At 47.1% G+C, this 72,089-nt stretch overlaps 1 pseudogene; it reads right to left on the reverse strand.

Moving 5' to 3' along the window:
• Positions 1-24,636: 24,636 nt before the first annotated feature.
• On the reverse strand, positions 24,637-36,314 carry LOC146177591 (uncharacterized; annotated as a pseudogene).
• Positions 36,315-72,089: the final 35,775 nt, after the last annotated feature.

A 72,089-nucleotide genomic window follows, 5' to 3' on the forward strand; every position in this document is an offset into this window, starting at 1 on the left:
GCCATCCTCAGTTACAGCTGAAAACCTATTCTGTAGCGAGATCCTGAACTCTTCTGCCCTCCCCCTCACCGCTAATTCGTTAATGGGTTTCTTTCTTACTAATCTGTAGCGTTCCTTCTTCAGATTTAGGCTAATTCGGGACCTCACCATCCTGTGGTCACTGCATCGCACTTTCCCGATTACCTCTACATCTTGCATAATGGCGGGGGTTGAACACATTATGAAGTCGATTTCATTTTTAGTCTCCCCGTTAGGGCTTTTCCATGTCCATTTCCGGTTCTTCCGTTTGCTGAAGAAGGTAGTCATGATTCGTAAGTTATTGCGCTCTGCAAACTCAACTAGTAACTCTCCCCTGCTATTCCTAGAACCAATGCCATAGTCACCTACTGCCTTGTCTCCTGCCTGTTTTTTCCCTACCTTGGCATTGAAATCGCCCATTAGTACAGTATACTGCGCCTTTACTTTTCGCATTGCCGATTCTACATCTTCATAGAAGCTTTCAACTGCCTGGTCATCATAACTACATGTAGGTGCATAGGCCTGTACAACCTTCAGTTTATACCGCTTATTAAGCCTAATTACGATGCCTGCAACCCTCTCATTAATACTATAGAATTCATCTATATTACCCGCTATATACTTATTGACATGGAAACCTACTCCTAGTTGTCGCCTCTCTGGTAAGCCTCGATAACACAGTACGTGCCCATCCTTCAATACAGTATATGCCTCATTCGGCCTCCTAACCTCACTAAGCCCTATGACATCCCATTTCATGCCCTCTAGTTCCTCTAACAGCACTGCTAAGCTAGCTTCACTAGCTAGGGTTCTAGCATTAAACGTTGCCAGGGTCAGTTTCCATTGGCGGCCTGTCCAGCGGAGCCAGGCTTTCTTAGCACCCCCTGCTGCGTCACAGGTCTGACCGCCGCCGTGGTCAGTTGTTCCGCAGCCGCTGGTGACTGAGGGCCGGGGTTTTATGGAGCTTATCATAGGAGGTTGTGGCCAATTACTGCACCAGGGTGGCCAACTCCTGTTCTGGTGAGGGAGTGCGTTGCCGGAGGTGTTCACCGGCATCAGGTCGTACCTCAAACCTGTTTATGCAATTCCATCGACACGCAGATTTTTTTTTTCATCCGGTGGAGAATTGCGCGGCACCGGGATTTGAACCCCGGTCCTCTTGCATGCGAGGCGGATGTTCTACCGCTACGCCACCGCTGCACCTTGCATAATGGTCGCCGGAGTTAAATTCTCCCATTCCGGTCCACTTGAGCTCGCTGATACCCAAGATATCAATGTTCAATCTGTCCATTTCTCGCTTGACGATATCCAGTTAACCTTGCGTCATAGATCTTACATTTCATGTTGCTATGTGATACATCTCCTTGCAACATTGGACTTTCCATCGCTTCCCGACACATCCACAACTGAGCGTCCTTTTGACTTTAGCCCAGCCGCTTCATTCGTCCTGGAGCTACTAGGAATCGCCCTTTGTTCATCCCCAGTAACATGTGGGACGCCTTCCAACCTGGGGGGCTCATCTTCCGGCGCCATATCATTAATGGTATTGTGACTGGCCATAGGGTTTTCTTGGCAGGAAATACTGGAGTGGGTTGCCATTACCTTCTCCAGTGAATCACATTTTGTCAGAACTCTCTGCCGTGACCTGTCTATCTTGGGTGGCCCTACACAGCAGAGCTCACGACTTCATCGAGTTTCGCAAGCCCCTCCTCAATGACAAGGCAGTGATCCATGAAGGGGGTCATCTCCCTAAGGAGCCATAAAAACCATGCATTGAATGGGGCAAGCAAAATACTTTTCGAAAATCTATTATTGAGAGCTCATATACATGTACATGCCACAAGGACATCAGAGGGCCAAAATGCAGTGCTAGAGGCATTGGGTACAGGGTTAATATTTATTTTTACTTATTCAGATACCCTAAAGGCCCGCTTGGGGCATTACATAGGGGGGGGGGGCGAGGGGACATAAGCCAGTATACAATTCATTGTTAAAGAAATAATCAATCAAACAAACAAACAACAAAAAAGAACAAACAGCAATGGAGATGGTGAAGTAGCACTCATAAACATCCCACCCAGAGATAACATAGAATTATATCCTAGAAACTGAGTTTAATGCAATCGCGGGGAAATTCATGCAGAAGAAAGAAGACAGCGGTGGGAAAAGAGACGGCAGAGTGGTCCATAACATTTACCGGGAGTGTAGTAATTCAAGGTAGGTTTTCAGTGCTGACTGAAATAGAGATGATTCTGTTATCGTGGCGATTCTGGGTGGCAGTTCATTCCATTCATTTATTGATAAGATTATAGGTGAATGTTTGTACTTTTCCGTCCCGGCAAAAATGGATTTAACTTTATGGGCATGATCAACGCGATTTGATGTATGAGGGGCAGGAGAAATATGAGACCGGGTGAAAGGAGTGCTATTATTATAAAGTGTATGAAACTACAATAAACGGGTGATTTTTCTGCGCACTGATAGGGATGGCATGTTGAGTGTTTCCTTCAGAGATGACACGCTTTGATATCGTGAATAGGATGACAAGATGAATCGAGCAGCTTTATTTTGGACGGATTCAAGAATGTTAGTTAGGGTGATTTGATAAGGGTGCCAAATTATTGATGCATGTTCCAGAGAAGGACGTACAAGGAAATTATAAGCTTCAAGTCTGGTGTCCCTGTCGGCGAGATATAAGCGACGCTTGAGATAGCCAAGTTTCTTTTGTGCTTTAGACGTAATTTGTTCTATGTGGTCAGTCCATGTTAATGTAGAATTTAGGTAGACGCCAAGGCATTTAATCGAGGGGACCGAGTCTATTAAACCATGATTTATAGTGTAGATATATGGAGAAGACTTTGAACCTATGGAAAACTTTATATCTTTAGTCTTTTCTGCATTATTAGCATCTGCCAGTTGCAGCACCATGCCGTTAGCTTGTCTAAGTCAGATTGCAAAGTAGTTGTGTCGTTAGGGCTGCTTGTACCTCTGTAGATTATACAATCATCGGCAAAAAGCCGAACTGTAGAAGTAATATTATCAGTTATACCATTAATGTATATTAAGAATAAAAGCGGGCCTATTACCGAACCTTGAGAGACACCAGACCTGACTGGTGCGGGACTGGAAATAGTACTGTTCAGTTTAACCGCCTGAAGACGATTGATGAGGAATGCTTCAAGCCATCTTATTGTCTTATTATCTAACTCCAGATTGCGTATTTTCATTACTAATCGCTTTTTTTATTTATTTATTTCAAGTACCCTCAGGGCCGTTGGCATTAGAAAGGGGAGTGGTTACAGGCATAAATAGAAATTAAATAAACAAAATGGACCAATCGTCGAAAGGTTACAGATGTGGTTAATCATACAATTTTAGCTAAGGTGTCCTTGAAAAGCTGATGATCTTTGATGGTTACTATTGGTGCTGGAAGGTGATTCCACTCTGCTGCAGTGCGAGGTAAAAAGGACTGAAAGAAAGCGTTAGTTCTGCAAAAAGTTACACCAACTTTGTAGGCGTGATCTAGTCTTGATCATACGTGATGCGGGGGAGGGATAAGTTCAGTACGTAAGTGCGGATGATGAAACATTTTATGGAACAGACAGATACAAAACATTTTACAACGTGTAGCTAAGGGTGGCAGATTAAGGCTCGATTTCATTGAAGATATGCTGGCGCTCCTGTTATAGTTTGAAAGAATGAAACGGGCAGCGTTTTGTTGGACCATTTCTAGCGAATGAATTAGATTTTCGTGATGAGGGTCCCAGATAGGTGCGGCGTATTCTATCTTTGGACGTACTAACATTTTCTACAGCAAAAGTTTGAGCGAGGAAGGCGCTCTAGCGAAATTGCGGCAGATGTAACCCAGCATACGATTAGCGTTGTTAATTATGTGTGTGATATGTAAAGACCAAGCAAGAGTGGAAGAGATGTGTACAATAAGGTACTTATATGAGTGCACCGATTCTAACGGAAGATGGTTTAGAAAATAAGTGGGAGTACTGTCGCAAGTTCTGGATACGCGAAGGGATTTACATTTATTGATGTTGAGTTCCATTAGCCATGTTTTGCACCAAGAAGTTATAGCATTCAGGTCTGATTGAAGGGGGTTACATCGTCACTGCATGTTCTTGCTTGAAAAATGACACAGTCGTCAGCAAATAAGTGAATATGTGAGGAAACGGTAGAAGGCAAGTCGTTAATGTAAATTAGAAAAAGAAGAGGGCCAAGTACGGAGCCTTGTGGAACGCCGGAATTAACAGGGTTGAAGTGACAGTTATGATTATTGGCTGACACCTACTGTGAATGGTTAGTAAGAAAATATTCAATCCAAGTAAGAAGCTTGCGATCTATGTTCATTAGTTGTAGTTTGTAAAGTAACAGTTTATGACACACTTTGTCGAAAGCCTTGGAAAAGTCGAGAAAAATACAGTCTACATTAAACGGTTATCAAGAATAAGATTTAGTTCATGTGTGAAGGAAGCGAGCTGAGTTTCGCAGGAGTAAGATTTTCGAAAGCCATGCTGCGAGCTGGAGAAGAATGAGTTAGATTCGAGAAAATTTGCAAGACATGAATGTAGGATGTGTTCTAATATTTTGCACGGGATACTGGTGAGTGAGATAGGTCGGTAATTGAGAGGAGACTGCTTGTTTCCCGATTTGTAGAGTGGAATCACCTTACCTACTTTCCAGTCAAGGGGCAGGCGTCCTGTATCAAGTGATTGTTGAAAAATTTTTGCTAGTACAATGGATGAATAAACAACAGTGCTGCGCTAAAATTTCACAGTAATCAGGTCACAACCAGGAGCAGAGGAACGACGCAATGAATTAATCACAGCTTCAACGCCACATGGGTCTATTGTGATTGGAAACATATCGTGGTAGTCGTAACAAGTTACAGCCGGTAACGAGACATTACGGGTTGCAGAAAAGTTTCGGGTGAATGTTTCATTAAGAATGGACGCGGTTTGATTACAGGGAATAACACTTCCCAAGCTGTCAACGAGGATTATAGTGTCGTTATCTTTTTGGTTAATGACTCGCCAGAATTTCTTAGTATCATTATTTAACATGGAAGGCAGCGTGTGGCATAGATATTTATTCCTGGCGTTCTTTAGCGCCAACACGTATGAGGTACACGGTCGAAAGCCCTTGAAAAATCGATAAAGATGCCATCCACATAATGAATCAGATGCAATGAATTGTGAATGTCTGTAACTAGTTTGTAAAGTTGAGTCTGGCATGAAAGCTTCGGACGGAAGCCGTGCTGATTGTTTATCAGAAAATTGTTTTGGTTCAGGTGGTTCATAATGTGGGGGTAAAGAATGTGCTCGAGCAGTTTACAACTGATTGAAGTTAGCGAAATAGGTCGGTAGTTGCTGAAGAGTGTATTATCGCTAGATTTAGGTATTGGTAGAACATAGGCTAATCTCCAGTCATCAGGTACACATCCAGAATTAATTGATTGTGGAAATATAAGGGAAAGTATAATAGCTGAAAACTCACTTGTTAGCCTTAAAAGTTTAGCACTCACGCAGTCGGGCCCTGGGCTAGTCTTCAACGGTAGACGGTCTATAGCGCACTTCACGCCATGGGCGGTGATGATAAGGACGGGTATGCAAACGGGATGCTTAGCCTGGGGAGCGTAAGGGAATCGGAGATTGGATGTTCTTGTGTGAATACGCTGGCAAAGTGCCTGTTAAAGTGTTCGGCGCATTCCTCTGGTGGTAGTATGTTGGCATCTGTCCCTGTCATGGCTGGAATGGACTGATTTTGCTAAGGATTTACCATATTCCAGAACTTCTTAGTATCTGTTGTTAAAATATTTGGGAGAGTGCAATTAAAATATTTCTTTTTCGCATCAGCAACTGTTTTTTCGGCAAGCCTGGAAATTTCCTTGTATTTCTGCCAATCTTCATGGGCATTTGACCGACTAGCTTTTCTATACGCTCTCTTCTTCCTGTTTAGGTGTCTTCCAACCGAGAGAACCATGGGTCGCTTTTACGAGATGTTATTGTACATTTGGGCAGACATGAATCTTCTATATATTTTAGCTGATCTCGAAATAAGCACCCGTTTTCATTAGTTGAACGGCTCGCGAAGCTGGAGTGAAACTCGGTTAAAAAACTATCTAACGTGGTATTTATTCTTTCGGTATCTGCGCGCGCACAGTTTGGCATTTGTTTTTTTATTTTTGTTTTTTCAGTGCGAGGTACAGACAATGAGCAATGAACGGCACTGTGATGGCTGATTTTTTCCATGACTTGAGTACATGCAAGGTCAGGACTGTTTGTCAGGATGAGTTCTAATATGTGATTTCCACGAGTTGGTTTGGTTGGTTGGTTTGTGGGGTTTAACGTCCCAAAGCGACTAAGGCTATGAGAGACGCCGTAGTGGAGGACTCCGGAAATTTCGACCACCTGGGGTTCTTTAACGTGCACTGACATCGCACAGCACACGGGCGCCTTGCTTTTCGCCTCCATCGAAAAGCGGCCGCCGAGGCCGGGATTCGATCCCGCATCCTTGGGAACAGTAATCGAACGCCGTAACCACTGCGCCACCCCGGCGGGGCACGAGTTGGTTTATCGACTACCTGGGTGAGGTGATGGTAGTGAAGGCAATGAAGAAACCGAAGATTTTCTGCGCGATCATGCTGTGTATTAATAGATGAGGTGCTCCAATCTATGGCTGGATAGTTAAAATCACCGCATATGACTAGAAAACAGCGTGGAAATTTGATTGAGACTTGATCAATTGCGTCACTGAACAGCTCAGAGAAATTAGAGCGACAGTCTGGCGGTCGGTAGCAAGCACCAAGGAGACAATGAATGTGCGAAAAGTGAGCAGAGACCCAGATTATTTCTAGAGGCGATTCAATATCTATGAGCGATGGTTGGAACTGTTCCTTTACCGCAATAAGCACTCCTGCTCCTCTAGCCCCGATCCTATCTCGACGGAAAAGTACAAACGACGATGGGAACATTAGTTCGCTGCTGGCGATGTCATTAGAAAGCCAAGTTTCAGTTCCCACAAGGATATCGGCAAAACAAGTGCGAATTAGTGTTTTTAATACATCAAGTTTACGAAATATGCTGCGGAAATTTGCCAAGAGCAGAGAAATCGGATTGGGTGTGGCCGTTTTCTTACGTGGTTTTACATACTGTCATTCAGTGGTTTCCTCTTGGTTTTGAGAGTCAGAATTATCGATTACAGTAGCAGAGGCGCTTTGTTCTTGCACATGAGGGGCAGAGATACGAATAACACAGTCTGAGTGTGAATCATGGCGATAAATGCCGCCCCTCATGTGCAGTTTGTTGTAGCGCACACTGAAACGCTCGTTTGCACTGCGTTGATCCTTGGCGAATTTGTGTAGCCTTTTTCTTTCGTAAAGAACTTTAGGAGAAAAATCCTCATCCAACCAGACTTTTGGTGTTTTGACATCCTTTAACTTGAATGCATTACTTAGAAGTCCGGTTTTACACTTAAAGTTAAGAAATTTAACAATGGTTGGCCCATGACTATCAGCACGACGCTGTCCTAACCGGTGGGCTCTTTCGATGTCGCCGACTTGAATACCAAGATAGGTACCTATAAATTCTTTGACAATGCGCTCAGATTCAGCATATCCTTCTTGCTCGACTTCAGGAAGGCCTTTGATGATCAAATTATTTCTTCGCATGCGGTTGTTCATGTCCTCTACCACATCAATCAATTCACTGTTTGTTTTGTTAATGTTCACCTTGCATTCCTGCACAGAGTCGCTCTTTGAGACAAGGCCGTTTTTGAGCCCCGATACACCAGTTAGACATTCTTCAATAGTGGACACTGGGAGGGGCTAGTAGGTGTAATTGGAAACAGGGCTCTAAGCAGCACACGACCAGGTAGTGCAGGGAAAGGTGATGGAGTGCAGTGTGCATTGGTCATGATGGAAGGGGCTTGACATGTTGAGCAGGGTTGATGCACTATACCTTTGTAGTGCGAGAGGTTTTGCAGGAATAGGAGGCTGAGCATGTGTGCATTCCAGGGCAGTGTCCATCATGGATGGAAAATGGCAGTGGACTATGTTGAGCATGGTAGTTGACAGTGAAGGGTCAATGGATGAAGTGATGAGGTTGTGGGGGCGGAGGAAGCACATGGCCCTGGTAGTAAGCTGGACACCCCGCAGGAAACAACCATTCAGGAATAGTTTGTTGAGGAGATCGGCCCGTGGGCCTCAAAATGTAATCTGCACATAAAACAAGCATATATCACCATAAGATCCAAACTCACCTTCTCAGCACTTATCCAAACACATATTTGACGTCTGGCTGCTCTATACAGAATAGGTATTCAGTTCTAACTGAGGATGGCGACATTACCCTAGAGGCAAGGAACAATAATTTCAGAGATATCATTACTGAGTGCGCGGTAGAAGTAGGCGGTAGGATAGTTAGAGAGGATACCGGTAAGCTGTCTAAGGAGACGAACGATTTGATTAGAAACACCAGAGTATGAAAGCTTCCAATCCAACAGACCAGATCGAATTGGCCGAGATATCAGAGCTAATCAATAAGCGCAAGGTGGCCAATATAAGAAAGTATAACATGGAGAAAATTGAGCATACTGTAAAGAACGGGGGAAGCCTTAACGAGGTAAAGAAGAAATTGGGCATAGGCAAAAACCAGATGTACGCGATAAGGGACAATGCGGGCAACGTCATCATTAATATGGACAAGATAGTCAAAGTAGCCGAGGAGTTCTATACAGATCTCTACAGTAGCCAAAGTAGTAAGGACCATAATGAGATTGGCGGTAGGGAAAGACAGTCAGACGTTCGACCAGTGACGAAAGACGAGGTCAAAAAGCACTAGAAACTATGAAAAGGGGGAAATCAGCTGGAGAGGATCACATAACTACAGATTTGCTGAAGGATGGGGGGCATATCGTGCTAGAAAAACTGGCTAACCTGTATACGCAGTGCCTGGTGTCATCGATGGTACCGGAACCATGGAAGAATGCAAACATTATCTTCATTCACAACAAAGGGGACTCTAAACACCTTAAAAATTACATACCAATCAGCTTACTGTCTGTTACGTATAAGGTATTTACTAAGGTAATCGCAATTAGAATCAGGACAACCTTAGACTGCAATCAAGCAAAGGATCAAGCAGTGATTCGGAAACAGTACTCTACTATCGATAATATCCATACCATCAATCAGGTGATAGAAAAATGCTTGGAATAATACCAGCCCTTATACATAGAATTCATTGATTACGAAAAAGCATTTGACTCGGTTGAAACCTCGGCGGTGATGCAGGCATTGCGAAATCAGGGGGTAGACGAGCCGGACGTGAAGGCGCTGGAAGATATATGTAGTGGCTGCTCAGCAACCATAGTTCTGCATAAAGAAAGTAAAAAAATTGCCATAAAGGTGCTAGGCAAGGAGACACAATCTCCCCAGTACTAATCACAGCTTCTTTAGAGGAAGTATTCAGAGACTTGGAATGGGAGCAGTTAGGGATAAGGGTATATGGAGAATACCTCAATAATCTGCGATTTGCTGATGACATTGCCTTGCTAAGCAACTCGGGGGATGAACTGCAAATAACTATTGATGACCTAGACAGGAAAAGGAGAAAGGTAGGCTTGAAAATCAATATGCAGAAGACTAAGGTAATGTTCAACAGCCTCGCGAAGGAACAGGAGTTTACATTAGGTAGCGAAATACTGGAAGTAGTAGGCGAATATGTCTACTTAAGAAAGGTAGTAACCGCAGATCCGGACCTTGAAAAGGAGATAAGATGAATAAGAGTGGGATGGAGCACATTTTGCAAGCACTCGAAGATTATGACTAGCAGCTTACCGGAATCGCTCAAGAGGAAAGTATACAACAGTTGCATCTTGCCTGTACTCATCTATGGGGCTGAAACGTGGAGGCTAAGCAAGAGAGTTCTACTTAGGTTGAGGACAACCCAGAGGGCTATGGAACAAAAAATGGCAGGGGTAACATTAAGAGATAGAAAGCCTGCAGAGTGGGTCAGAGAAATAACTCAAGTTACTGACCATCTAGAGTAAATAAGAAGAAGAAATGGACATGGGCAGGACGTGTAGTGCGAAGAGAGGATAAGCGATGGTCTATGAGGGTAACCAACTGGATTTCAAGGGAAGAAAGCGTAGCAGGGGGCGGCAGAAAGTTAGGTGGGCGGATGAGATTAAGAAGTTCGCAGGGGTCAAGTGGATGCAGCTAGCACAGAACCGGGTTAAGTGGAGAAATATGGAAGAGGCCTTCGCCCTGCAGTGGGTATAATCAGGCTGATGATGATGATGCTCTATACGACTGAGTACAAAATACAGAACCCCGCTATAGTAAACTCTGATATAGTAAAAACGCTGATATATTAAAGTCAAACTGAAGCCCCAGTTCATCTTCTATAGGCAACTGTACATTTTCCCTCTTTATAGTAAAGATTTTTTGGTTAAAATCGGTTAAAGTGCTTCTGGCCATGACGACGACTCCCGCGCACTACCTAGAATCGCGAGGCCAAGACTTTTTGTATTTGAAAACAGAACAATAACCCCGAGTGTTCGTTTAGGTGGCTTTACTACTAGGCTTAGCAGCAGTCAAAAAAAGCCTATTTTCCTAAGTCAGGAAAAGCCCAAGTCGAAGCCTTGGAGCCATGAGGGAAAGCGCGCAGCGCGAAGAATAAAAAAAAGTAAAGCGGTCTACAAACATAGAAAGGAGGCGGTGTGTTCCATTCAGAAAGTAAAGGAGTAAAAGTGCAGCAAAAAATAGCTAGGGGAAAGAAATGGGTCAACATTCACTGCAATGTGCAGCGCAAATCATGAGGCAGTGGAGGCAGAAAGTGGAGGTGCAACGAGTACGGTCTTACAGCACTTGAGTGCCATGCGAATTTATCATTTATTGCCTTTTAAAAGACAGAACGAGCAAAAAGGGACACCATGTTCATTCAAGGCTTTAGTTTTTAAATGAAATCGAACTTGGTTGCATTTGTAATCACGTCCTCGTGCTTCAGAGGTACCGTCTTTGCCAAAAGTAACCAGGCTGCTCCGAAGGCTAGCGGAGCAAGCGCGTGGTCGTGTGGCGGCGTTGCGCTCGCTGTGGATTATCGGTGCTCGTCAGCTCCGAGAGTACAACAGCTGACGTAACTTCGCACCCTCACTCTCGCCCGTTGGATGATAAAAACTAGGCGCGTATGATGTGTGGGCTGCGGTTACACGTGTGCGAAGCTTGGTTGTGCCCCGCGAGGGCGCTCAGTATAGCTACGGGGCTATTCGCTCTTCTCGGCAACTTCCCTGAAGCTGATATTATGTCGCGTTTCTTGCTATATAAATATACGTGCTTGTGTTCTGCAATCCGTTACTCTGCGTGTTTGATGCGTCTGTGCATTAAAGAATGATAACGCACTTCGAAATTTCAATATGCTTTTTCTAAAGTGCTTTGCGTAGTGCCACATTACGGGTCGTAACTGTGGTACAAAGATATGGGAAAGCTTGTGAACCCTTTAAAACCACCTTATCTCTCTTTTAGGCTCGCAAAATTGTGTTAGCCCCTTGGGGAGGCTGTTTAAAAATAAGTGCAATGATTGGTTCTAACAGTTTTTTGCATTTGCTTGTAGGTAAGTTTTGGTTTAAGTAAAGAACTGAAATGAAACCTTCCTCACGCTTAGCCATTCTATGCACATGATTGCTTTCTCGTTCACGGTACCCTAATTTCAGGACGACACTGTCTGGCAAACCTAGCACATATTCGTCCTAGAAATGAACAACAAGAACTCACCCTGTTTACTATCATATTTTCTGTTTTCCGCAGTTGCTGAGAAGGGCGAATAGCCCCGTCGCTATGCTGAGCGCCCTCGCTGGGCACAACCAAGCTTCGCACACGTAAAGCCGCAGCCCGCCCATCATACGCGCCTAGTTTTTATCATCCAACGGACGAGAGTGAGGGTGCGAAGTTACGTTAGCTGTTGTACCCTCGGAGCTGACGAGCACCGATAAGCCACAGCGAGCACAACGCCGCCACACGGCCGCCTGCTTGCTCCGCCAGCCTCCGGAGCAGCCTGGTTACTTTTGGCAAAGACGGTACTTCCACAAGATGTAGAGAAATTTTATAATGAAAAAAATCATACAAAGAGATGATAAAAGCGAGATGGAAGGTATTTCAGTTTTTTTTTTATTATGCAGCAAGGCGTGTTCAGTAAGTGCCTATTTAACTGCTAGACAGCACTTTCATGACCATGTCATCACAGACCACTCAAACAGTAAAGACCATGATATAGTTTGGTTAGGTAAGGTTAGGTAAGGTTAGGTTAGGTAAGGCCAGGTTAGGTAGGTTAGGTTAGGTAAGGTTAGGTTAGGTGAGGTTAGGCTGAGTAGGTTAGGTTAGGTAGGTTAGGTTTGGTAGGTAAAGTTAGGTAGGTAAGGTTAGGCAGAAAAGGTTTGGCAGGTATGGTTAGGTAGGTTAGGTAGGTTAGGTTAGGTATGTAGGTAGGTTAGTTTAGGTTAGGTTAGGTTAGGTTAGGTAGGTAGGTAGGTAGGTAGGTAGGTAGGTAGGTAGGTAGGTAGGTAGGTAGGTAGGTAGGTAGGTAGGTAGGTAGGTAGGTAGGTAGGTAGGTAGGTAGGTAGGTAGGTAGGTTAGGTTAGGTTAGGTTACGTTTTCGTTTCTGCGCCCCTACCTCATCTTATACATATTTCTGGATCCTGAAAGACTTTTATGAAACATATATATATATATATATATATTGTCACGTCTGAAGTCAGAGGAAGCCGTGAAAGTACACGTTGCCGAGGACCCGAGAATAAGGTCGGCTTGTCGTTCCGAACACAGAGTCACAGAGTCCAGCACCAGCGCGCCGCTCGTGCCAACCACCGCTTCGTCGTCGTCGGCCCCAAAATCGGCTGTCGCGCGGCTCTAGGCACGTGGCAATATTCCCCCCCGTGAAAGAAAACATCGTCCTGATGACAAGGTTAGAGGAGAAAAAAAAGGTAGGCGTGAGGTGAACTGTACAATAACGCAAGGTTTCACTTGCAGGGAACGCTCAGTCACGCGAAAAGTACGGCTTTAAGCGCACCACATGCACAATTTCAGGCCGCTGGCGTCGAACACTGACGGTCACAGTTCCATCTGGAATGACTTCGTAATTGACGTTGTTTAAGCGGCGCAGGACTTTATAGGGTCCGAAATAGCGGTGGAGTAGTTTCTCGCTCAAGCCTTTGTGGCGCACGGGGGTCCGCACCCACACTTGGTCCCCTGGTTCGTAGTGGGGCTCCCTGTGCCGAAGGTTATAGTGTCGAGCGTCGGTGGCATGCTGCTCCTTGATGTGTAAGCCGGCCAGCTGACGGGCTTGCTCGGCCTGTTCTGCGAAATTGGCGGCGTCGGGTTCGACCGTTTCTTCCCCGCACGGGAGCATCGCGTCCAGCATCGTGCGGGCCTCTCTGCCATATACGATACGGAACGGCGTAAACTTCGTGGTTTCCTGCGGCGCCGTATTGTAGGCGAAGGTGATATACGGCAGGATCTCGTCCCACATTTTATGCTCAACGTCGATGTACATTGAGATCATGTCCGCCAAAGTTTTGTTTAGTCGTTCCGTTAATTCATTTGTCTGAGGGTGATACGCTGTTGTTGTGGGATGCTCGGTATGGCTGAGAGTTAAGGTGTCCCGCAGTAGCCGAGCTGTAAACGCCTTTCCGCGGTCAGTAATGATGGTCGACGGTGCACCGTGTCTGAGCACAATGTCGCTCATAAAGAATCGAGCAACTTCGCCGGCGGTACCTCGAGCAAGGGCCTTCGTTTCAGCGTAGCGTGTTAAGTAGTCTGTGGCGACTACGATCCACTTGTGTCCGTTCGAGGATAAAAGAAATGGGCCTAAAAGGTTCATGCCCACTTGCTCGAAGGGTGTGAGGGGTGGTTCAATAGATTGTAACATTCCGGATGGCTTGAGCGCAGGTTTTTTGTCGCCGCTGGCACTGTCGACAAGTCTGTACGTAACGTCTAACGCGCTGGTGCTAGACTCTGACTATATATATATATATATATATATATATATATATATATATATATATATATATATATATATATATATATATATATATTGCGATGTGGATTTAATAGTTCGTTTGAACGTCTAGCGCTGCCAGTAATTCGGGCAGAGCAGGGTCGAATTGCCAGCCGCAGGGCACAGCTTCAGCACGAGAGATGGGCGCCGGAGCCAAGCGATGGTGATGGCGATGCCGCAGCATTTTCCGTTCTTTGTCTTCTTTACATTTCCCCCACGTGAAGAAGTCGCCATCCTGGCGACTCAGGGAGAAGTGACGACCAGAGGGTTGTAATATGGCTTGAGGCGGCTAACGTGGACAATCTCGCGGCCGCGACGGCGGTGGTCGGAAGAAGGGGTGACTGGCTCGATGACGTAGTTCACAGGGGATGTGCGTTCCAAGACGCGATAAGGTCCGTGGTATTTGGTGTCTAGTTTGTTGGTGGCAGGAACGCATAGCCAAACGAAGCTGTCGGCCTGGAACGTGGGAGCAGGAGTATCGGTATCATGCTGATCTTTGCGATAGCCTTGAGTGTTGGAGGTAAACGTGCGAGCTAGCTGACGGCATTCCTCGGCCTTCTGTACAATGTCTGACAAAGCACTGTACTCAGAGGCATCTGGATGGTATGGCAAAATTGTGTCCAGAGTACATGATGGTTCACGGCCGTATAAGAGGAAGAAGGGCGAAAAACCAGTTGTTGCTTGGGTGGCAGTGTTGTACGCGAACGTTACGAATGGCAGTACTTGGTCCCAGTTCGAGCTTCCAGATTCAGATGTAACATACATTGCGAGCATGTCCCCAAGCGTACGGTTGAAGCGCTCCGTGAGGCCATTTGTTTGCGGGTGGTACGCAGTTGTAGCTCGATGTATCGATTTACAAGACGACAGGAGCTCTTGGACTACTTCGGAAAGAAAGACACGACCTCTATCACTCAGTAGCTCGCGGGGGGCGCCGTGTCGAAGAATGAAGTGGTGCAGAAGAAAATGGGCTACCTCTCGAGCTGTTGCCGCGGGAAGTGCAGCAGTCTCGGCGTAACGGGTCAGGTGGTCGACGGCGACGATGACCCATCGATTACCAGCGGCACTGCATGGTAGCGGACCATAGAGGTCGATTCCCACGCGATCAAACGGGCGAGCTGGACACGGTAAAGGCTGAAGAGGGCCAGCAGGGTGGCGAGAAATCTTGCGTTGTTGACAGGCGGTACAAGAGCGAATGTAGCGACGTACGAAATTGTACATTCCCCGCCAGTAGTACCTTTGACGAATTCGATCATATGTTTTGAGGACGCCGGCATGAGCGCTTTGCGGGTCACTATGATGGTGGGCACAAACCTCGGAGCGGAGGTGGCGCGGAATGACAAGAAGCCACGTTCTGCCGTCTGAGTTGTAGTTCCTTCGGTAGAGAAGGCCTTCCCGAATGGCGAAATGGGAGGCCTGTCGGCGGAGTGCCCGAGGATGCGTAGCCGCGGAAGTAGTGCCAAGGATATCTAGCAGGTTAGAAACCCAAGGATCTTGTCGTTGCTCGAAAGGCATATCCTCAATGGTGAGTGCTGACAAGAGTGTTTGAGGAGGGGACGATGAGTTAGGCGAGCACACCGGTGACCGAGAAAGAGCGTCGGCGTCAGAGTGCTTGCGGCCAGAGCGGTACACTACACGGATGTCGTATTCCTGAAGCCTGAGAGCCCAGCGCCCGAGACGGCCAGACGGATCCTTGAGAGACGCGAGCCAGCAGAGAGCGTGATGATCTGTAACTACCTCGAAGGAGTGGCCGTATAAGTAAGGGCGGAACTTCGTTACAGCCCACACGATTGCTAAGCACTCCTTTTCGGTAACGGAGTAGTTGGACTCGGCTTTGGTGAGAGCACGGCTGGCGTAGGCGACAACGTATTCGGAGAAGCCAGGCTTGCGCTGGGCGAGGACGGCGCCGAGGCCGACACCACTGGCATCGGTGTGAAGTTCTGTAGGTGCAGTAGGGTCGTAATGGCGAAGGATTGGCGGTGACGTTAGAACATTGCGCAGTGTCGCGAATGCATCATCGCAGGCTGGCGACCAAGAGGAGAGGTTAGGGGTGCCTTTCAAGAGCTGTGTAAGGGGGGCTATGATGGTTGCGAAATTCCGAACAAAACGACGAAAGTACGAGCAGAGGCCCACGAAGCTTCGCAGTTGTTTCAAAGTGGTCGGTTTCGGAAAGTCAGCGACGGCGCGCAGCTTCTCAGGATCAGGCAGAACTCCATCTTTACACACAACATGTCCGAGTATTGTGAGCTGGCGGGCACCAAAGCGGCACTTTTTGAGGTTCAGTTGAAGACCGGCGCGGGTTAGGCAGGTGAAGACCTGGCGAAGTCGAGTCAGGTGGGTCGGGAAGTCGGTTGAAAAGACGACGATATCATCAAGGTAGCATAAACAGATGTTCCATTTCAGGCCGCGCAGTACAGTGTCCATCATTCTTTCAAATGTGGCTGGGGCGTTACAGAGTCCGAATGGCATAACATTAAATTCGTATAGTCCGTCTGGAGTAATAAAGGCGGTCTTAGGACGATCCGCCTCTGCCATGGGCACCTGCCAATACCCGGAGCGTAAATCGAGTGAGGAAAAGAATTCTGCGCCTTGCAAGCAGTCTAGGGCATCGTCGATTCGTGGGAGGGGGTACACATCACGACGAGTGATTTTGTTGAGACGGCGATAATCAACACAAAATCGTATGGAGCCATCCTTCTTTTTAACTAGGACCACAGGAGACGACCATGGGCTACAGGATTCCTTAATTATTCCGCGTTGGAGCGTGTCATCGACTTGTTGGGCAATAACACGGCGCTCAGTCGGCGACACACGATACGGCCGCTGATGGAGAGGTGGATGAGCGCCAGTGTCGATGAGGTGGGAAATGGTCGTCGTGCGGCCCAAGGAAGATTGCGGGATGTCGAAGGAGGAGCGGAATTGGTGTAGAAGGTCAAGAAGTTGCTCGCGATGGCGCGGCTCTAGAGCGCTGTCCACAGAATGGTCAAAAAGGTCCCGCTGTAGCGGATCGGAAGCCACACGAGTTGGGGTCAAGGCGTCAACTTGGCAAACAGGGAATGACACATCATCAAAGGCGAACAGAAGGTCCACGGGCTCGATGCGGCCAAGGCACTCCCCTTCGATCAACATAGCGGGAGACGCAAGAGGATTGGCTACCAGAAGTGTGCTAGCGCCGTTGTTCATGTCAAGGACGGCAAACGGCAGCGGTAAGTGGCGGCGGCGGCAGACAACGTTAGAGGGCACAAAGAGGACTGTCGCGGCGGTGGTAAAAGAGGCAGTGAGGGGAACCAGAACAGCGCTTCCGGGTGGGATGGTTGTATCATGAGCTACGAGGAGTTTGGTCGCAAAACGAGGACACGGCTCGTGGAACAGGGCATCAGACGGTGCATCACTCGATTCAATGAGCTCTACTTGAGGACTGGCGCAGTCAATGATAGCATGATGCTGGGACAGGAAATCCCAGCCGAGAATGACGTCATGAGAACATGTGGGGAGAACGACGAATTCGATGATGTACAAGGCTGCAGCAATGACGACGCGAGCAGTGCAGATAGCTGTCGGCTGTATACTGTGAGCGGATGCGGTACGAAGCGATAGTCCCTCGAGAGGCGTAGTCACTTTTCGGAGGGAGCGGCAGAGTTTTTGGCTGATAACTGATACAGCGGCACCGGTGTCGACGAGCGCAAGAGTATGAACACCTTCAACGATGACAGCAGTAACATTCGCGGGATTAAGACGAGGACTTTGAAATTCTGTCGAATACGCAGTTCGTGCCTCGCGAACTGCGGCGGTTAGTTTTCCGGCTGAGTAGCGGGTCGTCGGCGCATTGGCGAAATGGAGCGGCGACGTGGTGATGGCGAACGACGAGGCAGGAAGTCCGGAGGGTCAGGGGATGCTGTTGGATGACCCGATGGGACGGGGAATTGGGGGGCCAAATAAGGTGGCGCAGGCCGCGCAGCAAAGGCCATATTTATTCGGCGCCGGCAGTAGCGTGTAGTGTGCCCAGGGATGCCGCAGTGGTAGCAAATAGGCCTGTTGTCTGCAGTGCGCCATGGAGATGGTGTCTGACGCAAGGGGGGAGCAAACGCTGTTGGTGCCGAACGCATAGGGGGCGAAGCATAGGCATATGCTGGCTCAGGAGGTGGACTTGAAGTAACGTCGGCATATGAGCGACGCAATACCTGGGGAGGAGCCGGCGCGAATGCTGGAGCATAGCTCAGTGGCGCAACGCCGGACGATGAAATTGTGGGCGTGGGGAACGGCATTGAGGGTGCGACCGGAGGTGATTGAGGAACAGAATTAGGGAGGACTTCAGATACATGCTGTTGGATTGCACAGCATTTTCCGTTCTTTGTCTTCTTTACAATATATATATATATATATATATATATATATATATATATATATATATATATATATATATATATATATATATATATATATATATATATATATATAATCACCCACTACATGGAAGCGCTGAAGCTCATTCGCTCCGCACGGCCTGAAATCGAAGCAGTATATACAACATTAGTGATACCGCAGGTTCTTAACCGCCGACGATGTTCCGGGAATTGACGAATGATAGATAAATTTAATGCCCCTTGAAGTTCAAATAAGGACTAATTGAATTGTGTTCTCAAAGCGAAAACTTGTTCTACCTCTACCATTCCCTAGAGGCCTTAGCAGCAGCAAAGTTCTGGCTGCTGATGGAGTGTACCCAAGTTTTGGAGGTGTTTCGGTACTCGCCTGAAATATCTTCAACCTCCTCCTCAGTGCTGAACGGTAATTCACGGCGCCATGGCAAGACCACTTGCCGATATCAGATAAGACCCACCAACCCGCCATTGAGCGCAGCACCGGAGTAGCTGCCAGCTGTTTTGGGGTCACATGCCAAAAGAATGAAAATGCCAGTGCAACGCCTGAACTGCAACGCCTGACTTCCCGACTACTGGGAATCAGAGAATTTGATCAACCAAGGGAGGACACCTGGGTTGAAATGCCGCCGTACCCTACATAACCTATCACCAAGAGTTTCAGGGTACACCACACTCAAGAAGACAGCTACACCCCGTCGCCAAGCTCTGCTGCCCACTCCAAGATCACCGAATTTCACTGTGCATCCAGCCGCCACCAAACCATCCAGAACAAAAGAGATCCAATCCCGGATAACCAGACCTGCCCATCATCAAACCGCCCGTCCCTACTACCGACGGCCGCTTTTCAAGACGGTACGTCACCGGTTTCGAAGTCGATGAGGCTTCGATCACAGATGGGTCCAGTTTCAGTATTATTAGGATTAAAAAACAGTAGGGATAGATACATTGATGGCTTTCAAGTGAAACCTATTAAGTACGTTGCTGACCTTCTTACTCCTATCATGACATATATTTTTAATTCTTGCATAAGTCTAGGTGTTTTTCCTTGTAAAATGAAAAGTGCTCGTGTAACTGTGGTGTATAAGAAATGGGACAAAAATGATATAGGGAACTACAGGCCAATATCGATACTACCTATATTCTCTAAGGCCTTTGAAAAAGTCTTGTTGAGTCGTTTTAATAAAATTGAGCGAAAGTATGACCTCTTGATTGACTCTGAATACGGTTTTCGCAAAGTCCTTAGCACGAAATTTGCTCTCCTTGCACAAAAAGAACACATTTTGATGTCATTATAACAAGGTAAACTGGTACTTGCAATATGTTTTGATCTAACGAAAGCTTTCGATCATCTAAACCATCAGTTATTACTTCAAAAAAATGGAACGGTATGGTTTTCGGGGCAAGGCGGCAAGTCTGATAAAATTGTATTTGCAGAACCGCAGCCAAATAGTTTGAATTGATGGCTACCTATCGGATTCACAACTGATTTCTAGCGGCGTTTCTCAAGGCAGCATTCTCGGACCACTTTTGTTTAATATGTATATCAATGACATCACTAACATTGCTCCCACTGCAAAGTTCATCATTGACGCAGATGACAGAAGTATTTTTTTAACAGGGAATAATTCTGATAACCTATTCGACACAGCAAATGTAATAATGGGTGCGCTCGAAGAATGGACAAAAATAACTTTCTAAGCATCAACATACCCAAGACTAAGTGCATCCTGTTCCCAGGCAAGGGCAAAATCATCAAAGCACATAGTGAATTAACCTTACATTCTACCCCGGTTGAAATAGTTCCCTCCTTTAGGACACTTGGAGTAATTTTTCAGGAAAATATTTATTGGGATGCACATATTAATTACTTGACAGCAAAGCTACACTCTGTTGTAGGATTAATACACCGGCATCGCAATGTGCTACCTCGCAAAGTAGTGATGTTAATTTATAATGCTCTTTTCCTCTCCCGACTTAATTATCGACTTTTGGTATGGGGATCTCAGTTCAGTCGTTCAGTCGTGTCCGACTCTTCGTGGCCCTATGGACCATGTCACGCCAAGCTGTCTGGTCTCTCACTATCTTCCTAACATCACATAACTTCATCTGCAGTGCCTCGAGGATGCCATCTAACCATCGCGTTCGCTGCCTACCTCTTCTCCGGCGACCCTCAACCTTTCCCAACATCAAATCTTTCTCCAGCGACTCTTCTCTTCTCATCAGATGGCCAAATTAGCTGAGCTTTAACTTTAGAATTTCACCCTCCAATGAGCAGTATGGTTTATGGTCGACAATATCGACTGATTTGATCTTCAGGCAGTCCAAGGAACTCTCAAGAGTCTTCGCCAGCACAACAATTCAAGCGCGTCAATTCTTCGGCGGTCAGCCTTTTTCACAGTCCAACTCTCGCATCCATACATCACAACTGGAAAGACCATAGCACGAGTTATACGGATCTTGGTTGGCAGACTAATGTCTCTGCTCTTTACTAGGCGGTCAAGGCTAACCATTTCTCTCTTTCCCCGAAGCAGGCGTCTTCTAATTTCATGGCAGCAGTCTCCTTCCGAGGTAATCTTGGAGCCCAAAAAGAGAAAATCTGTCCTTCCCCTACGGCGCGGTTCAGGTGTCCACAGAGCAAGTGTGCCACATACTGCGCCTTTCCCCTTCCTGTTAACCAATTATTTTTATTATTTTTCAACTTTTGGTCCACTGATGCTCCAGGACTTGATAGGGCAAGACGCCATGATCTTTGTCTTTTTAATGTTCAGTTTAAGCCCAAACTTCGCACTCTCTTCTTGTACGCGCATCAGAAGCCTCTTGAGTTCCGCTTCACTTTCTGCCATTAAAGTGGTATCATCCGCATATGTAAGGCTGTTGCTACGTTTTCCAGCAATCTTCGCTCCAGCTGAAGACTCGTCCAGACTGGCCTTCCTCATGATGCACTCTACATATAGGTTAAATAGGCAGGGCGACAGTATGCAGCCTTGCCTCACTCCTTTCTCAATCGGAAACCAATCAGTAAGACCATGGCAAGTTCTGACTGTGGCCTCTTGTCCTTCATACAGGTTCCTGAGCAGACAGATGCGGTGAATTGGAACTCCCATCTCTTGGAGACTTGCTACAATCTGCTGTGATCTACGCAGTCAAACGCTGTCGCATAATCAACAAAGCAGAAGTAGATGGGTTTCTGGAACTCTTGCTTTTTCCATGATCCATCGAAGGTTGGCAATTTGGTCTCTATAGTTCCTCTGTCCTTGCAACACCCAACTTGCACGTCCGGAAGCTCGCGATGTACATACTGCTGCAGCCTTCCTTGGAGGATTTTCAACATCACCTTGCTAGCATGCGAAATAAGCGCGATCGTGCGGTAGTTGGAACAATCTTTTGCACTGCCTTTCTTTGGAATGGGGATGCAAACTGACCTTCTCCAATCCTGTGGCCACTGCAAGGTTGTCCAAATCTTCTGACATAATGTATGCAGAATGTTAACAGCGTCATGGTTGAGGTTTTGAAGCAACTCAGCTGGAATGCCATCATTTCCGCTAGCTTTGTTCTTAGCAAGGCTGGCTAAGGCCCATTCAACTTCACTCTTCAGGATGCTCGGCTCGAGATCAGTAATCACAACCCTCTTATGTTGGTTTGCACATTCGGGTCCTTCTTGTACAGTTCTCCTGTGTACTCCTGCCACATCTTTATCTCCGAGGCTTCAGTGAGGTCCTTGCCTCGTTTGTCCTTTATCACGCCCAGCTTAGCACAGAAGCTTTCTTTGATATCTTTGATTGTCTTAAACAGAGCTCTTGTGTTCCTTAATTGGCAGTTGTCCTCAACTGCTTGGCACTGTATGTTCAGGAAGGCATTCTTATCTCTCCTTGCTATTTTCTGAAAATCCGCATTGAGAACCTTGTATCTTTTTGTTTCCCCCATAACCTTTGCCATCCTCCTTTCCTCAGCTATTTGCAAAGCCTCTTCAGATAACCAGATTGCTTTCTTGCACTTCTTTTGCTTTAGAACTACCTTAGTAGCAACTTCTTGTATTATATCACGAACACCAGTCCACATTTCTTCGGGCTCTCTGTCTTCTAGATCTAATTCTTGAAATCGATTCCTCTCTTCCACAGCATATTCTAATGGAATTGATCCAGATCATACCTGAAGGGCCTTCTAGTTTTCTGCGTTTTTCTCAATCGAAGCTTAATTTTGGCAACAAGAAGCTGATTATCGGTGCCACAATCGGCCCCAGGCCTTGTTTTTACTGCTTGTATAGCGCTTCTCCATCTCTGCCGGCAAAGAATATAATCGATCTGATTTCTGTACAGACCGTCCGGTGAAGTCCATGTGTACAGGCGCCTCTTGTACTGTTTAAAATGATTTTCGCTATGGTCAGGTTGTTTTCTTGACAAAACTCTACTAGCCTCTGCCCAGCTTCATTTGGCCCGCCAAGACCGAACTTGCCTAAAATTCCGGATATTTCTTCACTCCCGACCTTAGCATTCCAGTCTCCGATGAGAAAAACGACGTCTGATGATGGGGTGCGGTCTAAAAGGCATTGTAGGTCCGCATAAAATATCTCAACGTCAGCTTCTTCGGCTGTAAGGGTCGGTGCATAGACTTGGATAACTGTTATGTTGAAAGGGTGACTTTGGATCCGAAGTGAAATCATTCGGTCGTTTTTGGGGTTGTTCCCTAGCACAGCTTTGCCCATTCTGCTGTTTAGTATGAGAGCGACCCCATTCCTTCTTTTGGATTCATGCCCACAATAAAAGACACAATGGTCGTCGTAGTTAAGTTCTCCCATTCCGGTCCACTTGAGCTCGCTAATGCCCAAGATATCAATGTTCAATCTGTCCATTTCTCGCTTGACGACATCCAGTTTACCTTGCGTCATAGATCTTACATTTCATGTTGCTATGTGATATATCTCCTTGCAACATCGGACTTTCCGATAGCTTCCCCACACATCCACAACTGAGCGTCCTTTTGGCTTTAGCCCAGTCGCTTCATTCGTCCTGGAGTTTTAACTCTGTGTATTCTACTTCATACAAATAAACATTATTATTATTATTATTTTTATTAAAAAACATTTGAATCCCAGCAAGCTACATCCACCATGCAGGACAACAGAAATGACGTCACAACGCCCACTTCAAGAGACACAGCAGGAAACCGGCAACATTCTTCAAATGAAAACAACCGCCAGAGAGCGTCGCTACACCGAAACAAAGGTATAACCTGAGGTGACGCTGTGGCTCAGCCTAGCAGATTGAGCAGGATTGACGGGCTTACCGAGCTCGCCACCTATTGCTGCCTCCTCGGATGATGGCACACACTCCAAGCATTTCTTAAATGTACGAAAAATGATAGACAAACGAATCAGGCACCAGCTCCACGTAAAAGCCCTTAATATTTATCTCCAATCAAATATGGTACCTAAAGGCCTTTCTGTAGTTTTAACTCTCTCAATGGACAACTTTTCCAATGCCCATAAACTGGCTTGGGGCCAAGAACTTCACAATGCATCACTTACCCTTTTGAAAATTACCCTAGATCTCTGCGAGGAGTAGTACTTGCGAGCGGGCTAGTTGGCTATACGACTCCGACGATCTCCGGCGCTGCATGGTTATACACAAAAAAACGATACACACACAAGATAATTAAACCAGGACGTTAACACAGATGATGCGCTCGCTTCTTCGTTCCAGTTTTTGTGGCACGAAGAAGAAAGCTTTACACAAAACGTGGGGTTGCAATATGAAGAAGTAAGCTCCTGCGATGCCTGAGGACGTCAACCACCAAGCCGTACAAGTTGGCTCGGCCATCATCTGTCCCGGCTCCCTCCGCCAGCGAGACCCCGCCATCTTCAGCGGCACTGACGACCATGACGTCGAGGACTGGCTCACGTCCTATGAGCGAGTGAGCGCTTACAACAAATGAGACGCGAAAACGAAGTTAAGCAACGTGATTTTCTATCTTAGCGGCGTTGCAAATCTATGGTTTCAGAACCATGAAGTGGACATTCCATCATGGTCTGTGTTCAAAGCCAGCTTCTCTGAAGTTTTCGGCCGTCCGGCTGTGAGAAAACTCCGCGCTAAACAGTGCTTGCGTGCGCGGTCTCAGTTGGCAAGAATTTCACGAGTTATATCGACGACGTCGTCGACTTGTGGAAGCGCCTGAACGCACAGATGTCAGAGGCCAACAAGATTAAGCACATTCTGCAAGGCATTGATGACGACGCCTTCCAGATGCTCACTGCTCCAGATATCCGCACCGTCGCAGAAGAGGTCACAATGTGTCAAAGTTATGATGAACTGCGCAAACAAAGGGCCATAACTTGCGCGAACAACATGCACTCTGAGTCCCTTGTGGCCTGACAGCTGCAGCTGAACATACTGCGCTGCTGCCACAAATCAAGAGCTTCATTCGGGAAAACGTTCCTCGACAGCTCTCACTTATGTCCTGCCATGAAGAGCCTTCCTCTTTCCATGAGCCTTCCATGAAGAGCCTTCCACATGAAGCTTTCGCTTCCCTCCAGTGTTGACCACAGTTAAACTACCAAATAAACTCCTTGAATTTATCCAACTGATGCATTCAGGCAATTTACGATGTTGAAATAAATGGTTGTAATGGCCACAGGGCACATTTATGTTACGCGCATGTGGAGAACGTTTCCGCTGTGAATAAAGCCAGGATAGATGTGATAATGACGGAATAAAGTGGTGTGCTAGAAAATATAAAAACGTAAAAAGGACTGACCTGAAACAAAACTCAAAAGCTCACCGTATCGAGAGAGCGCAGACATAGGTAAAGAGGAGGTAACAGTTTTTACCTTCTAGGAGACCACTGTTGTGTAAATGGGCAAATAAAGATTTAATTTTCCATGTCAGTAAAATATGAGAGACCAAACAGAGCCACTGCGTTGGCTGTCGTTAGAGTCGCTTGTTTAAGTGACTCAATAAGATATGCATAATTCGGTTGTTCTTAGTCATAGAAATGCAGATATCTTTATTTCAACATCTTGTTAGGGGTGTACTCAAAAAGCCAGTGATCGGTTTGACAGAGGGGCGCACCCCCCCCCCCCCCCCCCCCCCCGTTCCCCGTAGTAATAAATCGGCTACGGCAGAGCGTGGACAGAACAGAAATAAACAGAAAGACTATGGCGCATAGTCACGTCATAGTTAACGTCATAATCAATAAACATTAGTGGACATCTTTTTGCAATAACAAAAAAGTGTAAATAAAAGTACGATCAGCATTCCAACGAACTATGCGGGCGTGGTTAAAATGAGCTTGAGCTGAGTCACTGTGAACGGTCTACTTGTCAAATTCTGCTCTAAACTGAAATTTCTTGAAACGGTTCTGAACGCAGCGTTTTGATGGGTTCGGTAGTATACGCCTTTAGGTTGCCTCCATGAAGTGCTGGGCATGTAGATCAGTCGATGGAATAAAGAAAGGAGTCATGATCTGTTCCCCAGCCCAAAGGCCAATTGTTTAACTCTTAAGCGTCATCTAGTTGAAATGAGTCTCATATGGAAAAGAAAATAATTTTTGCCTCCTTCGGTTAGGATGCAACACTCAGGCTGTATTACCCGGAAATAACCCAGTGGCCTGCGGAAATAGCAAAAAATACGATACCCAATGAGACGAAATCGCTGAGTGATTTTCTTCAGCACATTGAATCGCTGCTTCTCAGTAAGTGAAAAGTCATTAAAAGGCCGAGCATTTGGAGAATAATATCGAAGACAACTTGCTCAACGTAGACGGGCAAGTCTGTCGTGGAGGATGCCGTCCGCTGAAGGCTGGACATGCCCAGACGAAGACAAGTCCACTTGTCGAAACGTTGGCTCATCTGCGACCTGAGGCGTACCCTATTTACCCTTGTTCGGTTCTTCTTTTTTATACCGTGCAAACCATCTTCTTCCTTTCGTTCTACCTGAATCGATCTTGTAAGGGCATATATAGGACGCAAGACGTAGTCCCCCTGTGATCATGAGCCTCCGGTAAAGGTTTGGACGCCCTGAAAATAATCCTTGAAAGGGAAAGCGAGACGTATTGCCATAAGCGCGGTCTGTGACTTATAGCTCTTCACATTCATGCATGGTACACACTGTTTGATCTTCGTTGACGAGAATGTCTAGAGAGGAGATCTCGCGGTAGCAATTTCCGAGGTTGGGTTACGTTAGGTAGATTCGAGAGTTTTACACTATGACCAAATCCATAGCTTTGAGGGATATATGGAGCCGGTATACTGGCGCATTGTTCTACACTGCAAACACCATACCCCATCCACAGTATATTACGGGAGGAGGTGAAGCGAAGGCTGGCATCTTTTTTCCGCTACCGATTAAAATGCAGAGAAGCCCTCTGAGTCAGCAAGACAAATCCACATGTTTTTTTTTTGCGCTCAGATTTGCCTCACCTTTTACTTGTTGCAGATAATGTGCGAAAAAACGATGCAAAATATTGGCAGGTGTTTTGACCCTCAAACATGAAAAACTATTCACCCTCTTATCACGTTTCCATCGTTTATTTTGAAATTTTGGAGCTTATGCTTTTCTCTGGAGAAAACTTTTTGTAATCTTGAAAAGAAATTTATAATCATTAAAATTTTAAAAGTATTCGGGATCCTACGTATTGTTGCGTCCGTCTACCTAGCAGCAGCACGCACGTGCTATTTTATTTCTTGTAGAAGGTATTACAACTTTGTACTCTGCGCCCCGGTCTTCAAAACGAGATAAGGTAGTGTAAACGCAGTTTGGAGACGCATGTGTGGTTCTTGTCTGGTCAGGCTGGGACCAGCGGCGCTGTGAGCGCGGCTAGGTTTTGTATTGCTGACACAGCCAACGGTAAATAAAACTCGATGAATATCAAAGGGTGGGATTGCCAATTCCCGGATAGTTGGCAAAGGGGTCCCCGTGGCATTGTAACAATCCACGTCCACGTAGCTAGTTGCCGAGGCGGCGTCAGATTTGCAGGTATCGGCGCTGGACCCACAAAGTAGGGCTCAAAAGCAGAGAAAATTAAAAAATCTAAACGACCTTCATTCTAATTCTCCTATTTGTGAAGAGTGCAGCACCCAGTCTCACACGCTTTTGGTTTTTGATGCTGAAGAGGTCAGGTCCTCGCTGCACATAGCGGCTGAGAAGAACAAACCACAGGTTATGGGGAAGTCACCTTGAGCCCAGAAGAGGGAAACAGTTCAGAAAATGGTGGCTAAAGTGGTAGCTACTAAGCCTGAAGCCTAAAAATGGGCTGATAGTTTACTCTGTATTATGTACTTCGCAACCGAGTAACGCATAGCTGGTCAAAAAAATACAGAACAACTTATTGGCGAAAGCTGTGGGTTATGACAATGCACTTGGAGACCGAGGGCAGAGCCAGCAAAGGCAAATAGAGCGACTGTTCACTACAGAGGTCTCAAAAGAATGTAGACCTGAATTCTTCGTTCGCGTAACTACAATGTTCGTCCAACTCCCAAAACGCATTCCTTAGGACTTCGATTTATTTCCGATATTCCCGGACCTAGGTACGTCTCATAGCACAGCAAAGAAGAAAAATTACAAATCTGTTGTATTCAAGAATACTCACCTGGGAAAGACGGCGCCACTCTTCAAGCAGCCTCTATGCGCCGGCTCGCGACGACCACTGTGACACCTTCGGCTGCAATGGCACGGCAGGCGGCCTCGCCGATTCCGCACGAGCCGCCCATCACCAAAGCGAGCCGTCCACTGAACGACATAACCTAGCACCTCCGCCTGGCTCTCTGTACTAATACTTCCAGAGACTCTGGTGTGCTGCTCCGCTTTTCAAATGCACGTAGTAGCGCTCTGCTTGCTTTCATACAAGCATAATTCAGCATTCTATTTGCAGCTGCATCTGTCGTAGCTCGGTGGCTCTCATCAAGGGACTGATCTGGGATGGGAGTTCGGCCTCCTTCCAGGTAAACTGGTTACAACATCTGGATGGCAGCTGGCGCGGTATTCACATCAAACATAATCGTTCTCCCAGCATGTTATCCTGAAGGATGGATGGATGGATGGATGGATGGATGGATGGATGGATGGATGGATGGATGGATGGATGGATGGATGGATGGATGGATGGATGGATGGATGGATGGATGGATGGATGGATGGATGGATGGATGGATGGATGGATGGATGGATGGATGGATGGATGGATGGAGTGATGGATAGATGGATGGATGGATGGAGTGCTCCCTTTGAAACGGGGTGGTGATTGTCATCCCCATGCTCAACCTTTTTTATATGTTTTTAACATCAATAATCCGTCTACTTTAAACGACTGTCCTTTTAGTCCCGAGATATATATCTTTAAATAGCCGTGTTTCATTTCGATTTAGCTTCCCTGCTAGGTATTTATCCCCCATTCTTCCACACGCCTCTTGCTTACCTGTACCGTCGATGTCTAAATGTTTCCTTGTTACCTCTGACTACAGGCCTCGGATAGAGTGACTATGCCACATCGGCATCTGGATGGATAATGTCAAAGGAAGGGCGCAGAGAGCGCTGGCACAACTGCAAACAGATTGATGTGTTTGGAAATCTGGCGCCGCACTGCGCCAGATACAAATATTGCGCACCACTTTTCCATGAGAGGGCGGTTCTTCTGAAATCAAAAGAAAAGCTAACCAGGGAACTATAAGAGGCCCACTGTATCAAATCCAGGAAAGGTACATGTTTAAGCGACCCTTAGGTCATGAAACCAAAAGAAGAAAATGAATTCTAGTTAAATAAATGAGACAATGGTTTTTCGTGACAGATGTATAACGTTCACCCTTGATACGTTAGCTGTTTACTGATTTGCCGGTTTTTATGTGTAATGCTAAATATGTGTGTTCACCGCAATACAATTTCTGTTGATAGTTTGCGTTCCTGTGTCTCGCATCGTTTTCTATGCCGGTGTTTCTTAAGCGCAACGATGTTTAAACATGCCCGTCACCAACTAACTCAACTAAAAACCCTCTTGATGTTTATTTCGTGTACATTGGGTAATAACATCCCATCAAATTCTTCGCTAATCCATAGACGTTTCTTCATTGATCTCATCGTATAAGCAAGATCCCTCACAAGAACCCTCACTGACGCTGCCTGCCATGAAATAGGAGACAGCGTAAGTGTTTCTGCCTTACTTGGTTGGATGGGCCCGTCAGAAGTGACTTCACAAAGCCTTTACAAGATGCTACAATCAGAGATTTGGAGGCTACTCAGTATCTACAGCGACCATATCAAACTAATCTGCACATTAACGACAGGCCCAGAACAGAGCAAACTCATGGTTAAATACTTTTTGGTCTGGGCTGAAATGTTAGCTGCACGTTCTTGGACAGCTTTGTTTATAAATCTGCCAAGGAAGAAGAAAAAACGGTGTATCTCAGACGCATACATGATCGTTAATTGCCCAGGACATACAATCCCGGCTGCCGTTAAAGAAAGGGCCTAAATACACAGTGAAACCTAAGGTGAACCATTAGGATTTATATGATCCGCTCTATTGTTTACAAAGCAGAGCCAGACGAAATGAGCGCTTGTATGAAAGAGGGCTTAAAATGCATCGACGAATGAATCATGCGAAAAGATTGTAGACTGCATATCAGGAACACGGCGGATTTATTCTGCAACAACGACTTGAAGCTTCTGATCTCAGATAAGACAGTTTACCATAGTAGAAGCTAGCAACTACCAGTTCAAGGCGCTCGAAGTGGTCTAAAAAAAATTTCACTACAGAAACATCCCTCAAAGAAAGAAGGCTGAAGGAATTCCGAATTCAAGCTGCCAAGCTTTGTGAAAATATTGGCCTAAAAACTTGCAAAAGAGGTGAAGGACAACAAGAAGTTATCCATCAAACCGTTTTTTACAGTCAAGTCCCACAAACCAGGTGCTCCTTTTAGAACGATAGTCGGAGACAAGGGAACGTGGCAACGGAAATTCCCTAGATACCTGCCGATCCATCTGAAAAACCTTGACGTGAACGAGCCTTTTTGATCAGGAGTTCCAACGAGATCATCGAATACCAAACCGAAGAGCCTAAAGTGACCTGTTTCTCCATAGACGCCGCAGACCTATTGTACAGTGTTCCAAGGGATCAGGTGCTCGAATTTGTAGAATTGTACATCGGTGAATAGGATTGCACTAAGTTCATGAGCGAATGCGGAATCCGGATTAAAGATTTGCTCGCTCTGCTCAAGGCATACCTATCGTCTTTGTGCGTCGAGTTAGACCGGTCAGTGTACTCCAAAAACATTGGGATATATATCAGATCCACCATAGCTCCAGTGCTGCGTGACACCTTCCTTGCAAGAGGAGACAGGCAGAACAGTCCTTATTCGGCTTGGTGCTGTGAAAGGCTTCAGATACGTTGATGAGTCTTAGCTCACAAGAACCGTGCCTCTCCTGAACTGACAGAAACAACTTTAGATATTTCAAAGTAGCTCATTCAGGGCTTGCTTTTACCCATGAAGTTGCCGAAAACGCCAATGTGCAGTTCCTGGATTTCGCCTTAACTCTGCAGTCCCAATCATGCTGGGAATACAGGACGCGCAGTGAGTAGGGCTTATTGTCATACGAATACACAAAGCTGATCAAGCGAAACATGACCATGTCCTGTTCTGAACAAGCCATTAAGAAGTCTTGCATTCACAAGGTGCAATCCAGTTTTTGTGCTCAGGCTCTCGGATTAGTGAACGCTGGCTACCCGACACCGTTCCTTCCCTATTGCAAAAACCAGTGCCACTGGGAGCCAGCGCCCCAGCGCCATACCTGATTATGGTCCCAGTATGACGCTGGACACTGGGCGCACTGGGACGCCCTGGGACTCCGCGCTGGCGGCACTGTTCGCCCGGAAAAAAAAGGCGTTGGATAAAAATTAAAAAGTAAAAAGTAAGGAAAACAGTTAGGTACATAAAAAAACCTTAAAAAAAGTAAAAAAAAAAAAAAAACAGTGCACCGAGCGTGCCTCGAACTAAGTCCTTAGGTACATTCCAATCACTAGCTCAGCACGCTAACCACTCGGCCACGCCAATTTTTTTTTCTTTATTTCCTGACCGAGGACGTACACAAAAAAGACACATGTGACATCAATAACATGACAAAATAAAAGATCAAGCATTGACTTAAAGCTTCAGCCTTCCTTAGCTGAAGTTGTCGGATTAAAAATCCCTCATATGTGACAACCCTTCGAAACTAACCAACCATTCTGACTCTAGTTTTAACGCTTTCTGTTCATCCACATATGCCCGTATGCTCTCTCTAAAGAGCTGTCTCGCTGAACGTGCATCGACGTCACCATGCTCTACAGCCATTCTGCTTTTCCATATGCTGTGGAGAGCCAGTAGCATCAAAAGATCCAACGGTGTATCATTGTTCGCTTCTACTGGCAAGAATCGGATACCATGTGGGCTTATGGGTAGTTCCTTTTTAAGCGTCCTCTGGAGCACGTCCCATAAAAATACGGCGTCCCAGCATTCGAGAAACACGTGTTCAATCGTCTCCTCTTTCCTGCATATTATGCAGTGGACACCCCAGGGTACAAAAAGCCCTTTCTGTTCCTTCCATTTCTTTACCTCCAATGTTCCAGTGTGCAGCTTAAAAAAGAACGTTTTCATCCCTGCCGGCACCATCATCCTCTTCACTTTTTTAAGAACATTTTTGCCCCCGGTAGACGAGTACACAGCTCTGTACAACGGTTCTGGAAGCACCACATCGCACAAGTCTTTATACAGTTTTTTTCCGGTTTACACTCCACAAATAGTCTAAAGTAAACCGCACCATCAAGAACCTGTACGCCAAGACCACTTCCCTTAGATACCCGTGGACACCTCCTGACATGCGGTCAGAAGAAACGACAATTCCCGGGAGAGCTTGACCCAGGCGTAACTGACAGACCGTACGAAGAAATGGATTTTTCACATTCCTCAAAAACATGAAACGATTGACTAACTGGCTCAGAAACAGATGTGCCAAACCAAGCCCGCCGTCCTTCACCCGGCGGAAGAGATTTGTCCGACTTGTCCGTTCCCACGAAGACCCCCACACAAAGACGGCAAAGATACGATGCATCTTTTGGACATTAGCTCTTGAACAATATAACACTTGAAGCACGTACCAAACTTTTGTCACTAAAAACAAATTACAAATCGTGGCCTTCGCAAACACCGACCACTGCCATCCATTCCATTTGTCCACACTATCTTCCAATTTACCGACTTGGTTTTTCCAGTATGGGTCACTGTCCCGATACGATTCAAGAGGGGCACCAAGGTAGCTGACAGGGTTGGTAACGAATTTCATGTTAGCAAAAATGCCTGGGGTCGCTGGCCAGTCACCGTGCCAGAAGCCTAGGCACTTGCCCCAGTTAACAGCACTGCCGCTTACAGCGCAAAAATCTTTTACAGTTTTCACAACTTCTACGATGCTTTCGTAGTCTACACAAAACATCGGACATCATCGGCATAAGCCAAAAGCTTCACTTCTGCTTGATGCAGCTTGAAGCCCCGCATTTTCTCATGCTTGATAATGTTTAAACATAAGGGTTCAAGATAGATACAAAAGAGAAGAGGTGAAAGGGGGCAACCTTGACGAACTGAGCGTTGGACAGCAATACTGTCACCAACAGATTTGTTCACAATTAGTCTAGTTGTACAAGCACTGTAAGCCATAGCCACTCCTTCTCTGATGACGCATCCGACCTTGACATAGTCTAATATACACAAAAGCAAGTCCTGGGGCACTCTATCAAAAGCCTTTTCAAGATCTATTTGGAGCAATGCTACTCCAAGTCCACCAGCATCGCAACTTTCAAGAATGGCCCTCGCGATGTGAATGTTCGTAAAAATGGACCTGTCTTTAATACCGCATGTTTGGTGGTCTCCAACAATATCTTTAATAACTGTTTGCAGTCTTTTAGCTAGTATTTTCATAAAAATTTTATAGTCGACATTGGTTAAACTAATCGGCCGGTAAGAGGTAACACTGCGTAATTGACCTCGGTCCTCCGTTTTGGGAATTAGCACAGTATGAGAAGATGCAAAGGACGGCGGCAGCACATTAAGGTCATATGCTTCATTATACACTTTTTCCAGTACCGGCGAGAGAAAATCCTGGAAAGCTTTATAAAATGCGCGGTAAGTCCATCAGGGCCGGGCGATTTGCCGGGGTTCAAATTCCCAATAGCGCATTTCACTTCGTCCTCCGTGATGGGGGTCTCTAGCACACGTGTCGTCTTTTCGTCGAGTTGTGGCATTAAAGGCAAATAAACTCTCTTGAAACTCTCGATATCAACTGCACATCGTGCGAACTGCTGACGATAATGCTCGAAGAAAGCTTGCTGGATTTCTTTCTTTTCATTGGTAATGGTCCCTTGGTATTCAATTTCATCTATCTGATTTCTTCGAGCGTGCCACTTTTCTGTGCCTAACGCCCTTTTTGTCGGACCATCCCCCCTTATCAGCCGTTCGGCTCTAGCTCTGACAAGGGCACCGCGACATCGGTCAGCGTCGAGTAGTTCAAGCTTGCCCTTAAGGGCTCGTATGTCGTCTATGAACAAACCGGGGTTATTGCTTTCCACATCGATTAGACGCTGTAGATTCACGCGAAGGGACATTTCTTCGGCCCTTTCTTGTCTGGCTATAGCGCTCGATCTTTCCAATGCTGTAATTTTGACATTCTGTTTAAAAACCTCCCATTTAGCCCCTAACTTTGTTACGTCTTTGTCATTCATATTTGCTATATGCCTTTCAACGTCGGCTTGGAAACTGTCATCAGATAATAATTTTGAATTTAACTTCCACATTTGCCAGTCAAATCCTTGACTTTTAGTTTTGTTCCCAGCGATAGTGACGGTGACCAAGCAGTGATCGCTGAACGATACTGGCTTAACGTGGTATTCGTGGCATACAGGCACCAGATCAAGAGATATGTACATCCTATCGAGTCGAGCGTGGCTAGAAGCCTGGAAATGAGTGAACTGTGCCGCTCGTTCACCCTCCAGACACCCAGCCACATCAACAAGGTTAAACTCATTTACCAATTCTGCGAGAACACAGGTGCTGGCATCACTATGCGGCCTTCTACTCGTTTTATCTGATGCGGAGAGTACACAATTGAAGTCTCCCATTATCACAGTTAGCCTTTCAGAATTGCAATACTGACGAATACCTTCAAAGAAATCGCGCCTTTCGCCCACGCTGTTCGGTGCATAAACACAAATGATGCGCCATTCGTATGAATACAGCACGAGATCGCAAACAACGAAGCGGCCATACGCACAAGTCGTGACAGCTTGAATTGTGACACCAAGGCACTGACGCACAAACAGCACACAACCAGCCGCTGCTCCAACTGCATGACTTACAACGGCATTGTATCTTGAAGTAAAAAGGCTAACCATTCTCCCGGTTTCTTCTTCACCATCAACTTTAGTTTCCTGAATCGCGATGACGTCTAGCTCCAGCTCGCTAACCAAACGAAACAGTTGATTTTGCTTGCGCCTTGCTGCGAGCCCTCGAACATTAATAGTCGCGAATCTAATGGCTTTGGCTAGACAAATCATTGGTGATGAACGAATACCCGGGAGCATGGTCATACCTTTAGTGATGTCTGTGGCCGAGCACCCCTCCATGGTGTCAGGTGTTAAGTCTGAGGTGGGAGCGATGCAGCCCCCCCTCTTTTCTCTAACAAGTTCGACCTAGTCCGATAGGACGCCCGTCGTACCGCCGTGGAAGTCTTTGTCTGCGGTCCTTCGACGTCTGCATTCTCGTGACCTGGTGTTCGGTCCTCCGTGTAGTCGTGTGTCCGCTTCGCTACCGCTGCCGAGTTCGCTGCCTCAGATTCGACTATGCTGTCTGTCTCATGAATGAATACTGTGCTGTGACTGACCTCCGTGTCCCCAGTTGAGTTGCTGCTGCTGGCCACCTTAGCGTCCGCGACGCCGACGGAACACGCTTGCAAATTCTTGACACCCTGTTCCTTGACCTCGTCCGCGTTTGGGGAGGGGGGAGTGACCGTTGTTTCTGCTGAGATGGTGCCTGACTCCTTAGCTGCTTCTTCCGCATCCGCCTCGTCCATGAGGTGTTCCGACATGCCGTCGTTCCTCACGGGCCCTGCGACGTTTGCATACGTCTTTACACACTGCGGTTCGTCGTGGCCGAAACGACGACAACGAGCGCAGCGCGGAACCTGGCACTCCTTCCGGATGTGACCCGTCGTCTTGCAGCGAAGGCACAGGGGAGCCCTGCCCGGAACGACGACGAGCGCTGGCTCACCGGCAACTCGCAGCTAGTGTGGGATGTCGTCAATTTTCACCCCTGTCTTCAGCTTTAGGGACACGGTGCGCGTAGTTGACCCTTTGTCGGTGACGCCTTGTGCGCGCCACCTTTCCCTTGCGATGTCAGACACCGTCCCATACGGCAACAGTGCGGCTCGCACGTCTTCGTCAGGAATGCCATGCAACAGCCAGTGAATCTTTAACCGGACGCCCTGGTCGTTGGGGTCGACGATTACACAGCGATGGTCCTTCACTTTCACATCACTGACAGCGAGCAGCTTACGTGTGGCCTCGGCGTCTTTAAACGTCACTGCCCAAACGTGGTTCATTTGGTACGCCCCCAGGGCGACCACCTCTGGGAGCAATCCAAGACGAACCAACGCGTCCCTGAAGTCTTCAACTTGGTATGGTCGAGCCTTCACATCACCATGCATGAAAACAGTATTAAGCACAATGCGCCCGGTTGGCAAACTTGGAAGAATCACCTGATACTCGTCAGCCGAAGCGTCAAAAAACCTGTTTCCGCGGCCGGCCTGGGCCGCAAACGCCGCTCCGCCGGAGCTCATGCTTCTGCGTCCGTACACGCCGGTGGCCGGAAGTAGAAGTCCGACTCGGCCACGCCAAGAACCGGATTTTCTGAAAACATTTCTGCATTTTATGTCAGGACCCGCATTTATAAGGTTGGGACTTCATGTTTCGCAGTCTACAGGCCATTGCTACCGCCCTAACAATTGCAACTTCTTGATCATTTAGCTTGCTGTCTGCTTTTACGACTTGCAACTAATGTTCTGGGTATCTATGCGCGCTATTTTGTGCACTGGAATCATTTTAACATGTGGAGTTTGACATCGCTGGCAAATTTACCAACGCTGGCTCTTGGGTGGTGCTCTGCTACCGTGGGCGTAATTTTCGCTGAACACGGAGCTTTAGTAGAAGCCTTCGAGGAAAAACGTGCGACCAAGCTTCAATACCAGCAAGCGCCGCAGCGATGACCCTAATTGCGTGTAACTAAACCTTATTTGTATGTAAACATTGCGGGAAGCGTTGCGATGACCAAGTGCTCGGCTGCTTGATACGCAGAGTAAGAAGGCGCGCAAAAGCTTGAGAAACACGCCAAATATTATGTATTACAAGCGCTGTATGTTGTTGCTTTTTTTCTCGTGGACCCATCGCTCGGTAAACTACTCTGTTCCTCTATTTTAGTTTTTCTTTCTGCTGTTGATACTGGGCCGTGGTGCAGGCTACGCTCGCCTGCGATTGAGCCCGCATTGAACATTTTTGCAGTAATCATTGTGTTAGAGTTCCCTTAAGATCAGCTGTTAAGTTGATTATGCATGGTAGCCCACATTATTCAATTGCAGCTTTAGTAGTGCGTTAATCGTCAGTCTGTCATAAGATCGAGGCGCGGCGATCGTTGTCGCTCTCGAAACGCTCGAAACGACCTATCGAAACATGGAAACTCTAGAAAAAAGATACTGCCTTTGTTTTTTTAGAAATGCGCAACGACTTCGCAGCAAAAAGCGCTTGCTTGAACCATATTTTTCATATGCCCCCCGATGATCGATTGAAAATACGCTGTTGCCCTGTTGGCCCCTGAGGGATGCTACTCCGGCTGACGCCGCAGGCCGCACCGGCTATACTGGGGCACTGGGACCAGTGCGGCCCAGCGCACATACAGCGCTTCTCCCAGTGCATCGCGGATGCCAGCGACACACCCAGTGTCAAAAGTCTAATCCCAGCGTTTTTCTCCCATCGCACGAGTGCAGCCAGTGTCTTCCCGTTACTGCTCCAGTGAATATCGCAAACCTCCAGCGTGCCCAGCAGATCCAGTGCAAAACCAGCGCGAAAGTCTTACTGGTTTCGCACTGGAGACGCTGGTTTTTGCAATAGGGTTGTCTCTGGGGTAGAGAAAGTGTTAAAAAGATCAGCCAGCAAAAGCGACTTAGGAAGGTAAAAGAAACAGAGGCCGGTGGTACTCCCGTAGATTCATGCCCTATCACACAGACTGATGAAAGTTGCTGAAAGGCATTCCGTGCGGCTCGTTTTTCCTGCCCCCCCCCCCCCCCCGCCTCCCATAATAAAAGGAATGTCCGCGAAATCAAATGAGGAGCACAAGCCTGGAGCAGAGGCTTGTTGTGGCGTTAGGCACAAAATAAGGTTTGTCGAGTGCTGCGAGGGAGTAGTTTACAAGATCCCGCTCTCATGCGGTCGTGCATGTGAGCCATATGGGAAGATGCCTGAACAAAAGGCTCAGAGAACACATGCACAACTGTAACCAGATTGGTGTACCTGGAAATCTGGCTCCGCACACCGCCAGATGGAACGATGGCGCACCATTTTTGCATGAGACAGCGGTTCTTTTGAAATCTAGAGACGAGCTAACCAGGGAACTGTGGGAGGCCCACTGCATCGAATCCGGGAAAGGGACATGTGTAGCGACCCTTCGGTCTCCCTATTGAAAGAAGAAAATGAATTTAATTTGACGGTTTTAACTTTCATATAACAGTTTATACAGGGGCCGTTGTTCGGCCTGGATAGTTCTGTAATATGAGTGAACTCGATGTTTTATGTCATTTGTTTGAAATTAGCAATGCTGTGCAGCATCATGATGTTACATTCTTTTATTTTGTGCTATAATTGTCATAAACTCTGCTTCCGCACAGTTTCAATGTTCTGCAATTGTCTTTATCTCTTTTTTTACGTTTATATATAACCTGTTTAAATGTTCTAACCAAAGTATATGATTTGCAGAGACCAAGTCGATGACCCGGCTCCTCAAATGGCAAGCTGGTGGCGCGAGGCTTTTTCAAGGTTTGTCAATGGTGTTTTTGTGACTGATGTATCACGTTCACCCTAGATACGATAGCTTCTTTGCTGTTCTGTCTTTTTTTTTATGTGTATATGTGTATGCTACATATGTGTGTTCACCACAATAAAATTTAATTTGATAGTTTGCGCTCCAGTGTCTCGTATCGTTTTCTACGTCGGTTTTTCTTAAGCGCAACGATGTTTGAACACAAGTTCTCAGGTTTCCTTCCTTATCAGAGTCTTTCATTTTCTATATATGTCTACGGAATACAAAACGCGCCCCTTATAAAACTGAACTGCAGTGAGTGCTTCCGTTATGGGGCACATATCTTCGAATGTTTACGAGCCTTATAAGTACAGGAAGTCTAAAAAATAGTTATTTCTACAGTATACTTCGGATGATTTCGTTCATTCATCAGTTACTTGTTCGCGGCAATACTGCATAGCTGTTGCCTCAGGGACGTCAAAGAGGGCAGGAATTGTTTACGAGGTCATGCCACTTTGTGAAGAAAAAAAAAAAAACAATCGAGAGTAAAAAATATGTCTCAAGTACAAATACAGCAAAAAACGCACTTCAATCTCGGTGGGATATGAAAGGGAATTTGTTACTTCGGTGTTTGAGGGCAAACATTTTCTATGGAAAGAAAACTGTATTTGATACTTTAATAGCAGTCGCCAAAGTTAAGCTTCGATTGAGGAAAACGCAGAAAACTAGAAGGCCTTTCAGGTATGATCTGGATCAAATTCCATTAGAATAACCTGTGGAAATGAGTAATTGATTTCAAGAATTAGATCTAGAAGACAGAGAGCTCGAAGAGATGTGGGCTGATGTTAGTGATATAAACAAGAAGTTGATAATAAGGTAGTTCCAAAGCAATCGAAATGCAAGAAAGCAAACTGGTTATCTGAAGAGGCTTTGCAAATAGCTGAGGAAAGGAGGATGGCAAAAGTTTTTGGGGAAAGAGAAAGATAGAAGGTTCTCAATGCGGATTTTCAGAAAATAGCAACGAGAGATAAGAATGCCTTCCTGAACATACAGTGCCAAGCAGTTGAGGACAACAGCCAATTAAGGAACACAAGAGCTCTGTATAAGACAATAAAATATATCAAAGGAAGCTTCTGTGCTAAGCTGGACATGATAAAGGACGAACGAGGCAAGGACCTCACTGAAGCCTCAAAGATAAAGAAGAGGTGGCAGGAATACGCAGAACTGTACAAGAAGGACCCGAATGTTCAAGCCCAACATAAGACTGTTGTGATTACTGATCTCGAGCCGGGCATCCTGAAGAATGAAGTTGAATGGGCCTTAGCCAGCCTTGTTAAGAACAAAGCTAGCGGAATTGATGGCATTCCAGCTGAGTTCCATCGTGCTGTGGATCAAGACGATGTGCCCCACCTTTTCAACTGATGCGGAACTGGCTGCCTTACGTGCAGCTATTGAATACATCGGCCAGGAACTTCCAGGTGTCTGGTCCATTTTTGCGGACTCGAAAGCAGCGCTTCAAGGCGTTCAAGCTGCGCTACGTCGTGGATCACATGAACAACTAACTGCAGAGATCCGCGTGCTATACCACGACGCTACATCAAAAGGTCATGATATAATTTCCCAGTGGCTACCTGGACATTGCGGTATTGAGGGAAACCACCAGGCAGTCCAAGTTGCCCGTTCTCCACACAACGACGGAACTACAGTGAACATTCTTATATCTAGAGTTGGCGCAGCTTGTCGACTTCGTTACTCAGTGGCGGAGCTAACGCTTTCAGCCTGGAATCAAGGAGAATTTTCCAATCGACGCCTCAGGGAACTAGACCCTGGGCTGCGCCTTCGTGTTCCCCCTAACAAAGGGCGGCGCGAAACAACACTGATGTGCCGTATGTGGCGCGGTGTTACATTCCCCAAAAAATACGCTTATGTGATGAGAATGGCGGATAGCCCTAACTGTGAAAGATGCGGCTGCGAAGAGACCACACAGAATCTCCTTTGCGAGTACCCCGCTTTTTCAAGCGAAGGGTATGCGCTGCATTCGGCTCTGGACCATCTTGACAGCCGTCCTTTTAGAGAGAAGAAAATTCTCGGCCCATGGCCACAGAAGGCCTTCAAAGCACTTATGTGTTTTATGAGAGGACATAAACTTGATTGAGAAACTGTGACTGTGCTCCTCGCCGCCTTACCTTTCCTGTCATTCTCGTCTATCTTTCTCATTTAAACTCCTCATTCCCCTTCCCCAGTGCAGGGTAACAAACCGGAAGCTTGCCTGGTTGACCTCTCTGCCTTCTCTCTCTTTCTCTCTCTCCAGCTGAGTTGCTTCAAAACCTCAACCATGACGCTGTTAACATTCTGCATACATTATGTCAGAACATTTGGACAACCCTTCAGTGGCCACAGGATTGGAGGAGGTCAGTTTACATCCCCATTCCAAAGAAAGGCAGTGCCAAAGATTGTTCCAACTATCGCACGATCGCGCTTATTTCGCATGCTAGCAAGGTGATGTTGAAAATCCTCCAAGGTAGGCTGTAGCAGTATGTGGATCGGGAGAATCCGGACGTGCAAGCTGGGTTTCGCAAGGGCAGAGGAACTAGAGACCAAATTGCCAACCTTCGCTGGATCATGGAAAAAGCAAGAGAGCTCCAGAAACCCATCTACTTCTGCTTTATTGATTATGCGAAAGCGTTTGACAGCGTAGATCACAGCAGATTGTGGCAAGCTCTCCAAGAGATGGGAGTTCCAATTCACCTCATCTGTCTTCTCAGGAACCTGTATGAAGGACAAGAGGCCAGTCAGAACTGGGCATGGTCTTACTGATTGGTTTCCGATTGAGAAAGGAGTGAGGCAACGCTGCTTACTGTCGCCCTGCCTATTTAACCTATATGCAGAGTGCATCATGAGGAAGGCCGGTCCGGGAAAGTCTTCAGCTGGAGTGAAGATTGCTGGAAAACGTATCAACAACCTTAGATATGCGGATGATAACACTTTAATGGCAGAAAGTGAAGTGGAACTCAACAGACTTCTGATGCGCGTACAAGAAGAGAGTGAGAGGTTTGGGCTTAAACTGAGCATTAAAAAGACAAAGATCATGGCGTCTTGCCCTATCAAGTCTTGGAGCATCAATTGACAAGAAGTGGAAGCTGTGACAGTTTTTCTTTTCTTGGGCTCCAAGATTACCTCGGAAGGAGACTGCAGCCATGAAATTAGGAGACGTCTGCTTCTGGGAAAGAGAGCAATGGTTAGCCTTGACCGCCTAGTAAAGAGCAGGGACATTAGTCTGCCAACCAAGATCCGTGTAACTCGTGCTATGGTCTTTCCAGTTGTGATGTGTGGATGCGACAGTTTGACTGTGAAAGAGGCTGACCGCCGAAAAATTGACGCGTTTGAATTGTGGGGCTGGCGAAGACTCTTGAGAGTTTCTTGGACTGCCAGAAGATCAAATCAGTCGATATTGTCGACCATAAACCCTGACTACTCATTGGAGGGCCAAATTCTAAAGTTAAAGCTCAGCTACTTTGGTCATCTGATGAGAAGAAAGGAGTCGCTGGAGAACGATTTGATGTTGGGAAAGGTTGAGGGTCGCCGGAGAAGGGGTAGTGCAGCGAGCGCGATGTTAGATGGCATTCTCGAGGCACTGCAGATGAAGTTGTGTGATGTTAGGAAGATAGTGAGAGACCGGAAAGCGTGGCGTGACATGGCCCATAGGGTCACGAAGAGTCGGACACGACTGAATGACTGAACTAAACTGAGCAGCCGCAATTTCGAGGTATGAAACCACATGTAAAAATTAACACATTGGCGCGATTGAAAACGTCTCACTTAAGAACGAAACGTTGGCTATTTTAGAGCAAATATTTATACAAGTACTGCTTTTTATGTTCTGAACTATTTGATCGCAAGTTTGAAATCAGTTGTCGGGCAATTTAAAAATTGATATTGGTAGCTGGTTCAGCTCAGGGCTTAACAATTTTGCTGTCTGATATTTCTGCCCGTAATGCAACTCAAGTGGTGTCTTGTTTACGAAAATATCAGGGAAGGAACATACCAATTTATTTTTTATCACCTAAATGCAAACAATAACACACTGGACGTGAAATACACATTTTAGTCATTTAGGAATCAGGATCCCATTGCGGCGCAGCCAGGAAGTGTTTCGGCGTTGGATCCCCCCTCTCCCGATATGTTTTTTCGCACATCTTCTTAAAAAGGCAGCGTATAACACAAAGTGAAATATATTTCTCCCTGCGTCCTTTTAATCCGAGCACGTGTCATATCCGGAACCAGATGCCATTACTCCGGTACACAGTAAAAAGGCCATCGTCGTCACATATCCGAAAACAATCGTACGCACGAAGATTGAGTAGCCCACACAACGCATAAAAAAAGCAACTTGTTAAAGAAAAATGAGAGAGATAGAGATGGAAAGGAGATACAATTACCTCTTTTGTGGCTGTTTGCTGCGAGTGAGCGGAAGAGGCAATTCAGAAATTTTTTGAAAAGCAAAAGCGCGCACGCCTGACATGACGGGACGTAGTAGACATGACAATAGAATAAAAAAAGCATCGTTGCGGCAGATGGCAGAGAAAACGGTATTTTAACTAGGACGCACACATGGTCGGTCTGTTCGCGAGAGTAGTGGGCGTGGTCTTTTAGAGGCCTGGGCCCCTCCATATTGGTTTTAAGGTGGCGCCCCATATGAGCCAAACAAGGAAAGACCACACAGATTCCACTGTATGGCATCTTGTGCTGTATGAGCACCGTTAGTGCCGTGGTAGCGGTAGCGTACAAAGCTACTGCGAGCTGCTCGTGGAAGCTGTCGACATCGTGGCGCATTTTATTTTTTGTTTGAGCGCGCCAACAAACCATTCCATCCGGTTTTCCTGCAGATGCTATTGGCACCAGCAGCAGAGGCCAGGGTGACTGCGAGGGACTGCGCTCCGTTTGTACAAGCCGGACTTTAAATAATGAAAAGTGTCACAGTAAACTATAAGGAGGTCTTTGTTTCAGTTATATTTCACAATTGTAACGCTAACTCTAAACACAAATGCACAGCGAATTATGCGTGCGGATATCTACCGAACGCGGCGCTACACGAGAGATGCGAGAGAGAAGCCCAGCCCACTACCGTCGTTGTGGCATTGTTCTCACGGCGTCTCGTTGAGTAGAACGTCGAATATTATGCGGCCTCAGCCCCTCCATTAACGTAGACAAGTTCCTAACACTTATAGCAGCGGATGCCAGGAGCTCAGGATTGCGGCGCCGCCCGGTGTAGCGATGGATGAAGACGCTACTGCTGAGTCGTCGCCATGAATAACGTTTCGCATCGGAGACTGATCGGACAACCCTTTCGACTTTCTCAAAGCTGTAGTAAATGATATGTTATGACACTACTTTACGACCAATCCTACTAAATCATGTAATAAACGAAAGATATGCTTGGTTTTAGTGGCGAATCAGCATAGCGGAGCCAGCATGCAAGCAGACCATGAGTAGCGCCGTACCAGCGGCAGCTGGCTGTGGGCAGAAACTTCTTTGTATTGTAGATATCACTCCTTATTACCACACAGTACGAGTCAATGCTCCTATGGAAATATTTGGTTTTGGCAGTGGGCTCTTTATTTATGAAAAAAAAAATAGCAGGCTCTTCTGACGCTGGCGCAAGGGATTCGCCTATCGTTGGCGCGGGACTTGTGGAAGCCGAGGCCGGCTCGACGTCCTGTGTTTACTGCAAGGGTGGAAGTGAAACGGGTATACATCCGAGAGTCCGTCGTTCGTACAAAGTCTGTCTGGTTTACATAAAATGTTCACAGACTATCTAAATCAGGCTCCACTGGAAAGCGTTGAAGCGAAAGCGTATAAGCGACATTCGGACTGATGTTGAATTCTTCCTTGCAAGAAAGCTTTCGATTTCTTTGATGTTTGTTTAGTCCACCATCACGCATTGCTATCCCAATGACGGTACCACGAGGACTGGCACTAATGAGGGGACGTAAGTATTTTAAGCGATAATATACTGAGGAGCAAGGCCACTTTATTTCATTTCATTTCATTTTATTACCCTCAAGCGCATACGCATTACAGAGGGGAGTGGTAGATCATATATGATAGAAAGCATAGAAAACTAAGCGAAAAAACATAACAAAGGCTAAATGAACACGGGAATACAGAACAACGAAAACAATCTTACAATAAAGAAGGTTATACAAGCAGAATAAATTGAAAACAATCATAAGCGGTGAGAGAACAGCATTATACAGCAAAAAGAACAACAGCACTGGGAGCAAACAAGCATGAAAAACCAAAAACGGAAATAAGATAATAATCAGGAAGAAAAGAAAAGTGTCACGGATCAGCTTCAAGATATTGCATCAGTGATGAGCGAAATGAATCGTGATCTGGGATTAATGCGATATCGGGCTGAAGGCGATTCCACTCTACTGACGTACGAGGTAGAAAGGAATGAAAAAGGGCATTTGTATTGCAAGTTCTGACATTTACTTTGTAAGCATGATCGACGCGGGAGGAGCGATACGATGGCTGCGAAATGAAAGTATGCCTCAATTCGTTATGATGATAAATTTTGTGAAAAAGGCTAAGACGTGAATTTTCCTTCTAAGCTCGAGAGAATGCAAAGATAGCGTTAGTTTCATTGAAGTTATGCTGCTAGTGCGACTGTAATTGGAAAGAATGAAACATGCCGAATTATTTTGAACCATCGCGATGAGATTTCAAGTTCGTGAAACCGGGATCCCAGATTGCAGAAGTATATTCAATCTTTGAACGTACCAGTGCTTTGTACATAGTCATTTTAGTCGAAACAGGTGCCTTCGAAAAGTTACGGCGCATATATCTAAGCATGCGGTTACTGTTGTTAACAATGTAATCAATATGTTGCTTCCAGTTAAGGTCATTAGTAATATGCACACCCAAATATTTGTACGAAGTAACAGTATCTAAAGGAGTGCTATTCAATTCATAGCAAGCAGGGGGGAAATTACTGCGCGACACTCGCATAGCTTTGCATTTTTTAACATTTAGGTCCATACACCTTGTGCTGCACCATTTAGTTATATTATTGAGGTCAGATTGTAAAGCAGAAACATAGGCGGGTTCAGCAATCTCGCGATAAATAACACAGTCATCGGCAAATAAGTGAATAGGGGAAGTCACACAGTTAGGAAGGTCATTAATATAAACTAAAAAAAGAAGGGGGCCCAAAACGGACCCATGTGGTGCACCTGACGTAACAGGTGTTGACGGTGAATTATTGTTGTTAGCAAAGACATGCTGTGATCGACAGATGAGGAAAACTTCGACCCAGGTAAGAAGATGTCTGTCAATATTAAGGCACTTGAGTTTAACTAGTAAAAGACGATGATTTATTTTGTCAAATGCGTTAGAAAAATCCAAGAAGATACAATCAGCCAAGGAACGGTTGTCAATAAGGGTTAGCATGGAGTTTGTGAAACAAAGTAGCTGTGTCTCGCATGAATATGATTTTCTGAAGCCATGTTGCGCTGGATTGAAAAAAAGGTTCGAGTCAAGAAAACTAGCTAGGTGTAAGCAAATGACATGTTCAAGAATTTTACAAGGTATGCTAGTAAGAGATATGGGGCGATAATTAAGGGGAGATTGCTTGTTACCGGATTTATGAAGTGGAATCACCTTCGCCTGCTTTCAATGTACAGGAAGAGCACCAGTATCTAAAGATTGTTGATATATGTTTGCCAAAAGGACAGAGGAGCACATGTTTGTTTCTTTAAGGAATCTTTCATTTATATTGTCAACGCCAGAGGAACATGAATGTTCTAGTGTTTCAATGAGCTTTGCAATCCCGTCGGCATCTTTTTATATTGGATGCATAATCTTATAGCCCGAAAACGAATGTGTAGGCAGTTGAAGATTATTTGCAGATGAAAAGTTCAGTGTGAACATATTGTTTAAAATCGATGCGCACTCTTTGCTAGGCACAGGTAAGTCGTTCTGGTCAAGTAAGGAAATCTCTGAGTTGCTCTGGGAGTTAGTTACGATGTTCCAAAATTTGCTAGGGTTATTTGTGAGCAAGGATGGTAGAGTGTATTTCAAAAAAGGGGATATTGCAGAAACGACAGCTTGAGAGTAGGTGTGAGATGCATTAGTGTATGCTTGCCAGCGTGCCGCAGTCTGCTGCAGTTTTGCTGCCCGAAATATTCTGTTCGAAAGTCGATTTAAGCACGCATTATACCATGGCGATTGTCTATGTACTGTTATTATTTTCTTGGAAATGTAAGCCTCGGTTAGATATGAAATTTTATTGACGAACAGGTCCCAGTTATCTTGGACAGAACGATGTTCAAAACCACTAACATAGCTGTCAAGGAAGAGCGAAAGTTCTCTATTTATCTCTTCAAAGTTTGCCTTTTTGTAATCAAATATAATCTTGCGTTTTTTCGTAGCTGAAGACGCGGCAAAGTTTAGGTCGAAATGAAGTAAAGAAAGATCACTGAGTCCCGGCATGAAAATTATTGGGCCTATCATATCAAGGTTAGTGGTGAGGATCATATCAAGAATGTTAGCAGAACTGCCGATAACAGGCGTTGGGCCATCAACAACCTGATCAAAATTGAAAAGGGAGCACATATCGACAAAAGCTTGACAATTCGAAGAATACGGTGTACAGGTAGGCGGTGTCGATGTCCAGTTTATTGATGGATAATTGAAATCGCCTAGAAGAAATACCGGGGATGCTGGATAACGAAAGACGACGGTGTTAACCACGTCATGCAATTCATTCACGAATGCAATGTCTGCATTAGGTGGACGATAACAGACGCCAAAGATGTGTACTCTATCGTTTAAAATGACGCCGCACCAGACAGATTCTATGTTGCATGAAACATTCTCAACGACGTTAGGCTAGTAGAAACTGCGAGCAGGGTTCCATCGCCTTGTCTTTTATCTCTGTCACAACGATAGACATTGAAAGGCTTGGTGTGAGTAAAAATTTCGCTGTCGCTTACACGAGCACTTAACCAAGTTTCAGTGAGCGTCACCCGGTCGGCATCGCACGAATTGATAGCTGCGCTGATATTATCTCTTCTGCCTAAAATGCTCCGGATATTAGTATAAAGGACCGATATAGGGCGCCGATAACCACTACCCCTGGCTAATTGTTATGAACCATTACGCGTGGGACTTGAACTCGAAATGTCTCCCATCGCGCATGCGCAAGCAGCATTGGATGAAGAGGGTCGAGCGCGTGCAGATGAATCATCGGATGGGCTGCTACGAGAAAGAGAATGATAGCGCAGCCGGGGCAGCTCAATGACACTGTCTGTTCTAGGGTCATAAATATATTGCCTTTTATTTACAGTTTGTCGTAGCGAAGCCTAAAGGATGGTGCCAGGTAAAGATTTTGGGAAAGCAGTTAACCTTTTACGAGCGAGCCTAGTTGCTGCACAGTGGTCTTCAGAAACTGAAATGTGATTTGTTTTCAGCTCATCACGATGTGACATCACTTTTTCCGCTTTAAAGTGCGAAAATTTTATTATCACTGGTCGGCATTTTTCTTGAACAAAAGGGCCACCAAGGCGGTGGGCTTGTTCTATTTTGTCTGGTTTAAATTCTGACCCAAAACTGGATGAAAGCAAACTAATAACGTTTTTTTCTGTCTCATTCCACGTTTCATTGCTATCGGGGACGCCATAAAATATTAAATTATTTCTGCGAGATCTGTCTTCCAGATCATTGATGCGGGAAAGAAGCGCATTATTCTGTTGCGTCAAGTCATTAATGGTGTCGTTCGTTAACAGAAGTTCTCCTTCGAGACTACTAACAATGCTGACTTTTGTTTCAACAGAAGCGAGTCGAGTATCAATATTAGACAGCCGTTATGCTAAACATTCCTGATTGGCTTTTACGTCATTAACAGCCTGCGTCAACATGGCTTGGGCCTCCGCTGACGCCTCACAGGCGGTTTTAATAAAGGACAACGCAGCCATGACTTCATTATGACGATGGGCGCACGACGTGCCGTCTTCATCACCTACTTGGGTCTGCCGCTCTGTAGTTTGCTTGCAATTAGGCTCGAGGTTTAGCTCAACGTCACCCGAACACAGCAACAACATACGCAATACCTCCTTGCTGTCACAACTCACGTCATAGAGCACTTGTGGGCACGGAAGCAGCAGTAAAAAACGATTTGATGTTTTCCGAGCATATAGAGAACACGATTGACCAACCTGGATAACGTGAAGACGACGATCGTTAGCCATGTGCTCTACCGTGCTGCTTCCATGCCCACTGACGTGTCGTGGCTGGCTGTTGGCTTTTAAGGCAGGCGTGGATGATGTTCCTGTTGATGCGGCTGAACCGATGAACAAGAATTCCGATCCAGCGAAAGCACGCCTGGGTTCAAAGAAAGGTAGCACACCTGAACACGGCATGGCCGCAGGCAGGCAGCGACGTACGGGTCCGGTGCACTTGTGGCCAGGCATGGTAGAAGCCAAGCCAAAACCTGGATAACGTGAAGACGACGATCGTTAGCCATGTGCTCTACCGTACTGCTTCCATGCCCACTGACGCATAAAGCGTGCGAATGCACAGCCCACTCCGCACTGGCAACTGTGAGCAGGTGCACTGAACGTGTTTATTGAGTATTAATTCCTCCCCGTCTATTTGCGTTCGGTAAAATAGTCTACACATCTTGGGTCTATACATGCTCTAACTGCAAGGGAGAAAATACGAGCTTCTTAAGCTAATCGACAGATGGTGCGACATACCCGAGCACGCCCGCTTTGTTTGTGGGCGCAGGTGTAAACGCACAGCACAAATTGTACGGGTGCTGTAGTGACACTGCGCGGGAGAAACACAAACATGTACCGGTACGCCAGTGCCAGTGAAAAGAATAAGTACCATTCTGTTATTTCATAGGCGCTCCTGGTATTCTGGAGTAGTGTTGTGCATTTTGTTTTGCCTGACTGGAATTTGCAATAACTATGGAACTGCTGATCTTTATTTGCAGAGCTTCCAGTGTCATGCAATAAATACGATTTAATGCACGACGCAAAGCAACCGGTCTGATGCCGTCCACCGCAGACACAGAGTGCTCATTTCATTTGGACAGGAAAATGCAGATTAGGTTATATCCTGATTTGCCACAGAAGGGAGGTGGAGAAAACATTTATTTATGATGATATGATTTGGGAAGGGAGGTGCGGAGCTGAATGGCAGCCCCTATTCCGGGACGCCATTGGCTGCCGCCGCTGCCCGAGCTCTCTGGAACAGGACCCGCTGGGCCTCCAGGTCCGAGCTGGACAGCGCCGCCTCCCAGCCCTCCCTAGTTGGCTGTTTTATTGCTTTTAGTTTTGTGTTTTGCTGTCAGGCCCATATCATGTGGTATAAGTCAGCTTACTGCCCGCAAATTTGCACCTACCCGTGAATGTCGGGTCCATGTGTTTTAGTAAGGGGGGATTTAGAAAACACCCGGTTTGGAGCCATCTAAGGTTGGTTGGTTGGTTGGTTCATAGGAAGGGAAAGGCGCAGTATCTGTCACACTTGCTCTGTGGACACCTGAACCGCGCCGTAAGGGAAGGGATGAAGGTGGGAGTGAAAGTGGATAGAGAGAAAGGGGGCCGTAGTGGAGGGCTACGGAATAATTTCGACCACCTGGGGATCTTTAACGTGCGCTGACATCGCACAGCACACGGACGCCATTGAATTGAAGGGAAGTTGAAATTGCCCAGAAGGAAAACTGGTGCACCGGGTAATCGTGCCAGTACTTGGTTTAAGCTGTCATGAAGATCTTCGCAAAAACAGCTGTTTGAGTCAGGCGGGCGGTAACAAATTCCAAAAACGATCTTTCTGAAACTAATGGTAAAGCAGCACCACACCATTTCTAAATTGGTTGATATATTCAAAAGAGCATAGTCAATGCAATCATTCACAGCAATGAGGACACCACCACCTATTCTCTGATTTCGGTCACAACGATACACATTGAATTGTTTCTGGCACTGAAAAAGTTCGCTGTTTGCAATTTTATTAGATAACCAAGTTTCAGTTAATAAGATTATATCAGCATCTGTGTCATTGATTAAAGCGCTCAGACTCTCTTTTTGGAACGATACTGCGAATGTTGGTGAACAGAATAGATAGTTCTGACGGTATGCCGCCACCCCTCGCGTGATCCTAGTTCGCGGAAGAGTAGATGCGGCCAGATCTGGTCGCCCTCGAGGAAGCAGCACCGGCATTTGGTGAGACAGTTGGGGGTTGCAAGGAAGTTTGGTAAACAGAATTCTCGGAAGCATTGAACATGTAGTACTTATTATTTGCATACAGCCTTTTGTACCGCAGTTTGAAGGTTGTGTTTAAGCTAAGGCCGAATTCTACCAACTTTTTACGAGTGTAGCGAGTTGATGCAGAAAAATATTCGGTCATGCTTGTGCCACTATCCTTCAGTTCGGATCGTTTAGATAAGAGAAGTTCTTTTGACTTCTAGCTGGAAAATTTGGCAATGAGTGGTCGATCTTTGCCCGGGTACATATTTACCTATTCTGTGCGCACGAACTATGTCTTCAGACGTTAAGCTAATGCCCAGTTTGTCACAAGCCATAGCGATACCTTTTTCTTCGGACTGACGAGAATTCTCAGTTTCTGCGTCCGATATACCGTAAAATAACAGGTTGTCCCTTCGGGATCTGTCTTCGGCTTCGTCAAGACGGGCACGCAACTCAGCTGCTTCTTGTTCTACGTGACTTAGCGACTCGCGTGCGTTAGCTAGTTCTTGCTGTAAATTCTGAAGAGTGCCAATATTATTTTCTGCAATCTGCAACCGCACGTTGATGTCGGTGACGGCGGCAGAAACTGTCTCGTTGGAAACCTTAAGTTCCGTTATTGTCTGTGACATATTGGATTGGTTAGCCTCAATTCGGATACAACGTTCGTTTGTATCTTTGACCATCTGAAGCAATTCCGCCATGGCTTTATCAGGCCCTGGATTTTCTTCAATATCACCGCAAAGCAATAGCAGCAAAGAAGAAAAAGGTACAAGCAGCGCTTCTGGGCACGGAAGCACAATCAAAAACGGATCATCTGACTTGTAACATTTCCTAGGCAAAAGAAGGGGATGACCAACCTGCATGACAAAAACGATGAACCGCGAGTCCTTCATCCTGTTTGAGCTTCCGTGCCCACTGGCGTGGTAACAAGCGGTACAAGCTTTTAAACCATCCGCTATCACATGTGTCGATGTCACTGACGCTGGGCAGCGCTGCACGATGTCGAAGTAGGGAATGATGCTGTTGGGGCAGCCGGGCGCTTCGCTCTCTGACGAACGTGAAAATGCAGTGTCGAAGCAGTTAGAAACTGGGCTCTTTGAAGTAAAACAGCAGCAGAGCATTGCCACTGAAGAAGGCGTTCCAAGATCCGGGTAACCGCTTGATAGGAAGGCGAGCATCTGCATGACAAAAACGATGAACCGTGAGTTCTTCATCCTGTTTGAGCTTCCGTGCCCACTCATCACTGCTCGGGTACCGCTGGGCCTGAAAGCCGCGCAGACGCTGAACAGGGTGAATTGTTGCGATTGCCGGAAACAAGGGCTGAAGTTAATGAAGAAGTGGTTGCTTCTTTAGAGGATTCGGTGGAGCAACCTTTGCGTCGCAGCACTAGGGTACGCCAACCTGTAGAAAGATTTGGGTTTTTTTTACCTGAACAATAAGTGTTTAGTTCGTGTTATTTTGGTTGTTGCTAATTGATATGTTGTTGTTTTCAAGCGGGAGGCGATGTTGTATCCTTATTTCTTGTTTCAGTTTCGTTTCTTTCAGTGTACATATCGTCATCGTCATTCAATATGATTCCCTGTATGAGTGGCTTCACTTTGACGAATAAAGGAGGGTTTTTGCATACTGCACTTGCGTGGTCCCGTGTCATGCGTCTGGTCGGAATCAGACACCACAATGTGCTTCGCAAGAAGCCGTATTTCACCCGCTGAAAGTCGTATTTGCTATCCGGGTCAGTATTTTTTGAGCTTGCGTTGTTTTTTCGAAGCGGGGGGGGGGGGGGGGAGTAATGCCACCTGACAGTTTGAGGTAGCGCTGGAAAGACGAAGAAGTACACTCCTGCGCGCTTCGGCTGGCTAGGACTGTGGACTTTTGAGCCTGTGTCTCTGTGCTGCCGTTTCCCTGTACCCCTGTCTTGACTGTGTGTCTCTGCCCCTGTTGCCGATTCCCATGAATTACTGTCGTCGTGACAATATATATTGTCACGACTGTAGTTACAGGGAGCCGTGAAGGTACACGTAGCCGAGGACCAGAGAATAAGGTCGGCTTGTCATTCCGATCACAGAGTCCAGCACCAGCGCGCCGCTCGAGCCAACAACAACCGCTTCGTCGTCGTCGGCGCCAAACACGGCTGTCGCGCGGCGCTAGGCACGTGGCATTATCCCCCCCCCCCCCCCGTGAAAGAAAACATCGTCCCGATGACAAGGAGAGAGGAGAAAAAAAATTACGCGTGAGGTGAACTGCACAATAACGCAAGGTTTCAGTTGCAGGAAGCGCTCAGTCACGCGAAAAGTACGGCTTTAAGTGCACCACATGCACAATTTCAGGCCACTGGCGTCGTCGAACACTGACGGTCACAGTTCCATCTGGAATGACTTCGTAATTAACGCTGTTTAAGCGGCGCAGGACTTTATAGGTTCCGAAATAGCGGTGGAGTAGTTTCTCGACCCCGTCTTGGTGCTGAACTAGAACGGCACAGAGGCCGACGTTGCTCGCATCCGTGTGTAACTCTGTGTCGGCATCATCGTTGAAACGTGCCAGGATCGGGGGTGACTGGAGCCGGCGTCGTAACTCGTCGAAAGCCATCTGCTGCTCGGCGCCCCGGGAAAATGATGCGTCATCTCGAGTCAGGAGTGTCAGAGGGCCGGCCATCTGTACAAAGTTTTTGATAAAGCGACGATAATAGGAGCACAGCCCCAAAAACCGTCGGACTGCTTTTTTGTGGGCGGGGAAGGGAAAGGCAGCAACGGCAGCAATTTTCTCAGGTTCAGCTCGGATGCCATCAGCAATCACGATGTGCCCAAGAAACTTCAATTCGGTGAACCCGAAGTGGCTGTTTTGAGGCTTGAGAGAAAGGTTGGCAGATCGAACAGCTTTGAGAACAGTGCTCAGGCGGCGCAGGTGTTCCGTGAGCGTCGGTGAAAAAATTATCGCGTCATAGAGATAAACAAGGCTTGTCTGCCACTTAAGACCTGTGAGCACAGTGTCCATCATCCGCTGGAAGGTGGCAGGAGCACAGCAGAGCCCGAATGGGAGGACGCGGAATTCATAGAGCCCATCTGGTGTTACGAAGGCAGTTTTTTCGTGGTCCTTCTCATCAGCTTCAATTTGCCAATACCCACTCCTGAGGTCAATGGAGGAGAAGCACTTGGCTCGGCGAAGTCGGTCGAGAGAGTCGTCAATCCGTGGCAGCGGATAGAAGTCCTTCTGTGTCATACTGTTAAGTTTCCGATAGTCAACGCAGAAACGAAGTGTTCCGTCTTTCTTTTTAACGAGGACTACAGGCGACGACCATGGTCTGCTTGAAGGTTGAATGACGCCATCGGCGATCATCTCCTTGACTTGCGGTTGGATAGCGTCTCCCTCCCGAGGAGACACACGATAGGACTGCTGATGGATGGGTCGAGTGCCTTCATGCGTGATAATCCGGTGTTTAATGACCGACGTTTGCTGCACTTTAGATGAAGACGTGAAGCACACACGAAACTCCAGCAATAGATCTTGGAGTTGCTTCTTTTCAACGGAGGAAAGGCTAGAGTTGATGTCGACAGCGTGTACGGCATCATCCGGTTCAGTGCTAGGCGTAGCTTCTTCTGAAGCAAAACATTCGGCGACTTCGTGCAGATGGTCGACGTAAGCAATGACAGTGCGACGGAATAGATGTCGATGTGCATTGGAGAAATTGGTGACAAGCAACTCCGTCTCTCTTCCACGAAGGAAACAAAGACCTCTTGCCACAGAAACTCCCGAGGCTAGTGAGAGGGAGACAGGGCTCAACAACCCGGAGGCCGTGATGTGGCTCGTCAAAAGTAACTCTGGCGAGGATGCTGGCGCGTGGTGGCACTGTGAGGCTATCATCGGCGACTCGCAGCGTGGAGTGGGACCAGCGGTACTCATGCTTTTCAGCGACCAGTTTGGCGGAAAACGTCACGAAGCAGTTCGGTAGATCTGTAGTGGCACCGTGCTCACGAAGGAAGTCGATGCCAAGAATAACATCACGAGAGCATTCGCGTAGAACAAGAAAAGTCGCAACAAATGTGCAGCCTCGCACCGTAACCCGGGCTGTACACATACCCAGTGGTGCAACCACATGTCCGCCTGCCGTCCGTATGTCTGGTCCGTTCCATGGCGTCATCACCTTTTTCAGTGTCCTTGTAAGCCGCCCGCTAAGGATAGAATAATCGGCTCCCGTATCAACTAAAGTGCTGACCTCCTTCGTGTCGACGATAACACGAATGTCCAGGGAGACCCAGCCAAGACCAGGGCCTGTCAACGTCAGTTCGGAATGAAGTGAGCGGTGTGGCGGCGGAAGCTGGACGGCAGTTGGGTAGTCGGCGCCGGGACAATTCAATGTCGACCGCAGGTCGGCCTGAAGCAAGCGGTGCGGCGGCGGAAGCTGGGCGGCAGTTGTGTGGTCTGCGTCGGGGCGATTTAAGGGACACGGCGGTGATAACTGGGGACGACGTCGGGGCGATCTGGTCTGTGCGGCAAAAACTGGACAGGAATTCGGCGTTCGACGTCGGGGCGAATCGAGCGGTGCGGCGGTGGAAGCTTTACGGCGAATCGGTGTGCGGCGGCCTCGCCCCCAAAGGTCGCCGGCGCTATTTTTCCCGATGAGGGCTCAAGGAACCACGGCGCCCAGCTGTATACCGTGACCCAGAGGGCGAAGAGCGACGAGGCGAAGGCGAGCGCGACTCGCGACGAGGAGAATGTGGCAGACTACGCTGGCGGGTGACGTACTCGGCGATGTCCTGAGGCCGCTGACGAGGCCGTGGACGAGGGCTGTCGGGGGAAAATCCTCTAGGGCCCATCTTACGATAAGGGCACTGCCGGTAGAGGTGACCTGCCTCGCCACAGTGGTAGCAGAGAGGGCGGTTATCTGTAGCGCGCCAGAGGTCAGTCTTCCGGGGCGCCTGGCGCCGATCTGCCCAAAGGGGCAGCGGTTCCGCAGAGTGCACAGCGACCTGCGGCGGCGTGTAAGGCGAAGGGGTAGGTAGCAGGGCTGGGCGGCGTGTGACATCAGCATAAGTCATCCGCTGGGTGAGGCCCGGGGGTGGTGGTGGAACGACTGTACTTGTCGGTGGCGTGAGTGCTTTCTGGGCCTCCTCACGGATGATGCTGGCCAGGGAAGCCGCGCCAGGAGTAAATGATCCATGAAGTTGCTGGAGCTCCTCGCGAACCACGGTGCGAATGAGGTCGCGAAGGGAGCTCATATCTGCCCCGGGACTGTAGTCGGTTCGGTCAGACGGCGGTAGTGTGGAGATGGAATTCAGCGGCCGAGCGTACTGGCTGCATCGCTGCTGTAGCAGTTTCTCCATGATCACAGCTTCAGCCAGAAACGCCGCGACGGTGGTGGGCGGGTTCCGCACGAGGCCGGAAAAAAGCTGGTCTTTCACGCCGTGCATCAGGTGCCGCACCTTCTTCTCCTCACTCATGGACGGGTCGGCGCGATGGCAAAGGCGCATGACGTCTTAAACGTACATCGCGACCCCTTCGTTCTGACGCTGAACTCGAGAGGTCAGGGCACGCTCGGCATTCTCTTGGCGGTCACTGTTGGCGTAGGTACCGAGGAGCTGGCTTCGGAAGGCCGGCCACGTACAGAATGTGGCCTCGCGGTTCTCGAACCATGTCTGAGCATCGTCTTCAAGGCTGAAGTAGACGTTCCGCATTTTGCGCAGCGTTGTCCCAGCCGTTTAACGTCGCGACCCTTTCGTAGAGAGCTAGCCAGCCTCGGCGTCTTCAAATTGCAGACCGTGAAATGGTTTAGGGGTACGTAATTGCTTACGCCAGCCGTGCACTTTCCCGTGCTGAGTGTAACTATTCCATCACTGAAAAAGAATGTTTGGCGGTAGTATGGGCCGCTGCCAAGTTCGGCCCGTACCTTTAGGCCGACCGTTTCGTGTCATCACTGACCATCACTCGTTGTGTTGGCTGAAAAACTTAAAGGATCCTTGTGGCCGCTTAGCACGTTGGGCATTGCGTCTGCAGGATTTCGATTTCGATGTTATTTATGTCTGGCCGGAATAAGCACACCGATGCTGATAGCCTGTCCCGCGCGTCCGTCGGCCCTCCTTCGTCAGATGCCACCGACGACGATAGCTTCCTCGGAGCAGTCACTACGACCGATCATGCCTCCAAACAGGGTGCCGACAACGAGCTGCAACTGATTATTGACCATCTTGAAGGTAGGCATCCTACAATACCCCGGTATCTAGCTCGGGGGTTGTCGTCGTATTGCCTCCGCAATGGGGTGCTTTATAAGAAGAATTCTACGTCGAGTGCAAAAACATACCTGCTAGTCATACCGGCCGATCTAAGCCACGAAATCCTCCTGGCCTGCCACAACGAACCAACTTCAGGGCATCTTGGCTTTACACGCACACTAAATCAAGTCCGGCAGAACTATTACTGGCCAAATCTTTCTCCGAGCGTTAGACGTTAAGTAGACTTGTCGACAATGCCAGCGGCGAAAAAAACCCACGCTCAAGCCATCCGGTATATTACAGTCTATTGAACAACCCCTCACACCCTTCGAGCAAGTGGGCATGGGCCTTTTAGGCCCATTTCCTTTATCCTCAAACGGACACAAGTGGATCGTAGTCGCCACAGACTACTTAACATGTAGCCGAGGACCTGAGAATGAGGTCGGCTTGTCGTTCCGATCACAGAGTCCAGCACCAGCGCGCCGCTCGTGCCAACAACAACCGCTTCGTCGTCGTCGGCGCCAAACACGGCTGTCGCGCGGCGCTAGGCACGTGGCAATATATATATATATATATAAGCAGAAAAATGAAGTGGAAATGAGGGTACTCGTTATAATACATGAAGGAAAGAAGCCAACAGTCGGCGAGGCTAAGGAAAGCATTGGGGATTGTACTTTTATGTCTTAATTTATGTCATTACCGAACTAAAAATTAAATAAAGACGTAAAAGTACAATCCCCAATGCTTTCCTTGGATTCGCCGGCTGTTGGCTTCTATCCTTCATACATATATATATTGTGAGCCTTCCGTGGATGTTCTTTAATTTGTACATGCCATGATCTTCCTCTTTCATTTATACATACCATCATCATCGTCCCGCGGCGCCGGCTCCGGCACGCGCCTGGGTTTTGTCATCGGATTAAAACGCTAGATAAGGCATCGCTAGCCTTGCCGTCACGACCTTGCTGTCTCAACATAGCCTTCTTTCACAAGTGGTGGAGGTCGAGTTCGATCCCCTTGCTGCCTCTCACTGGAGCTACGTTCCGGTCGTCGTTTGGCAACTACCACCATAATAATGTCCACCGAGAGCAATCCCGACCCGGCCGGACCCTCTACCTCAGCTGCACCGATGCCTCCGACTCTGCCCACACGTCAACGCGACCCACCGCTGTTCGCTGGTCGTCGTGACGAAGACGTGGACGACTGGCTCGACACATATGAACGCTGCAGTGCCTATAACCGGTGGGACGATGCTTTAAAATTTCTCAACGTTTCGTTCTATCTAATTGAGGTCGCCAGAAACTGGTTCATTAATCGCGAACCCCACACTACTAACTGGACCACTTTCAAACAGCAATTCCGACAATACTTCGCCGACCCGGCAGTTCGGACTGAGATCGCGAGAAACAAGCTCGCTTCCCGCCTTCAAGGTCCCGACGAATCATATGCGTCTTACATAGAGGCTGTTCTTGCACTTTGTCGGCGCATTAGTCCCACCATGACGGAACCTGAACGTGTGCACCACGTCTTAAAAGGGATCAATGCTATGGCATATCACACCTTAGTTGCCCAGAATCCTTCAAGTGTCGATTCAATTATTACGACCTGTCAATGCCTCGACCAGCTGCAGTCCTCTCGACTACAGCCCGGCTTCGCAACTGCTCCGACCTCTGCTGACTTTGATCTGCGGGCAATGATTCGAGCAATCATCCGCGAGGAGCTTCAAGCCCTCAATCCTTTCTGTCGACATGGGTGCGATCATTCTTCCGCACCTCCTAATGACGCCGTTCTCCGCAACATGATTAAAGAAGAGTTAGCTACCATCAGCCGCCCTATGACATCCGAACCTTCTGCAATCCGCCCAGCGCCGACCTACGCGCACGTCGCTGCATCCCCCCTTCTTTGGATCCCCCCCCCGACCGGCACCAACATACAATCACATCAATGCAATGGCGATGGCTCAACCGACACAACCCAATTACGCACCTTGGCATCCCCCCCGACCAGTCTGCTATTACTGTGGTATTAGAGGACATATATCCGGCTTCTGTCATCGCCGCCTTCAGAACGAGCGCCGTGGTTACGACATCTTCGAATGCGACATGCCTTCAACCTCATGTTATCAACGCCGGTCTATTCCAAGCCCACCTCGACGATCCTCCCCACCTCCAGTATCTTCCTCTGAGCCTCGTGGGAACCATGTATCCCGACGCCGGTCCACATCCCCATACCGCCGCTCAGTTTCCCCTCTCCGCCCCGCAACCGGTCTCCCTGTCCGCCATCCGGAAAACTAAGTGTTGCAGTTTCCGGAGGTCAAACTGCACGCTGCGAACTTACTAAAAGTCCTCCTGATCGCCCGTATAACGTTATTGGTGTTATCGCTGAAGGTATACCGGTTGAAGCTTTGATTGATACAGGGGCTGCAATTTCTGTCATTCACGCTGATTTGTGCTACCGTTTGCGAAAAGTGACAACCCCATATGATGGGCCTCAACTCCGTGGAGCCAATAACGTCCCTTTGCGCCCTTCAGCGAAGTGCACCGTACGAGTTGTTATCGACGGCATCCGCCATCATGTGCAGTTTGCTGTGCTCTCACCTTGTGCGCATCTCATGATTTTCGGATGGGATTTTTTGTCAACCGCTTCAGCGTTAATTTCTTGTGGTGACCGTGTTATCCATATGACAAACAGCGATTTTTCATCTGACTTTTGTGAACATCATCCCCTCGTTGCCGCCGCTGATACTGTTTTGCCTCCTCATTGCGAAAAACTACTTACTGTTGTTTCTGAACACATCACTGACGGGGACGTACTCATAGCACCATCATATAGTCATCTTGCACGCGGCATCGCCTTCCCGTCAAGTCTTGTCCGGTTCCACAACGGCTCAGCGACAGTAGTGGCCACTAACATTTCCCGTGAATCCCTCGTGCTCCCAAAAGGAACTTCTCTGAATTGTATGGTGGATGTTCAGCCTTTTTCCCTGATGGTGCTCACAGCCCCTCCGCCTCAGCAACGTGTTTCGTCAGACGTCTCTCTTTCTGTTCTCGCAAAGACTATTAATCCCAAACTCACGCCGAACCAACGCCAAGAACTGCTGACATTACTTCGACACCACCAAGCCATTTTTGATGCCACTTCCACACCACTGGGACGGACTAGTGTTGCGCACCATCGCATCATTACTGAAGGTAACTCTATCGTTCAACGACGGCCTTATCGGGTTTCCCTCTCTGAACGAAAAGTAATTGAAGAAAATGTATATGACATGCTTCATCGCAATATAATTCGTCCTTCAACAAGCCCATGGTCCTCCAGTAGTGCTAGTTAAAAAAAAGGACGGCTCGGTACGCTTTTGTGTTGATTACCGCGCACTCAACAAAATTACCCGCAAAGATGTATATCCGATGCCGCGAATTGATGACGCCCTTGACTCCCTCCAAGGCTCCGAATATTTCTCGACCTTGGACCTTCGCTCAGGGTATTGGCAAATACCTATGCACGAGGACGACAAAGAAAAAACCGCTTTCGCAACACCCGATGGCCTTTACGAATTTAATGTTATGCCTTTCGGACTTTGTAACGCACCAGCCACATTTGAAACAATGATCGACACTGTACTTCGTGGCCTCAAATGGAGAACCTGTTTGTGTTACTTGGACGACATTATCATCTTTTCGGCAACCTTTAATGACCATCTCACGCGCCTGAATGAAGTCCTCACCTGTCTTGCTTCGGCAGGCCTTCAGCTCAACACCAAAAAGTGCCACTTTGCACAGAAGGAAATTAGAATATTGGGACATCTGGTCAGCCATGACGGCATTCGCCCAGATCCTGAAAAAATAATCGCGGTCTTGAACTTTGCTCGTCCACAACGGATTACAGATTTGCGCAGTTTCCTCGGCCTCGCGTCCTACTTCCGGCGTTTTATAAGGCATTTTGCAACTATAGCTGCACCACTTCATGAGCTACTTAAAGCACGCAGCCCTTTCGTGTGGACTGAGCAGTGCGAAACTGCTTTTAATGACCTCAAGCACGCCCTCACATCAGATCCTGTTCTTGGCCACTTTAGTGACAGCGCTCCAACTATCCTGCACACCGATGCCAGTGGTCATGGTCTTGGCGCTGTACTTCTGCAGCGTGATGCAACATCGCGTGAGAAAGTGATTGCCTTTGCCAGTCGGACTCTCACTCCAGCTGAGAAAAACTACACCATTACCGAGCAGGAGTGTCTTGCTGTCGTCTGGGCTGTCCAAAAATTTCGCCCTTACCTATACGGTCGGCACTTCACAGTTGTGACCGACCACCATGCTCTTTGCTGGTTGTCTTCACTCAAAAACTTGACAGGCCGACTTGGTCGCTGGATTCTACGCCTGCAAGAATACCATTTCGACATCACTTATAAATCTGGTCGCCAACACCAAGACGCCGACGCTCTCTCTGCTGTCCCCTTTCGGAATCCGCTTGCTGCTTTTCTTCACAATTCATTTCCACCTCTGACCAGAGCCGACCATCTCTTTGCCCGACGTATATCACAACCGTTTGTTTTGAAGACTCTGAGAACAAGCACGCTTTCCGCTCACAGCAATTAGCCGATGCCTACTGCCGTCCTATCATCGACCGCCTTATCGGCGCTTCGGACCCGCCCAATGCTAGGCTTCGCCGACAGCTGAGCAATTTCAAGCTCGAAGATGGCATCCTACTCCGCTACGTGTATTGCCCTGATGGAACTCGCTGGATCCCAGTCGCGCCGTGTGCTTCGCCCACGTATACTGGCGGCTCTCCACGATGACGCTACTGCAGGTCACCTTGGTTTTGACAAAACGTACGACCGCGTGAGAAAACGATTTTTTTGGCTTGGCTTATCTTCCACCGTTGCCAAATACGTCGCATCCTGCCCTCTGTGCCAACGTCGCAAACGGCTGACTTCTTCGCCCGCTGGCCTTCTACAACCTCTTCCTTGTCCCACCACGCCATTCGACGTAGTCGGCATCGACTTATATGGTCCCCTACCTCTCTCCTATGGGGGTAACCATTGGATTATAACAGCTGTCGACCACCTCACACGTTACGCTGAGACAGCACCTGTACCGACTGGTTCCGCTGAAGAAGTAGCAAATTTCTTTTTGCGATCAATTGTATTACGACATGGCGCTCCTCGGGTGCTCCTAAGTGACCGCGGTACAGCCTTCTTATCGAAAGTCGTTGCCGAAGTTCTTCACGCCTCATCCACCCTTCATAAGACAACCTCAAGCTACCATCCCCAGACTAACGGTCTGACTGAGCGATTTCATCGCACCTTGTCGGACATGATATCAATGTACATCACACCAGATCATCGAAATTGGGACACTATTCTACCCTTCGTCACATTCGCCTATAATACAGCAGTACAGCGAACTACCGGTTACTCTCCATTTTTCCTTGTTTATGGCCGTCCTCCCACTACAATTTTCGACGCTTCCTTCTTCTCTACACCCGACTACTCCATATCAGTACCTACCCAGTTCCTATCTCGTGTGGCCAGATGCCGTCATCTTGCCCGACTCAACACGACAGCGTGCCAGGAAGTCCGCAAGACTCGCTATGATTCTACACATCGAGTGGTCTCTTTTCGTCCTGGTGACGAAGTACTGCTTTACACACCATTGCGCACCTCTGGCCTTAGTGACAAATTCCACCACCGCTACGTAGGTCCCTATGAGATCATAAGCCAAACTTCCCCAGTGAACTACAAAGTGACGCCTGTTGATCCCCCAGCTGATCGACGCCACCGTGGAACTGAAATTGTTCATGTGTCTCGCCTGAAACCGTTTGTGCGCCGCGATGCATCACTTAGTTAGGAGCGGCCAGGCTGGCCGCTTCCGACCCCCCGGGCAGATTGTGTGAGCCTTCCGTGGATGTTCTCTAATTTGTACATGCCATGATCTTCCTCTTTCATTTGTACATACCATCATCATCGTCCCGCGGCGCCGGCTCCGGCACGCGCCTGGGTTTTGTCATCGGATTAAAACGCTAGACAAGGCATCGCTGGCCTTGCCGTCACGACCTTGCCGTCTCAACATAGCCTTCTTTCACAATATATATATATAGGGAGAGGGTTGAAGCTCGAATGGGTCCGGTAGGTCATAAACTTGAAGTAGGTGACACACGCTGGAAAAAACAATACTTTATTCCGACGTTTCGGCCGGGGTCCGGCCTTTGTCAAGGAAAGGAATGTAGGATATATATATATATATATATATATATATATATTCATTCATTCATTTTATTTATTTATTTACCCTAAAGGCCCAAGTGGGCATTACATAGGGGGGGTGGTAACGTCATGAAATAAACACAATGAACAAATCGGAACAGTAACGTGGCGGCATGTAAAAGTGCTAAATATACAAGAAGAAGCAATTAGGAAAAACATGATCACATTATGATGACACAGAATTTGCAAGAAAATACATGCTCGATTTTTTTATCGTGGTCAAAACGATGAAACGGGCGTGTGGCGGGCATAATTATCGGTGCTGAGAAAGAGGTGGGGTTATGGTATAGTTTATGAAAAAAACGCAAGGCGTGATTGCTTACGTCTTCTTTCTAATGTTGAAAGTTTAAGATTCTCTTTTATTGCTGTTATGCTTGAATAACGTGAATACTGACGTGAGATGAATCGAGTCGCTCTGTTTTGAAGTGCCTCTAATTTGTTAATAAGATACAGTTGATGAGGACACCAAATGAATGACGCGTATTCGAGCTTCGGCCTAACCAGTGTGGTATAAGCGATTAGTCGGGTATCTGTATTAGCTCTGCAAAGTGACCGGCGGATAAAACCTAGAGTTTTATATGTGTTAGAAGACTATTTATATCCACAGTCCATGATAAATTAGGGGTTAAATAAACTCCTAAATATTTAAAGGATTCGACAGGCTCTATTCCCGCGTTGCTAATATAGTGGGTGTTCAACAAAATCAGGCTGCAGGTACTGAATCGCATTAATTTAGTCTTTTTAGTGTTTATAGTCATTTGCCATTCAGAGCACCACATGTCTAACCTAGATAAATCATCCTGCAACATAACACAGTCAGATTAAAAATTGGACGGTAGAGGACACAATCATCTGCGAATAGCCTGATTGATGATGTAATGCTGGAAGCAATATCGTTTATATATATTAGAAATAATGTGGGCCCAAGGACAGATCCTTGAGGGACTCCAGATTTCACGGGCTGAGGAGAAGATTTAAAGTCGTCAGTAATAACCGATTGAACTCTGTTGTTTAAATATTCTTCTACCCATCTGATAACTTTAATATTTATGTTAATGCTACTCATTTTATATATGAGGCGATTATGGGGCACACGATCAAAGGCTTTTGCAAAATCAATGAAGATGGCGTCAGTTTGGATTAACTGTTCTAAGTTTCGGTGAAGGTCGGTAGTTAGTTCAAACAGCTGGGTTTCACAAGAACGACCGCGCTGAAATCCATGCTGGTTGGGAAGCAAGATATGATTCTGAGTGATATATTTCATTATATGAGATGATATGAAATGTTCTAGTAATTTGCAAACAACTGATGTCAGTTATATGGGTCTGTAGTTTGTCATATTATCTCTATCCCCTCCTTTAAATATAGGTAAAACATGTGCAAGCTTCCAATCATCAGGAATCTCAGCCGTATCAATTGATTGTTGAAAGATGAGTGCCAGGATGCGCGATGTATATTGTTTTGTTATTTTTAGTAGTTTTGTGCTAACTTCATCAGGGCCTGGGCTCGAAAATGCAGGCAGGCGTTCAATGGCCCTCTCTATACCCTCAGGATATATTTCAATACTAGGCATTGTGAATTCAATGCTAGGTGCGGGTTCAAATGTAGGCAACGGCTTTTCTCCAAAAATGCTACAGAAAAAAGAATTAAACTGATCACACATGTCAACTGGGTCAATTGAGGTACCATCTGCAGAGACTAAACACGGGGGTTCCTTTCTTTGTGCAGGAGAAATGACTTTCCAAAATTTTTTAGGGTTGGTTTTCAAAAAGTTTGGCATGTCAAAATTAAAAAAACCTATCTTTCGCTTCTTCAATTTTCTGCTTGCCGGATTTTTCAAAGTTCATATATGCGGTCCAGTCCAACGTTGCCTGTGTGCGTGCAGCTTTCGCATACAGGCGTTTCTTTTTGTTAAGGCATCGTTTGATATCCCTTGTGAACCATTCACTATTTCCTGTGGTTGAAAGCCACCTTTTAGGAACGTATTTCTCCTGCAAACTTTTTAACAAATCACGGAAAAGCAAGCAGTTTTCAGAAACACTTCGATTACAATACGTAGATTCAAAGGAATAATAAAAGCTCTCAAGGTGGGTATGAATACTGTCTATGTCTGCTTTAAAAAAATCATAAATCAATTTTTTGGACACAGATACTTTCGGGGTAACTAACTGGAACATGCAGTGAACAACACGGTGGTCACTGATGCTCTCAAGCACATTTACAGAGGCACGTTTAGGGTGTGTTGTAAAAACTAAGTCAAGAATGGCATCATCCCTTGTCGGAGAACAAACAAGCTGCGTCAGTTGGAATAAATGCAACAAGTCAAGAAAATCAGTACAACCACATGGCTGACAAGAATCAGCAAGTGAAACAGATGACCAGTTGATATGTGGGAAGTTAAAGTCACCGGCGAGGATGACAGGAGAGTTAAAATATTTGTTCTGAACATGTGCTAATACGTCGTTTAATTCTACAGCAAAGTCAGTGGAATAATCTGGCGGCCGGTAGCATGCTCCGATAACTATGTTAAAGTTTAGCAATGAGCAAGAGGCCCACAAAATTTCTAGTGGACTATCTATTGCGATAGGCCTTGTATGAATACCTTTGCGAACAGCAATCATGACGCACCACCTCTTTTATCTGTTCTGTCTTTACGAAAGATAGAAAAGAACTTTGAAATCTGAAGTTCTGAACAGTCAATTCCTGGAGTTAGCCACGTTTCTGTTTCCACGATGGCATCAGCAGAGCAAGTGTGGACGAAGGACGCAAGCTGGTCTTGCTTATTGATTATGCTACGGAAATTTGCTACAATTAAAGAAAATGGAGTTGCTTTAGTAGCCTGTTGCTGAAATTCAGCTGGTCATGGTTGACGATTTTGCCGAGTGCATAAGCAGACTTTGTCGCTCACAGCATCATATCGATATTGTTTCTTCGAGAGAATAAGTTTGTCAAAATAATACTTCGGCTTTTCATTCGGATCACGGTTTTCACGAGCAAAATCTCGAAGTTCTTTCTGGGCAAATTGGATTCGGGGGGAAAAGTCTTCTTCAATATACACCTTGGGATCCGTGACTACTTTGTGCTTAGATGCATTGTCAAGGATCATGCATTTATTTTTGTAGCGGAGGAATTTAACAATTATTGGGCGATGCTGGTCCTTCTTTCGAATACCAACACGGTGGGCTCGCTCAATATCAGAAATGTGTACATCAAGATACTTACTGCAAAAGTCGACAATTAGTGACTCTGAGGCTTGATAATTTTCTGTTTCTTTTTCTGGTAAGCCCTTAAATAAAGTTTTTTCGGAGCATACGGTTGTTCATGTCGTCCACAAGGTTAATCATGCTGCTTTGATCATCATGAGAACAGGAAAGAGCCGATATGTCTGTTTTCATGTTGTCGACTGCGTCCTTAAGATTCGAGACCGTTTCGAAGCTATTTTCCAGTTCTTCTAGCGCTTCCTCAACCTTTGAAAGGCGTTTTTTAATGTCCGTTATACCAGTTGAAATATCCTTCACTTTGCCTAGTAGTTCTTTCTGAAAATTTTCATGTGAAGACGCCGCATTCTTCAAAGCCTCAAGGATTCGATCATTTTGTCAGGGCCTGGATTTGTCTCAACGTCCCCACAACAGATGAGAAGGTCAGCCATGCAAAAAAATGCCGCCAGAAGCTTGCCTCCAGGGCAGTACCTAGCTACAAGCATTGCGGTCGCAAGGTGATGCGTTGTCCCAACATGCCGGGACGATACCCTCTGGCTGAAGCAGCCGATTCGTACACGGTATGTCACTGTATCAACACCCATTTCAAAAAGTGCACATATAGGTGTCACTCATACATTGGGATTTGCGGCAAAGAGCTAGAAAATATAAATTGGGATACAGGGCTTCCACTCACCTAGAACAATAAGGACACTGTTTAGTCAAGAACACTGTAGACGCAAATCCCAAGGAGCCACGAACAGCGAAGCCGTTTATAGCGGTGCAGCCGATGCAGATGCCGCTAGTCCGTCCGGAAGGGCACAGTGCGCGAGCACTGTGCGCTGTTGTCGCTCCCAAGATGATTGCAGAAGCGAAGGCCAGAGATGCAATGGCAACGATAACACCACCACCACTGCAGCACGTGGATCACGATGGAAACGATGGTCTAGAACAATAAGGGCACTGTTTAGTCAAGAACACTGTAGCCGCAAATCCCCAATATATATATACATATATATAATCCTCAAATATATATACATACATATGTATATATGTATGTATATATATAGTCCAAAACTGCAGCAAGCTTGTCAGGGTCGGGTCGAATGCCATCGCGGCTGACGAGGTGGCCCAGGAGCTTGATTTATTTCTTGGCGAAATTACACTTTTTTGTGTTCAGTGGGAGACCGGCGGATGCCAGGCACGTTAATACTTGATCAAGGCGGCATAAATGATCAGAAAAAGTCGCAGAGAAAAAAACTATGTCGTCCAGGTAGCACAAGCATGTTTTCCACTTAAGTCCTCTAAGAACAGTGGCAATCATGCGCTCAAACGTAGCGGGGCGCATTACAAAGTCCAAAAGACATGACATTGAATTCGTAAAGCCCATCGGGAGTAGCGAATGCGTTTTTTTTCTTTGTCGGCTTCGTGCATCAGTATCTGCCAGTAACCGGAACGCAAATCCAAAGTGGAGAAATATTCGGCGCCCTGAAGACAGTCGAGGGAGTCGCCAATTCGTGGCATAGGGTAAAAATCTTTGCGAGTGACTTTGTTAAGTGCGCGGTAATGAACGCAAAAACGCACGGACCCATCCTTTTTTTGACCAAGACGACCGGAGATGACCAGGGGCTTGCTGAGGGCCGAATAATGTCTCATCGGAGCATATCATTCACATTATCGTCTATGATTTTACGTTCTCATAAGAAAACACGGTAAGGGCGGCGGCTAACAAAAGCAGTACCTTCTGTAATAATGCTGTGCAGAAGACGTTCGGGCTAAGGTCGGAGAAGGGACGTCAAAGGAGGCTTGGTGTTTTCGAAGTAATTCCTGCGAAGCTTGGCTGTGAGTCGCAGGAAGGTCAGGATGGATAGTGCCGAAGAGAACATAGAGAGAAGCATCGGAAGAAGCTGCTGGTGAGGAAGAGGAGGCGGTAAGGGTGGTGATGGACACCGGGTTAATGTCCAGGGCACAAGGAAAACCTGTCCCTTTAGTCAGCACAATGGGCTCTGGGGAAGTGTTCGAAGCAGCGACAAGCGCTGTGTCATGCTCAAACCGAACAAGACTTGGTGGTAGTGCGATTCTACGGGTCAGATGGCGATCAGAAGGCATGATTAGCACATATCCGTTATCAATGTCAGTAGAAGTAAGCGCGACAAGTTGTTCTCATCCAGGGGGCAACACTGAGTTAGTAGCGGCAAGCAGGCGATGACGAGGCTCGGGAAGTTCAGAAGACAGATCGCTTTCGTTCATGTAAATGACCCTGTCGCGACACGAAATGCTGGCTGATGCGGCAGGCAGAAAATCCCAGGCTAAAATAATCGGGTGAGCGCACAGTGACATCACGGCAAATTGTACATGGTGGCGGACACCATCAACAAAAACTTGCACAGTACACTTAGCGAAAGGCCGAATTATTGCACCATTAGCTCCACGTAGTTCAGGTCCATCATAAGGCGTTTTTATTTTTCGCAAGCGGGAGCACAAGTCAGTGTGTATCACAGAAACAGCGGCGCCCGTGTCAACCAAAGCCTCAACAGATAAACCTTCAACGCACACTAAAATATTATTCCAGGGACGTTCCGGAGGATTTTTGGGATGGCCGAAGAGTGCAGTTTTCCCTCCTAAAACTGCAGTGGTCAGTTTTCCGACAGGCGGCGGGTCGTCAGAGAAGCTTGACGGAGAGGCGAGGTTGAGCGGCGAAAATGCCTGTAACCAGCAGGCGGAGCGGGGTTTCTGGCGGGGGTGATGAACGTTGGGGATAATCTGGGAATGAACGGTGGTTAGAGCCGGAAAAGCGAGGAGGGTAGTCTGCTTCAAATGATTCGTAGCCGCGGCGTTCATTCTGGAGCCTGCGACAACAGAAGCGGGAAATATGGCCTCGGTACCCGCAGTAATAACAAACAGTGCGGGCTGGGCGCCAGTTGGGGTAGTACGTGGGCGCCGCGGCAGGTGGTGCCAATGCAGCGACATGAGCAGTGGTAGGCGCCGGCAGCGCAGGCGCTCCAACTGCCGGCGGCAAGGAGGTGACCTGGGCGTACGCTGGCACCTGACAGATGGTAGGAGCGACCGATGTTGGGGGGAATAGGTCATTGAGGCCAGCTCTTCTTTGACAATGCTACGCAGGCCGGCACTTGAAGGATGTGGCTCAGATGCAGGGCGGCACACATTACCTTCAGCCGAGAGCTCTTCACGAATTCGCGAATAAGCGCACGGAGGTCAGCTTCGGCAGTGAAACCAAATGTAGTGGGATCAGGTTGCAGGCGTATTGACTGTAGTTCGTCAAGGCGTTGACAAGTTCATATGATGGCGTCGATTGTGGTAGGGTTCTGCACGGCCAGGGCGTTGTAGTCGAGTGGCCCAATATCTTAAGGACGTGCAGAAACCGCTCGGCCTCTGGCATGGTGTCATTTATGCACCGACAAAGTGCAAGAACATCTTCGATATAAGAGGTATAGGTCTCATTGGACTGCAGAAGTCGGGCTTCTAGCTTCTGCTTGGCGGACTCCGTGCGAACAGTAGGAGCGCAGAAAATCTGGCGTAAGTTTTGTTTAAAGATAGCCCAGTCCGGAATCGTCGATTCTTGATTTAGGAACCACATTTTGGCCACATCCGTCAAATAAAAGGACGCAATAATTAGTTTAAGAGAATCGTCCCACCGGTTGAAAGCACTGAGCCGGTCGTAGCTGTCGACCCAGTCATCAGCGACGTCGCCGCGGAGACCGGCAAACATCTGCGGGTCGCGCTGACGGCTACTGACAGTCCAAGTGGCAAGGGGAGCTGGAGTCGAGTTGGTAGAAGCCAGAATAGCGGAGTGGCCCTCTTGAGTGATGACGATGGTGGTCAGGGTCAAACGGCGGCCAGAACGAAGCTCCAGGTGGATGCAGGTGAGGAAGAACCGGGGAAATCAAGGCGCACCTCCACCACGTTTAACGTAACGCGAAGGTCGGACTTGGGGGATCAGGCTTTATTGCAGACCTGAAGCCTTGGTGGCACACTGCAGTCAAACACACTCCGCGATGACGATGGGTATCTACAAGAAGGAGCAGGATGAAGATGAAGCAGCACTTTCAGCCGCGTTGAAGATGAAGCGCCACACAGTGCTCACAATATATATATATATATATATATATATATATATATATGTGTGTGTGTGTGTGTGTGTATATATGTATATATATGTATATATTGAGAGAGAGAGAGAACGAGGACGAAAGAGGAGAACAATAGAGTCGGTGTTCAGCGAGTGTCTGTGTCTGTTTCTGTCACTGCGTCGGTCTCCTGCATCTGTGGTCATTCCCCGTGTGCGTCTATGTCCTAAGTGCACTCCTACCCCATAATATTTTTGTAGCAGTGGTATGACGGCGCTCACCACGCTCAGCGCCGAGTGCCATACGAGATGTCGGCAGATCTCCGCTACCCAGGCAACAATAACAGCTCCTGTGATCTCGCCGGCAGGGCAACGGGGAAGGCCTCTAGGACCTCACCTCAGATATCGAGAAGTTGGCGCTGCAGTCACTTCCGGAGGAGCCTCAGAACGTCATGGCCTTGATCGGTACCGAGATCTTTCAGCTTCATCGGGGATCCCAAGGTCCAGCGCCACGAACGTCTTGCCGCCCTGACTCAATCCCCGCCGCTTGAGTCTCGCCGTCAAGGCCACCGGCAAGTGGCGCAAACGGGGGGCTCCGATCAAGACGTCCATTTACGGAGGAAGCTGGCCGACCAGCAACCTCGCTGCCACCTTACACACATATGGTGGAATGAACACGGTATTCCCACTCGAGCTCCCAAAAAAGACACTTGTTACCTTCCTTACTAACTGCGCTCCGCCCGAATTCCGCCCCTGCCCCGAACAAAGTTGCGAACACTTCACTGTGCAAGCTTGATGACATGTCCGTAACGGCACTTACGGCGGGGCAGAAAAGAAACTCCTATGACATGGAAACAAGCATGCGGAAAGACATTTGTGCCATGGAAATGCTGGAACAAAGCTAAATATGTTAATCACAAAGCTACATTAAACCTTCAACGCCAAATGCTTCTGTGCTTCACAGGCAGCACCCCAAGCAGCACAAGACGGCCGCCCTATATTGGGAGCTTCTTGGCAGATACCAGCCCTACATAAGACCTGCATCCCCACCCTTTCCCCAGTACTGGCAATGCCATTCCCCTAGAGTTCGAATGATGACCCTGTCATTCTTATGAGCTGTCCATAATCCCAAAGCCAATTCATGACCCTTCCAACAACGGCCCTAGTTATCCTACGTTTTCCCGATATTGGTCGTGCCACTCAGTTACATCGCCTACAAAGCCCTAGTTTTCGACTGTTTCCCCGAAATTGGCACTGCCGCTTGTATACACTTTTAACCTGTGCCCTGGCTGTGCACGGTTCCCTTCCGTAGTGGTAATGCCACTCTATTTCATTGTCTACGAAGGCATTAGTTTTCGAATTTTTCCCCCATATTGACTCTGCCACCTCATACACTTCAAACAAATGGCCTGGCCGTGCACTGTTCCCCCCATATTGGTAATACCACGCCATGACAAAGACCTTGATGGGCACCGCTAATGAACGTTCCCCCTATATCGGCTGCCATTTCAGCAAGTTGGCAGTATTGGACCGTGACTTGCCGTTACTCCTGTAATATTTT

This window comes from Amblyomma maculatum, chromosome 10 (genome assembly GCF_055883805.1).
Source record: "Amblyomma maculatum isolate TAMU_Amacu chromosome 10, ASM5588380v1, whole genome shotgun sequence".
In the NCBI taxonomy this organism is placed as follows: domain Eukaryota; kingdom Metazoa; phylum Arthropoda; class Arachnida; order Ixodida; family Ixodidae; genus Amblyomma; species Amblyomma maculatum.